The following is a 72089-nucleotide window of genomic DNA, read 5'->3' as shown; positions in this document are numbered from 1 at the left end:
TCTTGTTGTTACCGTTCTTACCATTCCGCGTACGGTATAAAAAAAACATGTAACTAGAATGAATATTTTTTAATAAGCAATAAGCGATTGTGCACAAAACGTAAAAACATTTACCAAACTTATAAAATGCTTAAATTAATTTCACTTTTTTATTCTAATTTTTTTTTTTTTAATTTAGTCTTATTACTTTATTTTTATTAAAGTCTCCTTGACTTTAAATCGCGGCTTAAAACAAATTTCTTATTGGAGTATTTTATGAAAATATATGCCTTATTAGAGAACTTTTTGATGGAACTTACCCGAATTAACGTTACATGGAGAGGGAAACCACGCAAACCACCCAGGGTTAGCCTAATGGTAAAGAGACTCTAACCCATGATCCATCTACTACTGGTGATATTTTACATCAGCACTGTGGTTGGTGTACTGAGTTCGTATCGGCCAGTCATCGGTATGATTAGAACCCGGTTCACCTCATTTGGAAGACAAATACTCTATCTCCTGAGTTACCACGCCTCTGGCTCTATTATATTTTATTTTATAACCGTCGTTGAGAGCCGACCGTATTTTGGGCTTACGACTACCAATGTTCATATCCGTAGCCTTGTAATTTTGAACCCAATCCAGAAGACGAAAGGTCAAATTTCTCTCAGGATCAAAAATTGAGAGAAATTTGCATTGGTGGAAGGCATTTTGATGGAACTAACCCACATTTGCGTTACATGGTGAGGAAAACCTCCCACGATTAGTCTGAAGGCAAGGGGGTTTTTACCCATGATCCGTCTGCCATTGAAGATATTGTACGTCAGCACTGTGGTCGAAGCTGGAAGATCCCAATGGATTTCCAGTCCATCGCAGGTTCGAATCCTGCCGATTACGTGTTCTTTTTTCACCGGCGTTAGGGCAAAAACCCATGCGGGGGCCGCGGCACGGAGTAAGAATGTGGTCGAAGTGAGCCGCGTTCGGAATTTGTTTTGACCAGCCATCGCTGGGATTCGAACTTGGAAGCCATCCCAGTCACCATAACTCACAACATGGAATAACGGTAAAATGTATTTAGCATCTCTTGGAATGATGCTATTGCTCGCGGCCGATTCATGATAGTTAAAATTTACCACTATTAAGTGATTTTTCTCAGGTGTACATCCCTTTCGAGGGGCCGTAAGACACTTAATTCCTAAGGTATAGGTATTAAAACAATTTTAATAATCACCAAATATATTAATATAATATTTTATGCCTATATAAGTATATTTCGTACATTTTACATAACCCTTCAACATTTGAATTTATATGTAATTGTCAGTGGCAGCTAACTAAAACCGAATTTTTAAAAAAAATATGTATATTAGAATTTCATAAGGAATTTGGAGCAAGACCATTTCTCTAGCTATCTCATAATTTTCTGTTAAAATATTTATAAGTAATGGGGGAATTTTTTTTTAATTATAATTTTTTTTAAATATTTATACACTGTCTTAGCCACTGTAAAAATATTTTCGAAAACTGCGGAAAATCCGTTGTAGAATTCTTATTAAAAGCATAATACCAGCAGTACATATTACCGTCAAGGATACACATGAATTAAGCGTGATTTGTGAATGGCGATTTTTTAAGACCGTTTCCATTAATCTTTCATCCATGAGCTTGGCTTTTGAGCACGTAGTTTATTTCATTTTATTTCAACTATTACACACTATCAATATTAATTGAACATTAGTGTCGGTAATAATATGCAGATTTTTTGCAGTTACCCAAAACTCTATTCTGACATAGAGCCTCTAAACTAAAGAGGCCGACTTATCACCCATTTCGGAGCAAATGTTTTTTCCTTAATAATGAAAAGCTACAAGATTTAGCAACTTATTGCTACAAACGACGTTAATCTTAACGTGAAGAAAAGCGTGCATCGATTAACATTGTTTTTCTGAAACTTTTTTTTTATGCTTATGCAAATTCACTTTAAGTTTTATTACCGGTTAAAAGTCTTAAATAAAAAAAATTGCGTATATGCTACATGCCAATTACATCAATCCTTTTTATAAATGATTTCAAAGTAAATTTGGCACTAAATTTTATATTTCCGTTAGATCTGGGTTTTTCTAATTTCTTTTAACAAAATTAAAATAAAAAAAAAGCATGTTTTGGCCTGAAATATTTTTAAGTATGTCTTTACAATTGAAATAATCAAATTCATTATGCAATATTCTAAATGTAAATGTCTACAATCATGAGAAGTAATAAATTTTGCTTCAAAATCAAGAATTAGTTTGAAATTGAGACATTGAATTTTCTTCAAAACATAAAATGATAAGACGAATTAAGATTTTTCGCCATTAGTATTATATAAATAGAAATTATAGAATAAATAGAGACTATAGAGTCTTATAGGGAGTGGAAGATACGACGCATGATAATTTTTTAAATAATTTATTTAAATAAACATCTTCTTTCAAATCACATTTTCATAATATTTATTTTAATAAGTAATACATAAATAAGGAATAAATTTTAAAAAATACATCTATACATTATTTTTACTAGATAGAAATAGCTTTTTTGCACATTTTTGGTTTTTTAATTATAAAAAAATTGAAAAAACTAAGCAAATGGAGCGGAATTAATACATTTATACTTGGATCAGATTTAAGCTTATCTAAAATTGATCCAGGTTTTGGGTAGCCTACTCCTTTCAGTCTTTTTTGAGCATTTTTAAGGAATTTGGAACATTGAAAATTGTTGGAATAGCATCAGATCTTAATTAATTGTTAGCATATTTTCTAATTATTTCTAGTTGAGATTCTACAAAATGAACCTGCTAGAATATTTAGAACACTTGTTTTTTACTTTTGTACTTAAATTAAATCATATTTAAAAAATTAAGAGTTTGCAATTTTTAACATACTCCCATGAAATTTTCTAACATAGAAAAGAATTATTTCAGCAATTTAGCACAATAATTTCACAGAAAGTAATAACATTGATAGATCCAAAAATATATGAAAGATCGCGTAATAAATAGATTTCTTATGATAAATGTAAACAAATCGTTTGAACTTTAGGCGATATGTTACCATAAATAACTGTAAAAAAAAATTAAATGGGCCAGGAGTAAGAACGTTACTACTTGATCTTAGTGAAATAAAAAATAATACAATGAAAAACAGATAAATATTTGATTTTAACAAAAAGAAATACTTAAAAGTGAATATAAACTTGGCGATTATGAAATGAGTTTGGCTAATACTTATTCAGTCAATCTCTTGCCTTTATTTATTGGTTTTATTGCATATAAACACTGAAAATTGTGAAATAAATCAATAAATGTTGTTCAAAAGTCATATTTTAAATTCCTATATTTGGTACATAGTTAAAACTACACAATTCAAGTAACACTGAAAATTATTCACTTATTTTTTTAAAAAAATAGACGAAAACAAGCATTCAAAAACAAGTTCTAGCAACTTAATACCGTTTATATACCAAATAGATGAGTAAATAAATCTAATAAGTTATAAATAAATGAATATTAACCTCCCATAAGCGAACTCCACTTCCAGGCTGCCAGGAACTTATCTGTTCCAACATAGCGGATAGCTTGTGGCGTAACTACCACTATAAATATTAAATACCGAATAACTAGTATATAAGAGATGTTAACTTGATTCTATCTGGAGGTACCTTTTGATAGATGAAGGTTGACATAGTCTAAGATTAAATCCCCCACATTGGTGACCTACGGACGTGATAAGAAATTGTCAATATTGATGGATGAATCCACATCAAACAGTTGATTTGTTTAAAATAAATATACTGCTCAAAAAAAAAAAAGAAATCCGGTGAAGTAAATAAAGTCTCCCGGTTAATAAATAATAATGAGCGAAATGCTAGGAAAAAAAATAATAATAGCGAAAAGCTATAAAAAAATGATGGGAAAAAATACCGAAAAGCTATTAAAAAAAATAACGAGCGAAATGCTTGGAAGAAAAAAAAATTATAAGGAGCAAAAATTGAACTTAATAAATAAAAACAGCATTAATCAACTAGTGGTATCTGTTCATCGAATTCTATCACAGATAAAATTCTGGAAGGGGAGTAATGTGGCGTAACTACCACTATAAATATTAAATACCGAATAACTAGTATATAAGAGATGTTAACTTGATTCTATCATGAGGTACCTTTTGATAGATGAAGGTTGACATAGTCTAAGATTAAATCCCCTCAAGCTCAGCTCTCACAAAGAGCCTTAGTCTGACATAACGAATATAAAATAATTAAATATTTAAATAAGTGCAATAAAGAATTTTTTGATCAAACAGAGCTATAAGCTACAATTATCACTAGTGTATCTTTAAAATATGTGAGAATTAATTCATTAAATTTAAAACAATGGCTAACGCGTAACCAATCAGAAAACTCCAATTCGTTTTTCGATCGTGCTGCTGGAACAATTTGTCGTTGAATGTTCTAATGTCGACAGTGACCGTCTTTGTGCTTAGAACTATCTGTATGCCAAGTTTCATAGCTTTCGTTTGTATGGTATAAGACACACTAATATGGACATATACTCACGCTGTAAGGGACGTACAGACCGACATTCATTTTTATATAGATAGATAGATAGATAATAATAGCAATTGGTCAGAGTTCTAAAATGCCTTTATCAATAAAAGATTAATTTCTCACTTGGATTTTTTTTTAAAAAGTGCATATTACCTAAGAAGATTTAACAATAGATTCTTAAATAAACTATCTTGAGTTTCATTTATTTATTTATTTTTAAGATTTGTAAATTGGATTGAAATTTCCATTGACCTGAGCAACTTGGAAATAACAGCATATAACTCCAGTCCTAAATTTGAAGTGAGTTTTTACACAAATATTTCATAATCATCTTTAATTTTTAGCAAATTTTATTTCGAAATCAGAGAATCTAGCGTTCACGATGTTTGTCGCAAATAAGGTCAGAGCAAAATAGTTTCTTCTTTTAGTTTCAAGGCAATAAATATTCTCCTTTTTCATAAATAACAAGTATTGATAGCTTGTTATTCATACTATAGTCTAATAGAAATATGATCCTCTGCTTTTTTATTTTATTTTTTTGAGTATAACAGTGTCCTCCTGATCCCTACGTGTTTGATTAACGTTTCTTCTTTCAGTTTAACTAATATATTATAATATAATATAATATAATGCAATGCAATATAATGTAATATAATATAATATAATATAATATAATATAATATAATATAATATAATATAATATAATATAATATAATATAATATAATATAATATAATATAATATAATATAATGCAATGTAATATAATGTAATATAATATAATATAATGCAATGTAATATAATGTAATATAATATAATATAATGCAATGTAATGAAATGTAATTTAAGGTGATATAATATAAGAAAATCATTTCTGGGTCACTTTATTGAAAGAAATTTAATAGCTTAAATGAAAATTTATAATTTTAACAGTAATCAAAAATCTTCACTTATTTTTGATTTGGAAAGTACATATTTCTATGCTGTATCAATGGTCTTCACATTTGCCCCTATAGCTTTCTATCTGACAATTTTTCAAAATTACTATTTTTCATGATTAGCATTAGAATATTTTTTAATACTATCTACATTTCTTTAAAAGTAACAATTTAAGTATTAATCTGTTTTAAAGGTATAATTATTAATAGTTGCGTCTCTGTTTTATTTTAGAGCATTGAACATTTTGGTTACATTGGAGGCTATGTGGGTATGTGGCTGGGTATATCATTAGTTGCAGTTTTCGATTTCTTGAGTACAGCGTTTGCTTTGCTGAAATTTCCTTTTCGAAATTTTACTATTAAAAAGACTAGAGTACTCAGCATAAATCCTCAAGAACCGAACAAGTAAGACTTTTAAGTTTATAAAAATCAAAGATTTTAAAAAGCTATTATATTTAAAAAAAGGAGAGGGTAATAATTTGTGCTATGTGAATAATTATACATAAATTGATACTTATGTGTCCTCTAAACAAGAACCTTCCTCAGAGTCAAGTAAAATGCTTTACCTTAAAATAACGCTTCAGACCGTCTTCTTAATATTATTGATTCCAACTATAATCTCGCAAACCACCTAGCTCTCCGAATAGAGCTTAAACATTTTGATTGTCTTACCTTATTAAATGAAAATCAGTTCCTGTATCGGTAAGATTTTGAGTACATTGGAAATCATTTTTTCCCCTCTTAATAAACTCACCTATATTTACCCTTTTTAAGCCAATCATATAAATTTTATAAACTGAGTAATTAATTTCCTCGAAATATGCTTACATTACACTCATTAAGAGGTACAAAAAGTTTTGTGTATAAAAAAATTATTTATTTTTTAAGAAAAAAAGTGGGGCGTATAGGCAGCATTCACCAAAACAATGAACAAATCATCAAGATGAAAGTTTGTTTTTTTATGATTTTTTTCTTCACTTACTGACTTGCAACTTTAATATACCATAAAAATATAATGATAAATATCAAGAGCAATAATTATGCATTTTCAAAAAGTTTCATTCGTCAATAACCGTTTTAAGCTGAGAAACTTTAATAGCTTAAAAATTTCATAGCAGAATGTGTTTAACTCTAATTGAATTACTATTAATTTGAGGCGCATTAAGAAGCCTAGACAATAGCAGAAAAATGATATTAGTGAAAAATATACGTCCCAGTGTGAAAAAAAAATTATTGATCCTATTGATGGCAAAGGAATTCATCAAATCACAATTGGAATTCAAATGATAGGTTTGAGTTTTCTTCTACAAAAAACACTTAACACTGTTCTTCACCTTCCAAACTTAATTTTTAGGAATATTTTGAAGAACTCTAATAATTTAGTTAATGATTTTTCGATTATCTAACTTTTCTCTAATGTTTGGAAGTTCATATTTTTTAGTTTAATCTGTTGCATCCTGGGGTTCTCACCAAATCCCCCTCACACCTGTTTTTTTATCTCTGCATTGTTATTTCCTTCTTCTAACTTGCTCCTTTGTTCCTATCAGACGTATACTACTTTAACGGCATGGAACAAAAGTGCATTCGCGTTCTGGAGAATTCACGCATACTCTATAAGCGAGCAGCACTCAAAATTTTAGTTGATGTGTTTCAGTATTTTAAAAAAAAGTTATTTTGACTGGTTTAGTTGCTTTTCCTAGGATTTTACGATGAAAGAAAAGTTTGAGTACTTTATAAGACAGATTCGAGCGGGAGCCCTCAAAATGTTAGTATTTCAGTGATCATCAGTGGGTAAAATTTAGCTTTTTGCGTATTTTATCATATGAGAAAGGTCATATGTTTAAATTTATGCTTATTAAGAACTAATCAGCCGATTTCGATCAAATTTTGGATTCGGTCATTCAAAAATTTAGTGCGTTAAAATAATTAAAAACTTTATATACCCTAAAAACCTTTTTTAATTATTGGCAAATTAAATAACAAAAAAAAGACAATTAGCAATTAAAAAGACTTACGAGACATTGAATTTGGATAAACAAGTTGAAAAATTGTGCGCAGAAATACCCTGATTCGATTCATTAGTTCCGGATATATGGCGATTAGTGTTTTGAAAAGCTTCAGGGTCCCTCTGACAAATTGCCTTCAAAAGGTGCAAAAATGTTTGCTATGGACTTCAATACAAACATTTTCATAAAAATCTTATAGATTATAGTGTTAGGTAAATATTTCAAGCAATATCTTGAGCTACACTAAAAGGAATCGGCCAACATTACAAAAAACTTTATCTCAGGAATTCAATAAGTAGAAAAGAACAGAAAGTTATGGATTAGTTATAATTTGAAAGCATGTGTTATGTAATGTAAAAATGTATTGAAATATAGAAGTGGAATTAGTGGAACTCCTTTAAGCTTTAAATCTTATACCACCAAAAGGTATCATGTACAGTCGGCAAAAAAAAAAGATATCACCCTGAATAACTTTCGTTCTAATGATCGGATTTTCACGAACTAAGTGTTAATCTTAATGGTTCCTGGGGGTGACCTCAAATATGCTAATTAATTAGTGCTAACTATTAATTAAGTTACGAAATCAGACACAAAAACGTACTTTCTCTGAATAAACATATATATTTTTTTACATATTTGGATTCTTAACCTTCAAAATATAGGGGGTAGCCGCAATCTGGGAAATATGGTCCCCATAGTTTGGTCAGGAGAGCGATCCAAAGTTCGTACCCCTTAATGTTAATTTCACTTTTTACGTTTTTAGTCATATTTTAAAAACTAATAAAGCAATTCGAAGAAAATTTCACCCAGTCATAAAACTCATTTACCCAAAGATAATTTCACGAAAAAAATCATTTTTAATAATTGTTAATTATTTTTTATTATTTAATTAAATTAAGGATGAAAAATTTCTGAATTATAAGGTATGAATTTTTTTATACCATATTAATCTACATATTTTTCAATTGAAAAATCTAAAGTTTCAACTGTTTTTATTTATTAGAAGCTGAGAAAAATTAAAATTAATTATTTTAAAAAAAATAATTTGGCGACAATGAAGAAATGATTAAATGGAGCGATTAATATTAAAATGTGATAAACTTGCGAGGAACTTGACTTTGCGCGCTTAGCATAAAATTTCATTCATATTTTTTTCGCTAATAATCGTTTGCTTATCTTTTCATTTTTATTTTTTTAAGCTATAAAATACGATGTTTCTTCTTTAGTCGTCTAAAATTCTATTTGCAATTTAGTAAAGAAATTTGAATAAAACATTTTATTGAATAAAATACATTTTATTCAGAGAATGTGGAGTTTTATAAAAGCATGCTTCTGATAGAATATGATTATACAACAGATTGTGCTTCTTTAATGTGATTATTTTTTATTTATTTTTCTCAATAACTGATAAAATTTCAATAATATACATACGAATGAATAAATTTGGAATAAAATATTCATCAATTTCTTGAATATATATTTTATAAATATTAATAAAAATACGCAGTCAGCATTTTTAAGCATCTCTCACAACATCGCAAATTTCTCAAAATCTTATAGGGTAAACTAACCAGTGAAGGAATACTTAAACTTAGCTTGTCTTTAAAAAAAAATCATAAAAATTTCAAAATTTGTAATTTTAGCTAAATGACGTATTTGTTATTAAATGCATGTCGACATATTTGTTATTAAATGCAAATTATGTAAAAAAAATTTAGATAACTTACATAATATTGTTTTAAGCTTTTGGTGGTTTAAATAATAAGTAGTAAGATAACCAAGTGAAGGAACAGTTCTTAAATTGAATAAACACTAAATTTTCCAGTGAATGAACACTTAATTTTGAGAATGTTTGATGCTCGTTAGGAATCCTTAGGCCACACAGATATCTGTCGCCCTGTAGATGCCTGAATTGACTGATGTTAACACAGGCGGGCATTAGGAAAAAAAAATCTTTTAAGTTTTCGTGCCCCCATTTCAGTATCTTAAGGGCCTTACGAGCTCTGTTTAAAAAGAGAGAATCAAATCATATATATATATATATATATATATATATATATATATATATATATATATATATATATATATATATATATATATATATATATATCTGATATATATATATAACAAAAATAATCATAGTAGCAGTATTTGGTGGTAAATGTAGCTTATCGTAATTGAAGAATATGCTGTGCGACATTTTATGGTGAATTTGGGAACGTAAGTTTCAGAATGTATCGAAACATGTGGATGCTATTTGCTAATCATCTTTATCCAAAGAAAACCATGTAACGTAAATATCTAGCAAAATGAAGCAATTTTTTAAACAATGAATCATACAATATGCAACATATTATTTCAATATCTTATTCTTAAACATAACATATTTCAATGTTTTTAAAATGCCACTAAACATTCAGCAATTCATTGAGTTATAGAAAAAAGAAATCGTAAATTACAGAAAACCTTGTGAATGTGCATTAGAATTACTATACAATCTACATTTTATTTTTCATGCACTTTTTTTTTCTTCAAACTTTCATGCCTAGAAGACTCGATTAAAGCTGTAAAAATCATTATCCCTAAAATTTTGTATATAGCTATTATAAGTTATGTTAATTTGATTTTAGTATGAAATCCTCGAATAAACATAGCAAAAATAGCATAATCTAAATAATATCAGATAAAAAGTTCATGTATTTAAATTCTGAAAACTTATAAATCGATTCAAATTTTCTTTTCAAAAGAGATTAAAATAATTTTTTATTTTATTTATTTATTTATTTTTTTGCTTTTTGGACATAAATGAACTTGAAAATTGTCTATTGCCTAGAAACTTCGAGGTGTTTTCTATTAACTACTAGCCGCCTAAGGCGGCCAGCTGTCCGCCACGCTGTAGGTTTTCACAAATTAAGTTTTTTAAAACATAGCAGGAAATCTGAAGATTAGTGGACAATTAAAGTGTTCCTGTCCTGCAATTTTGTCTTCATATCCAGTTCTGCTGCAGATGTGTTATAGCTCTTGAGGATGTTTGAAATTATATAGCTACAACGCTTAAGAAAAAAAAAACTAAAATGCCAAATACATGAAAAGAACACAAAAACGAATAAATTTTTTATGGTATCAATTTTTATTTCTATATAATTTTTTATGGTATCAAATTCTATTTCTATATCTGTTACGTCAAGCACTCAGGTATTATAATTTGATCTAGTTGTGCTTGTATAATTTTGATCTAGTTGCGCTTTCTACGTCATTTTGTTAACATCGTTTGGTTTGTTATTTAACATCGTTTGGTTTGTTATTTCTAAGTTAACTTTCAAAAAATTGGCTGGCATCAGCATTTTTATTCTTTAAGTTGTTTATTTTTTCTTTTGGAATTCGTTCCTTTTACTAGCCCTTGATTCCCACATTGACTCTGATTGAGACTGGATCATTCCATTTATTTCAAAGGTGGGGAAAGTAGAAATTGCTGCGCATCATTTCGGCGCACGTGCTATACAGTAAATCCGATTGTATATTGCAATTTGAAGACACATAGACTCCTATTCCTTCTGTAAGCAGATTTTTAAAATTAAAATGACGGCGCCATTTACCAATTTCGGTAATATTAACTTATACATTATACAATTATATTAACTTATACATTTCTGATAAGTTTTAAATTAATCTGATGTTTTTAAATATCATATTTTTTACACTCTGATTACATTTTTTAAAATCGTAACTAATTTTATATAGTGTCTGAAATATTATTTTATATATCTTCTTGTATTTTTATGAAGTTGAGGTAAGAAAATCTAAGTAAAATATAGAAAGGGCTTAATGAAACTAAAGATTCATCATAATATAGAATTTTTTAAAAATAAAGATGATAAAAACGCATGGGCGGAAATTATTTTATTTTATAAGCATATTTGTATATTTCTCTGTTTGCAAAAGATGTATTTTATTGTTTTATATATATTCCAATCTCTATGAATGGATAATCGTGACTATTCTACAAAAAATAAATAAATAAATAAATAATCAAAATTTATTCTTTAAAATTTAATTTCTTATGCGATTAACAGATATATTTAATTACATAAAAATGCTAACTTAAACGTTATTTCTATCTTCATTTTGTTCAGAAGAAGTTTTAAATACATATTATTGCATTGCCATGTGCTAATAATGTAGAGAACCACCAACAGGAATAAGATGAATAAAACATGAAATCCCATTATCCTTATGCGCATACAAAGTGTAAAGCCCAAAAGTGATTTTGGTACTAATTGATTTTAGGAACTATGTGTTGAAAACATCACAGCTGTCCATAAAATTTAGAAATGCAGAATAGTTCTTTAATTTTAAGAATAAAAAAATTATTTTTCCCACCTTCTATTAAATATCTGCTAAAATATTATTTTTTAAAAACACCTTTTAGTTAGCTATTAAATATTACAATTTCTATTTAGAGGGAAATAAAACCACACACACCGTGATGGCGAACATGGCTACATGGTCCCTTTAATTGATAAGTACCTTTATAAAATAATAATTTTATCTTATGAAAGAAATTATACTTTTATATTATAATTTTATTTTATGAAAGAAAAATATCAAAAGAGTTCAAATACATTTATTTAGTGAGATTACCTCAAGAAAATGAAAATAACGCCACTAAAGTTTATAAATGGATAATTTTAACCAACAATCTGAAATGATATAGTAAATATGAAGAATATTATAATTTTCCAATAGAAACAATAAGTTATTTGTTTGACACACAGATTAAAGATGGCACTATCACATTAAATTATGAATTTGAAGCGTAAGTAAAATAAATATTTTTACTTGTAACTAAAATACATAACATATACCTTTCCTATCTAAGTTTTAAAATTTGAAGTTTTCACTTAATTATTCTAATGCACCAAGTTTTGAAAAAAAAGATCAGGAAAAAAAATCATCACCATTCATGGAATATCTGAGTTTTAAAACCTATTAAAATTATTTCACCAGCAGCAAAAAAGAGCCATAATTACTTTTATGCATTATCCGCCGACGATTTTCGCCAATTTAAAAAAATAATTTTGTCTGTCGTTCAAATTTAAATATTTTCTCATTTTTTGTATGAATACGTTATATTTGTATTTTCTTTATGATCAATTACTATGAAAAATAAATTTGAAAGATACCAAATAACTTATCGAAATAATGGCGAATAAGTATCTTTTTTAGGCAGAATTTCCGCAATAGCACTGATACTAAAATGGCTGGCTGTTTCCTATTGTCAACAGCTGAGCCGTGTCATGTTAGAAACTAAAAAAATAATCACAAAAATTGGTTAACTTAAAGCCTACAAGGAGGAAACAGCTATTTTTTATTTTTAAATTAATTGCCAGTACAAAAACCGTGCAGTTTCGCTTGGTTATTGGCCAATTTCACTGACTTACTGAAATAGATACTGAAATTATATATTTCATATTATATGAATGAAAATCATAAATACCGAAATGAAAATATTCTCATCTTTTGTTTGAAAGATGAAAGTAATAGGCTATGTGCTAAATAAAATAAAAAATGTATTGCAAGAAATAAGCCAAGAATAAAAAAGATTAAGCATGAATGCTACATTAAATTTGCATAAAAAATTTCGAACCAAAATATTTACTTCAAAAATTGAGAAATTTGTGTAATGATTTCATTTCTTTTTACTATCATAAGAAAATAGCCTATTTGCAGAAAATTCGGGGAGAGTTTCATCAGGATACAAGCTTGAAGAAATTAAGGTTTAAGATTAAGGTCATACAATTGTTTAATGATGAGTATTATAAAAGTAGTTTAAATGTATGCAAGTAAAATTAAGCATATAGTAGAAAGGAATTGCGTTAAAAATATTGAATTCTGAGTTCATTTATCCTTTTCTCTATTTTTTGTTGTTGTTGTTTTCTTTTAGGAATTTTGAATTTCCTTTGAGGATATATTTTTTTATTGGAAGGAATAGCTTTCCATTCTTCAGAAGTGGGCAATTCTGAATTGTTAAACTCTTGCATTAGAGCACGAATATTTTTTAAACCATCTTCAATTTGCTGTAAATTTTCAAATGACTGAATGGATTGGGCATCACTAGATATATCCTTGCAATATTGTTCTATAGCTAATTTTTTCTCATTCATGTCTTTCCGAGGTTTTTTATTCATCTGCTTTAAAATAATGTTCTTTTCAGTATTCTTAGAAATTTCGTCATCGTCAATAACCAGCATATTCTCTTCGGATGTACTAGGGCAAATATCCTCTTCGACTTTTTTACACACGTTTTTAAATTTTTGGCATACAAAGTGAATATGCTTGCAGATTACGTATCTTATACTAAAGTCTACACAGCTGCACGACATAGTGTGAATGCATATATTGCAATCTATGCATGCAGTAGTGCAACTACAGCTACTGCTCTCTTTTTCCACTTCATATGTAAAAAATTTTCCATCTTCTTCTTTTGATACGATATATTGTCCATCATTCATCTGCATAGCTGAATACATACTGGCATCCATTTTAGTGCTTTCCAAATGGCGTTTCATTATAAGTTTGACGCGATTCGTCAGCTTACCGCGTTCAATAGCGATAACCCTATTGATAAGTTTTTTTGCCATTGCCTTCATTACTGTCTGTAAGGATTTGTCCAGTCTTTTCATAACTACACCGCCAGATTCCTCATATTTGATTTGGCGGTGCCACCGTTCTAACTTCATATTCGTATTTATTTTTAAACCCTTTCTAAAGCAATATGCCCATTTTTCTGCTCTGGACATGTAATACTCCTGAAAATAGCCGAGAAAAGCTTCTTCCTCTTTGTATTGTACAAAAAAGTTTTCAGCTAGCTTTGAAAAAGTAATTTCATCCAATTCATGTATTATCAGCTTCATGTCTTTTTTCATGTTTTCTCGAACCACTTCATTTTTTACTTTGGAGTTGAGGTTTTTATTTAAACTTTTCATAACATGCCAGGAACATAGCAAATGTCGCGGTTCGTTTTTAAAAGATTTCACCCAGGCATTCAAAAATGTTGTTGTGTCATCGGTCATCATGACACGGGTTACAAAACTTGACAATCTTTGTCTAATAGCATCAAAAAATGGTTCTAAACTCTCAGAAGCAATTCTCTTAGAGAAGAAAATTGCTACTGGCAAACCCTCGTGGTTTTCATCATGGACTAAAATTGTAGTTAGGTGAAACCCATACTGGTTAGTGCCATGGGTGTCATCTAACATGATGCACTCTTTTCCATAAAAATCCATTAACTCAATTTGAGATTCAGTGGCTATTCCTAGCAAAAATTCTTCTTCTTCAATTCCTGGATATTGATTTAGTTTTTCACCGATCGGCTTGTATATTAGAACAGGATTACTTTCTTCCTGCATCATTTTCTTCACAGTTATATCAACTGCCATAGCATCATCGTTATGCACAATATTACTAACATTAAAACCTTGAGCAACATTGTAAATATCCTGACGTGTAGTAAGTCCTAATCGCTTCGTTGGCGAGAACTTGGCTTGAATTTTGTCCATCACAACACTTATTGGTATCCCAACACCAAGCATATTAGCCAACGTTGCACGATCTTCTTTTTGCAAGGGAAGTTTTCCTACTTCGCATTTATGACCTGCATGAGTTGATTGATATTGCACAGTTATTTGAGTAGCTTCGTGAACAGTTTCTTTAGTAGCAGTGATCATTGTTGGACAAGTGATGCTAGTTTTTATAGATCCTGTATATTTCGAACGTCTTTTCCTTTCTATTTCACAAGGTTTGTAAATACCACTTCTGTGACATCTGTAATACCGAGTTTCTGAATTTTCCTTTAGTAATGAGTTTTTTAAGATAAAGGAAGAGACAGTTTGCTGCTCGATGTCACTTTTCCACTGGTCAAAATCAGATTGACAAAAAAATACCTTATCATGAAAAGTTAATTTAATTTCAGGATGTTCCGTTTTTATATGATTATGGAGATCTATAATTGTTCGGGTTTTTAAACTGCATAGACCGCAAACTTGGTTGCAAGTTGCATTGTTTATAGAGTGAACATTTCTTTCATGCCGGCGTAGATTACTGTTTTTGGAAAAAGTTTGAACACAATGTGCACAGGAAAATTTATTCACTTTTTGCGAGTTCATGTTGTCAATATTATTTTCGGAAGGCAATATTTTATCCTTATCCATGTGATCATTAACCAAGTTCTGTTCCGAGTCGTCAACATTATTTTCCAAAATCAATACTTTATCCGTATCCATAAATTCATTACCTAAGTTCTGTTCCGTGTCGTCAACATAGTTTTCCGAAGGTGGCCCTAAAAAGAGCCTTTTTGTTTTAAAATCATTGGACATAGCGCAATGTTAGCAATCAAACCAACGCGTTATGTATAAACTTGCTAGCCAAGGATGAGAACATGAGAGTCAGGGTTGCCAGACTTTGAAATTAAAAAGTACTACAACTTTATCTGAAAAAATACCATAAAATACTACATATTTTTGAACGCCATCTGCTGCAGTAATTTGGAAGTATAAATAATATTAAAAGGATAAAATGTTATTAAATGGATAATAATACTATTAGAAAGATAAAATAAAAGGATATATTACTAAGAATAAAATAATTTTAAAATAGAAAAACAATTATATTTTCCCTTTTGTGCACTTTAACTTCAGGTGAACGCGTAGTAACAAAGATTCAAATCAACAATTTTGTCTAAAAAGAATTGTGTGTATCATAAATGTCTCTTGTGCATTGTAAATGATTTATAACAAATTTATAGAAAATCAAACATTAAAAAAAAATCCCACTTTCATAACATATTCTACATAGGAAGAAAAAGCGTAAAGTCTGTTTTGGTTGCACAAAAAGCAAGTTATATTACATTATAATCTACAAACTAGGAATAAATCAACTTTTATTTCTTACAATTCTCACTAGATAAAGTGACTAGTACAGAACGAACGGTTAGTGGTACAGCTTGATTTCCACGGCGACTGCTATTTAAAACATCGCCAGGCTTGAATAATTTGCATTTAGTTTGTGGCTTCCATATCTAACAGTTTATCATGGTCACTGTAAAAATCGAGATGTATCCAGTAGTCTTATTTCAAAAATCGCTTTTTACTTCAAAAAACTAGAGTGGCACTTCTCTTTGATATAAAAATTAATTAAAAAAAACATTTATACAACACTTTTTAAAAAAAATACTATATAGAAATGTTATTTTATATTTTATTATTAAAATTATTTATCTTTAATTTTTAGTGAAACAATACTTACCATACGTATTATTGAAAATACTACTTATGGCAACCCTGGTGAGAGTAAATCCGGCGCATGCGCAGCAATTTCTACTTTCCCCACCTTTGAAATAAATGGAATGATCCAGTCTCAATCAGAGTCAATGTGGGAATCAAGGGCTAGTGTTCCTTTTTAGCGAAATGTTTTTCAACCTAATCGAATTCTTTGCCGACTGTTCTCTGTATATATAAAGAAAATAAAGTAAATATTTTTAAAGTGTTGTGAAAAGAATTTTTAGTTGTACAAAGTACTACAATATCGCTACAAAAATTATCGTCTTCGCTTAAGAAAAAAAATAGAGCGTGGAAAGAAGAAGAAAACTTATTATAACAATTATGAACAGCGACAAATATATCAAAGCGAAGCGTTCTATTTACGTATCGAATATGTTGCCACATTTTTAATACAAAAGTTAAACTTTTCTCCACTTTAATAAATGTAAACTAATGCGAACTTTACAATTAAATTATTAATTCCTTCGTATATTATTGGTTTAAGTTGTCGAAAATTAATATTTCAATTGTAAGGTTCGCATTAGCATACATTTATAAGAGTGGGGAAAAGTATATGCATTTTTTAATAGTTTTTTGAATATGGCTCTTTGAAGACGAAAAAGCAGACGAAAAGCATAGACTTACAAAATGACTGATAACTAAATAACTAATCCAAATTTTTGAAAAAGAAAAAAAATACTTCTTCATTATGTCAAAACACAATTATGTGCCGAGTTTCGTGCCTGGGCGAGGCTTCTGGGGCGATATATTGTGATTACAGACACACACACACCACACACAGCCGCTTTTATTATTATGTATAGATTAATTAAACCTCTCAGAGCAATCACAAAACATTATTTCAATTTTTTTACAGTCAGAAATTGGTTGCCTAGCAACCTAGTAAAATTAAGCGTTTCTCTTTTGAATCAGTCAAGGGTTATCTTAAAATATTTATTTGCGCAGGCGACTTTTTTTGGCGGTTTTCTGGACTATCGCCAAATATATAAACCTTTACTGCAACCCAATTTACGACCCAATTGTTTTAAAATTTTGTCTACCCCCCCTAATTCAAGTGTCTAGATTCCAAATATGTAAAAAAAAATATATGTTTATTCAGAGAAAGTACGTTTTTGTGTCTGATTTCGTAACTTAATTAATAGTTAGCACTAATTAATTAGCATATTTGAGGTCACCCCCAGGAACCATTAAGATTGACACTTAGTTCGTGAAAATCGGATCATTAGAACGAAAGTTATTCAGGGTGATATCTTTTTTTTTTGCGGACTGTACATGTCAAACATTTTATGATGTATTTCTCTTAAATAGTATTTTTTGAATTCAATATTAAGAGAAAGAAAGATAAATCATCATTATCCTTCCTAAGACGTAAGAAAATTAAAAAATTAACAATTATGAAAAAGGCATTGATTTCGCAAAAGATAAAATTTAGTTTTACTTGCTTCAACTGGAAAAAAAATTTCTTTGGGAACATAGAAGAAAATCCCATTTTTGTTGAACCACCAAAATTGAAACTTTTCAAAGAGTTTTTTATATTGGCATCCAGCATATCAAAATAATCCCTGTTAAGACAAATGCGCATGATTATTCCTACTAGCTACTGATGCTATACTAATATGCAACTCATAGTGCTAAAAGACCAGCAAATCAGTAACAATCGTGTTGCTTCAACTTTAAATCCTCCTATCAGATATTCCGCAATGGAAACCTTAATATATCTTTCCAAACAATCTAGCAAGCACGTAATCAGCTAAATTACGCACATAGTGAGTCACTAAATAATGTATTTTTTAAGAAATAAAACAAAATCGTTTCATATTTGCAGTAGCCACTGATGAGACCATTGAAAGCAAATCGAAGATTTCAATTATTTAAAACCAGTTTATTTGATGATGAAACTAAAGAACAGTAACTAGCTATGAAACTGATAAGGTGTTTTTGGATGATGTTTTTAGTATTTGCTTTGCCTTTTTCCACCAGTAATTGCTTTTTATCTCTCTTGACTAATCAATTTTAATCTTTTAACGTAAATATAATGCTTTTTTTAAATGATTCTAAACCTATACATTTACATGTTCATTAAGAAACACTCTTAACCTTAATAAGAGAAAGAATACATAAATACATAGCGTACATAAAAATATTTAACAGTCAGAGACTTTTTAGCCCAAAGTCTCGTAATACAAAGCCTTTATTATTATTTCGTTGTTATAAAAAATAATTCTGTCTTCATTGTATTTTTGATCTTAAAACCTTTTTGTTGTTAACAATCATATATTTTTTGACTCCATTTCTTTTCAGGCATGTTAAAAATAGAGAAAACAAATTTTGGTCCAATTATTTGACGAATGCCTTTCGGGATTCGATGCTGAGTGGCGTTCCTCAGATTCTTATGGCTGAGAGTAAAACCAAGAAATAAGCTCTTTTATTGGTCCTTCTGTCTTGTTTAGCGGGATATACTTATCAATCTTCTGAATTCCTGAAACTGTTTTGGAAGTATGAAACTGTTTTTGATATACAACTAACTAACAGTAAAGTGACCGAATTACCTTCAATCACCATTTGTAATTATGATGGGTAAGTATTTTAAAACTCTTTCATTACCAAATCTTACTTGTTTATCCTATAATTTTCAATATAACTGATGAGAGAAGAAGAAAAATGTTTCAGTAAAAAGTTTTCAATAAAGTTCAACTAAATTCTACTCAACTATACAACACTCTGGATTCCAATAACTGATAAATTCAGGGGGTGGGATAAAAGACATTAAGAGGATAAAAAGTTGTCATTAAGCATTATCTCGAAAAACGCAATGCAAGCTCCCTCTGAATCTAGAGGAGATATGAAAAGAGAATGACACAGAGATATTCTACGATACAAAAATACGCACTTATATACGCACTTTGGAGATAGAAAAGTATCTCCGTGTGCATCCGAGATTCCTTTTTACGTCATTGTAGTCTGTCGAATGATGACTATGTGGATAAGCAAACTACAAATCTTTTTGTAGTTTGCTAATCTTTATCATTCATTGCTTTTCATCACTCCAGGAACTTGTCAGTCAAATTGGTTAGAGCGGAATTATTATTGAGAGGAATTCTGAAAATTTTTTTATATTAATTCGCAATCTTCATATTCTATCTTCATATTAATTCGCAAATTCAACAAATTTTTTCAAGTTTTAAAATGATATTTTTTATTATTAATTATAAATTAGTGCAAAAATTTTGTTTAAATTCATTCATATTTCTGAAGTTTTATAGTAAGAAAGCGCAAGTAAAAAAAATAGTTTTATTAAAAATTTCCATATTTCTATGAATATTTAAGCTAGGCTTACGACATTTTTAGCAGTTATTTTTATATAAGATAAAATCAAACTTCAAATTCTTTCTCAAGACAAATTTCGATTTTTATATTTGATTATAGTACCAGGCAATATGCTATATATTTTCTTTGTTGTACAATTTGTTAACAAATATACCGAAAACACAGAATTTCTGAAAAGTAATAGAGCGAGCAAAGTATAATTTTTTGAAGCAACATTACGAAAAAATTTCAAATTAAAATAAAACTGAGTAGATTTTTTTTTCATTTAAGCTAAGATATTTTTCCTCATAATTTCATTTTTAAATAAATTTGTGAGAAATTAAAAAACTCTCTCTGTCATTCAATTTTGCAGATCAAATATATCAAAAATATGCGAGGATATTAAACCTGATTGGTGCAAGTCATTACGGGAAGATTATAAACACCTTGCAGAAGAATGTGAATGCTTCACACACCGTATTTGCGAAAATGGCACTTTGATAGATAAAATGGTTAGTAATTATAAATTCTGTTTTCCATTGAATTCTAGAGCAGGATTGCATGAAATCATTGCTGTTGATTTCTCTTCCGACTTTCATTTATTGCCCAAACTGTGTCATCAGGCTTCAAGTCTTTCATTTCATCAATTTGTTATTGTTATTTTCGATAAATAAATGGCAATTAATTTGATTTAGGAGAGGCGATGCATTATTTAAACATTAAATATTTTATTAAAGATGAGATTTTTTTAAACCATAAAATTAAGGAACGTTATTTGGGGGATAACCTAGTTAAAAAAAATCCGTTAAAAAGGATAGTTTTTTCTCGAACTATTTCTGTTATATGTTTAATAACTTCAAATGTTTCTTATTAAATTCCTAAAACTTTTTAAAAATATTTCATTTATAATTTTTCTTCTTCTCCTTAGAAATAAATATATTTGTTTATATATATATATATATATATATATATATATATATATATATATATATATATATATATATATATATATATATATATATATATATATACATATATATATATATATATATATATATATATATATATATATATATATATATATATATATATATATATATATATATATATATATACCGAAGAGCCATTACATTAATACCACCCTGCTAAAACAAGTACCACCACCTTTAGCCTTCAAAACTACTAGCACCCGCCGTGGCATTGATTCCACAAGGTGCTGATATGTAGTCTGAGGTACCTGGTACCAAGTGCTCACCAACTGGTCCTGCAATTCTCTCACATTGTGAGGGGGTAGCGTGGCAGCACGAATTTAGTTTTCCAAGTAGGACCACAAATGCTCTATTGGATTAAGGTGAGGTGAATTTGGGGGCCAAGACATAACTTGATAGTCACTGGAATGTTCCTCGAACCAATCCATAACGATTCGACCCTTATGACATGATGCATTTTCCTGTTGGTAAACACCATCCCCCACAGGAAAAACTATTGCCATGAATGGGTGAACCTGGTCTGCAACTATGTTCAAGTAGCTTACAGACGTCAGGGATTGTTCTATGAGGATTATGGGTCCTAATGTGCCCCATGAAAACATTGTTCCTGGACGAGAAACCATGAAAACCTGGGCGAGCCCATTGTTATAGATGGACGGTGGTCATAATGTAATGGCTCTTCGGTATATATATATATATATATATATATATATATATATATATATATATATATATATATATATATATATATATATATATATATATATATATATATATATATATATATATATATATATATATATATATATATATATATATATATATATATATATATATATATATATATATATATATATATATATATAAATATATATATATATATATATATAGCATATATATATATATATATATATATATATATATATATATATATATATATATATATATATATATATATATATATATATATATATATATATATATATATATATATATATATATATATATATATATATATATATATATATATATATATTATAAAGAAGAAGGATAAAATAGAACATTTTTGAAAACGAAATTATAAACGTTTTCATCAGGACATACTCCTTTACGATAATAAATGAGATATTTCCAAATAAAGAATAATTGTCCTAAGAAAAGAATTAGTTTTTATAATGCGTCTATATCACTAAGAAAATGCAATTCAAAAGGAATTTGAGATAAAAGAAAGAAGGAAACAAACTTACCGACTTGGAGCAAAGGCAAAAATGCCTTGAAAATAGCAGTTAACAAAAATTAGATAAAAACTGCAAAATAAAAAACGGTGCTCATAGCTTAAATCGCACAAAATAATTTTAAAAATATATGTGTGTGTATATAATGTATATTCATTACTCTATACTACAAAATATTACTCAATACTGAAAACCATTTATTCTATACAGGTTCTACCTCTTTCTAGATATAATGACATAGCTACATTTCCACCCAATGAACGTCTAGAGTATATTCAAGATTTAAATGATGTAATACGTGGCTGTTCCTTCGTTGTGCATGGTAAACATTCCGAGGATTGTGAGTAAGTTTTTATATTGTGATGTAACAAGAAAGCACGAAGCTAGTTCTGGGCATTGAAGTTTTAATTTCGTTTGATAGGATACTGGGTGCTAATTAATAAATGCCTCTTAATTTCCTTTTTATACATCTCCATATATAAAATTCAAAGTTTGTCTGTGTACAAGAGCGTTTGTACCTTAAAATCTTGAGAGGGGGGCACCAATTCAAATCTTGCTTCTTTCTGCAACTTTTAAATTTTCATGGGGTGTTTTTTTGAGCAATCATGACTTTCCAGCAACATTTAGATTAAATATAGAATAAAAAAATTAAAACTAAGTATTTGAACTTACTTTTAGATATTACTATTATTTTTTAATAAAATAGGAAACATAACTTTTTTTTAAAATAGAGCATTTCCAAATGCCTCCTTGAGACTGGCCATTGATGGTAGAAATGACACTTTTGCTTTGAACTTCATTCCATTGACTCTCTTATTTCTCTGGGTTCAAAATCTGGTGTAGTAAATTTCCAGACTTACTCATAATATACAGTAGCTGTTTTATTACTAAGTCTTAGACTTTTGTTAAGGCTGTTTTTTTATTAAGTCCTAGATGACATAGATCAGCATGCATGACAACAACTTATATTTTAATCTACTTCTTATCTGTACCATAACTATTCTTCGAAATTGGTGGGTTATCTATGGTACAAATTTAAAGATTGCACACTTGAGTTGCAACCCATGTAATACATCTCTGGTAATTCAGCATTATAATGCCATTCAAAATGATAAAAATATTTCTCATAAATTCAACAGAATAATTGTATTGGTTAAAAATATAAATGCATACAAATAACGCAATAGTTTAAATTTAATTTCACTTGCTTCTTAAAATTTTTGTCTAAATATTTATGCAAAAAAAGTACCGGTGAAAAGTATAAATTTCAAGTTTCGTCAATCTTACCGTGACTCCCCACCGCACATATATATATATATATATATATATATATATATATATATATATATATATATATATATATATATATATATATATATATATATATATATATATATATATATATATATATATATGATATGAATGTATGTACAAAATGAAGATAAAAACAAGGAAATTTATAGACATAAGAAAAAAAGTTGGGGGGGGGGGAAATAATAATTAAAAAAATAACAAACAACTGATCACAAAAAAAAAAATATTAAATTTTATTTAAAAACTGGAAGAAAAAAATATATAATCATTTCATCAGCCTACACGATTATATCCGCAAAAAAAGTGCTTTCTGATATTGTATTAATATAGCCAAAGCAAAATATATATTTACTCAATAGTGTGAGGAGCACTCAAAAAATTTTTTTTACAAAAATTACAAAAATAAAATAGAACACATTAAGAAAAATAACACGTGAAAACAGAAAATAAAATAAAAGAAATAGAAAAAAGCAGTATAAGATATACACTATAAAGCAGGTAGCGAAATCAGAAGTACTTACATGTACAGGAATATATATATATATATATAAATATATATATATATATATATATATATATATATATATATATATATATATATATATATATATATATATATATATATATATATATATATATATATATATATATATATATATATATATATATATATATATATATATATATATATATGCATACATATATGTTACGGCCAAAGTCCGAAATAATTGAAACGATCAGTGAATATTTTACTTTGGTTAATTATATAAATAATTATATAAATAATTCTTATAAATCTTCTAATTTAAAAATATAAAAAATAGTAGTTTTTGAATTGTCTATTAAATAATCATTAATTTAATTGTCTACTTAATTGTCATGCATACCAAAGGTCTTGTCATACTAGGTCTAGTTAAGTACCACTGCCCGGTATACATTTGCCCGGTATACCCTACACTGATGTTTTTTTAAAGTTCAGTGACACCGCCCGGTATACATTTTCTCGGTATATCCTACAGTGATGTTTTTTTAAGGTCAAGTGCCACTGCCCGGTATACATTTGCCCAGTATATCCTACACTGATGTTTTTTAAGATCAAGTGCCACTGCCCGGTATATCCTACACTGATGTTTTTTTAAGGTAAAGTGCCCCTGCCCGGTATACATTTTCCAGGTTTGCCTGGTATAATGAATTTTTCTTCTAACTTTGGCTGATCTTCCCATGCCAATTCGCGATCTGGCCGGCCAAGTCCCGAAATCAAGAACAATTTCGAACTTTGGCCGTAACACACACACACATATATATATATATATATATATATATATATATATATATATATATATATATATATATATATATATATATATATATATTTTTATATATATATATATATATATATATATATATATATATATATATATATATATATATATATATATATATATATATATATATATATATATTTTTATATATATATATATATATATATTATATATATATATATATATATATATATATATATTTTCATTTAAAAATCATTTTCATTTAAAAATGTTTTTTTAGATGTATTAATTTTATTATAAGTTTAACTGAAGTTATATATACAAAATGAAGATAAAAACAAGGAAAAATTATTGACATAAGAAAAAAAGTTGGCGGGGGGGGGGAATAATAATTAAAAAAATAACAAACAACTGATAACAAAGAAAAAAAAAAAGACTACATTTTATTTAAAAACCGGAAGAAAAAAAATATAATCATTTCATCAGCCCACACGATTATATCCGCAAAAAAAGTGCTTTCTGATATTGTATTAATATAGCCAAAGCAAAATATATATTTACACAATAGTGTGAGGAGCACTAAAAAAATTTTTTACAAAAATTACAAAAATAAAATAGAACACAATAAGAAAAATAACACGTGAAAACAGAAAATAAAATAAAAGAAATAGAAAAAGTAGTATAAGATATACACTATAAAGCAGGTAGTGAGGTCAGAAGTACTTACATGTACAGGAAATTTTTCAAGAATGATTTAAAACTGTTTTCGCAACAAGATTGCCAGATTACAAAATATGAAAACAAAAGCGCAAATTGAGTGTAAATAGAGGGTTTTAAGGTGCCGTTCTTACTGCATTGCTGAAGTGATTTGTTATTCTGTGCATTGATTTGTTAGTTACCAAGGATGGGCCCGAAATGGATGCGCTCAAATGATATTACGCTGGATAATTTAAAAAAAATTTGACTATAAATAGTTTTAGGAAATAAATGTTTATTTAAGAAAAAATATGAAACAGAAAAGAAAAAAAAATTGCCTGTTTTACAAATAATATAATATATATATATATATATATATATATATATATATATATATATATATATATATATATATATATATATATATATATATATATATATATATATATATATATATATATATATATATATATATATATATATATATATATATATATATATGCATACATATATGTTACGACCAAAGTCCGAAAATAGTTGAAACGATCAGTGAATATTTTACTTTGGTTAATTATATAAATAATTCTTATAAATCTTCTAATTTAAAAATATAAAAAATAGAAGTTTTTGAATTGTCTATTAAATAATCATTAATTTAATTGTCTACTTAATTGTCATGCATACCAAAGGTCTTGTCATACTAGGTCTAGTTAAGTACCACTGCCCGGTATACATTTGCCCGGTATACCCTACACTGATGTTTTTTTAAGGTTCAGTGACACCGCCCGGTATACATTTTCTTGGTATATCCTACAGTGATTTTTTTTAAGGTCAAGTGCCACTGCCCGGTATACATTTGCCCGGTATATCCTACACTGATGTTTTTTAAGATCAAGTGCCACTGCCCGGTATATCCTACACTGATGTTTTTTTTAAGGTGAAGTGCCCCTGCCCGGTATACATTTTCCAGGTTTGCCTGGTATAATGAATTTTTCTTCTAACTTTGGCTGATCTTCCCATGCCAATTCGCGATCTGGCCGGCCAGTTCCCGAAATCAAGAAAATTTTCGGACTTTGGCCAGCTTATTTACAGTGTTCTTGGCGAATTCGCGATCTGGCCGGCAGGATCGCGAATTATATATATATATATATAGATAGATAGATGGATGGATGGATAGATAGATAGATACTTCACCTTTTATAAAATTGCATTTTTTTTTATAAAATAACTGTAAAACTTAACTTAGCTAATATAGGTGAGACTTGTTTTTAATTATTTCTATTCCCAATTATCTGATAATTCTGTCTTGTACGTATTACATGTACGTTTTGCGAAATTACCGAAAATCACGTAATGCGTTATTCATTTACGTGTTTAAATTTAATGGGTGCATTTTTAATCCAAACTGCATTACCTTTCATCTTTATTGAGCACGATGAATTTAAGATCAAGGTAAACAACAAGACATAGAAAAAGTAATCAAATCGAATAGAATAAGTCATACCTTTTTCACTTATTTCGATCAGAGTATTACAACCTCAAGAATCTATTAACCTTCAACAATCAAAGTAGCATTAGAAAACGGAAAAAATTTCCACTTGGATATTTCTATCACTCTGAAAAAAATTTAAAAACATTAGAAGTAACTAGTTGATAGAAAAACCTTCACCTTTTACAAAATTGCAGTTTTTTAAATAACATTACTGTGAAACTTAACTTAGCTAATATAGACTTGTTTTGAATTACTTATAAGACTATCCCCAAACATCTGAAAATTTTGTTATGTCATTATTGTACGCTTTGCAAAATTACCGAAAATCACGTAATGCATTATTCATTTACGTGTTTAAATGTAAACGAGCGCATTTTTTAATCCAAACTGCATTACTTGTTATCTTTATTGAGCACGATGAGTTTAAAAGATATAAAATTATTACTATCGTGATTCGGATGAATTTCCTTAATAACCAACGCTGAGCATCTGAAATAGTAATGACGTTTGCCTTGTCAATACAATTCCTTATTTCCACTCCATTTTCCAATAATTTTTGAGAGGGAAATAACTCGCAAAATTTCATTCGCTGTCCAAGAAAATAAATCCAGTCGTGCACTTCAAGGTCATGAAATTTAAGATCAAAGTAAACAACAAGGCATAGAAAAAGTCATAAAATCGAATCGAATAAGTCATACCTTGGTCACTTATTTCGATCAGAGGATTGCAACCTCAAGAAGCTATTAACCTTCGACAAACAAAGTAGCATTAGAAAACGAAGAAAACCTTCATTTAGATGGGTTTATGACTCTGAAAAAGATTTAAAAAACATTAAAATTAACTAGTTGGGAAAAAAAAGCATTAGACATACTCCGTCGGTTAAAGTTGTTTGGGTCTATAATGTTCACTGGTGTAGAGTCTAAAACTATTAAAAAAGACTTAATTTGAATGCCTATCCGAAAGTATGCTTATTTGCCCGCATGATACTTCTAGCCACAGATTCAGGTAAAGAAGAAAACATACTTTCTTTTGCATAAATATACACTGTTTTGATGAGTTTGTGTTCTTGACCCTTAAAATACGGGAGACTCGCAATCTGATGGCCTCAACAGCTTAGACGGGAGAGCGGTTGACAGTTTTGTAATTTTAATGTTAATTTAAATTTTTACTTAAATTAACTTTAAAATCTCCAAACTGTCTCAACCGCTATCAGTCCTAAGCTGTTGAGGCCATTCAGATTGCGGATATGCCCAGTATTTTGATATTCAAAAATCGAAATTCAAGGAGAGAAAAAAAGTCTCATAAACCTATATATGGTGTGCACAATTCAATCAAAATGTTCAATTTTTTTCATACTGTAATTATTATTCTAAAGTCGGGGTTGACAATCAGTAAATCTCAATGTACAGGTTTCACCTAAAATCTACCTTTTGATACCATAATTATAATGAGTCTTATTTGAGGTATGATTCTCAGCATGATGGGGCATTCTAAACAAGAAGTACTTGAGTACTGTATCCCATTTTCGCAGGAAGTTACACCCTAGCTTTGAAATGATTATCAAACAGGGAGAAAAAATTACATTTGTACTTACGTGACTATAATGTATAGTGAGTCTAGCTTGTATTATAGTTCTCTCAAAGCTTGATGTTATTCTAAACAAGAAGTACTCGAGTGGTCCTTGATAAAGCCTATCCATTTTTACATCAAGTTACTCTTTAACCTCGAAACGTTTCTCAAACAAGAATAAGTGTTGCAATTGTTTTCCCTCCGCTAAAGCACAAATGTAGGAGATCAGATCGGCGAATCCGTACCTTAATTTCCCGAGAATCTTCGGCGAATGTTGTCATTTATTAACAGGAATCGAGAATGAAGTTTAACCATAAGATTAGAATAGGACTCTAAATTCTCATAGTTGTGTCTATTTAAATTAAACAAATGCTTCGGTTAGGGGGCCCTTCTTTAAAATAACTGCGTGACACTTCCTCCTCTAGAATATTCCTTTTCTTTACTACCTGAGAAATGCTTTATAAGTCATATTTGGATAAGTCAATTTCAAGAAAAAAATTCAATTAAGAAAAAAGAATCAATAAAGGAAAAAAAAATTAATGATACCGTTTTGAACTATTTCACGTAGAAAATTTAATACATTTTAATAGAATATATATGTTGGAATTATGGAATGTATTATATGCATTTCAATGCATATTAAAATGCAATGTGTTCTAAGCATTAAATTATTTTCAAAGAATTTTTTTTTCCAGCTTGTCATATTTCAAGAAGTCAAGTGTTTCCACAACAACTGACTCTGGTTTTTTGAGTGGCTGTTGGACTTTGAATACTGTTTTTGGAAGACCAAATGCAAAGCCAAGTGTAGTGACTTCGAGTGGGAGTAAGATATACATTTTTGTTTCATCGTATCATTAAATTTTGTTAACCAAATATTTTGAAGCTACTCCCACTATAAGCATAACAAAAAGTTTTAACAGTGAATTACAAAATGCTCTTTTTAAGGTGAAAATTAACTTAGTTAATAAATGGAAATGAATAATTCTAAATTAAATAATATTAGTTCATGTTGGAGAAAATATCTCTTAAATAGAATGCTTTGAAATCAAGCAGTCGGTATTCGCAGTCAAAATATTCTTCAGAAAAGCTCTAAAAATGGCAGTTAAAAGACTTTTTTACACAAATACTGCAGTTTTTTTAAGACATCTACTGTTCCCTCGCCACTTTGCGCTTCATGTTTTGCAGCTTCAGTGCTTCGCTGATTTTTCTGAAATATTCATCAAAAAATAAAAAAATCCAGCCATGTCGGCAGCGACATTGCGCAAAGGAGCGCTGTTTCATGTTGATGAACGAGAGAGAGGGATCCCTGCATGTCAAACAAAAAGATGAGTTGACTCAGAGTACATATACCACGGGCTCTCATAAAGGCACATGATTGGTTTCCGGTGCGACATCTTCAGTCGATTTGTTTAATCATCATTCAACCTATTTATTGAGTCATCATTGTCTAATATTCAAGCATTAAAGGACATGAAGAGTGAGACCATAAAATCTAGCTGGAAAAAATTATGGCTGAACGTTTTGCACGACTATCCAGGCTTCACTCCTGAAAAAGTTCTTCACTCAGCGGTGGAGAAAGCGGTGAGACTGACTTACATCATAAGGAATGAAGGATTTATCGACATGACAAAAGAAGACGTCAACTCCCTTAACGATTGTCACTCGGACCCACAGACCGATCAAGATCTCCTTTAGATGACAAAGTCTGTGAGTGAGGAAGAAGACGAAGAAGAACTGAAAAGCGTGGCCTAACCCTAGAGAATCTGCAACAATTGCGCAACATGGCAAGAGCGATGCAACAATTTGCACAAGACATTGACGACAATATGGTTGGAGATGTCGAGTTCAGCAATCGCGCTGACGGGGTGGGGTTATGTCCTTGTACCGGGGAATTTAGAACAGCGGTTTCCAAATGGCGGCCCGGGGGCCGCATCCGGTCCGCGAAGCCTTTTTTGTGGCCCACGAACTAATATTAGTTGTCATTTTTTGCGGACAATTTTCATAAAAAATCTATATGGGTTTAAAATATTTTTCTCGTTAATAAAAACCTAATTTCTTCGTTTCTGTGAAATTTATCATACCAACGGAGCAAAAAAAAATTATTTCTCAGGTTTCGCATCCAAGAAAATATTTATTCAAATACAAAAATAATCTTGTATGTTGCTCTTTTTTATTTCATTTTTTTGTATTTTGTGAATACAATTTAGCATGTGTGTATCAGAAATTTTCTCGAAGAAATTCTCCGATTTACCTTTTTGAAACCACTCATTTTGGACGAAAATATTTACACACACATTTGTAAATTATGAATGTAAATATCTATTCTCTGGTGGTTGCAGCAGACAAACCTCAATTTCGTCATTGAACATTTTGTGTGCTACTATTCCAGTTTTATTAATTACCTTTTTAAAGTTTTATATCTTAACAATTAGATATATGTTGCACATTAATTGTCTAATACATGGGTGCACATTAAAGTTATTGTAGCCCGAATTTCTTAATATGCAATTAAATATTTTTAAAAATCTACTTCTAATTTTAATTTGTAATTCAATTCTTTTGTTTTGTACAACTCGGTAAAAATCTTACAGTAATATTTAATGTTCCTTCAAACGTAAAAGAGTCCTACATGAAATTTTGATCAAGTTGCGGCCCGCCATTTGATTTGTGTTTTTAATTGTGGCCCCCGGCCTCATGTAAGTTGGAAACCCCTTATTTAGAAGGAAAAAAAAACAACTATCCATCATCATATTTCCCTCAAAGACCCAGGCTCAACCATCAGAGCCTCCAGCAGAAGAGTCTCCAAGTGAACCTAAAGATTCTACGAGTCAAGTGAGAGCCTCTCCTCCATCACTAACACAAGACTCTTCATCTCTCTCAGAAAGCAATGTTGATTAATGTTCACTACTGTATAAGGTTTTGTAATTAACCTTATTAATTAGCACTGACACGTTTAAGCAAATACGTATACTACTGTAATTTTTGTCTTAAAAGTGTAAAGCATAAATACTGTTTACGTATTTAAAACATTCGTGTACCCGCATACGCGAAAATTCCAAGGGGCAAATCCTACTTCGCGGTTTTTCAGCTTTCGCTGAAGGTTCTGGTTCCCATTAACCGCGAAAAACGAGATCACTATAGTGAACTAGTTACTTTGAAGTTGTAGTTTAAATGTCTTTAAAGTAAATTTTTACTTTTCTAGATAATTTTTTAAAGAAACATTTTAGTTTTTCTGAAGTTGGAAAAAATTTAAGCGTTGAAAATTTAAGAAATTGAATTTTATTCTCAAATAAATAAATCAATAATGAAATAAATAATTCAAACTGTTATTACTTTGTTAACAAATAAACAGATGCCAAAATAATTTTAGCTTTTATGCCCTGGTTGTCTCCATCCTGAAAATGCCTATACAACTCACCGTAGAAATTAAGTTACGTACGAGGGTTGCTATTTATATTTCTGGCCTTGGCAACAGTAATTGTTGCTAGGCGACCGCAGACGATTTTAATCGAAAGTTTGATATTTTTAAACATAAATTCAGCAGACGATTTACCCTTATAGCTTCATTTGTGTTGTTGACAGTAAATTGAAAAGTTCTACTCTTTCAAAAAATGGGACTGAATCGTGAACATTTTCGTGCCATTATTTTTCATAACTTTCGACGTGGATTGTCAAGACAAGAGTGCTTCGATGAACTTAATTCTTTATTCAGCGATAAAGCGCCATCCTACAGCACTGTAAAAAATTGGTATAACGAATTTAATCGTGGTCGATGTTCGATCCAGGACGAATCCCGTGCAGATCGTCCAAAATCCGTTGTTGTGCCAGAAAAGATCGATGCTGTGCGTGAACTGATAAAGCAAGATCGTTATGTGACATACCGTCAGATAGAAGCGTCTTTGGACATTAGTATGGCTAGCATCAATAAAATATTGCATGAACATTTGAGCGTAAAAAAAATTTGTTCGCGTTGGATCCCGCATAATCTGACCAACGCTCAAAAAAAGGTTCGTGTCGATTGGTGCAAGGAAATGTTGGAAAAATACGTTCAAGGTACATCAAAGGCTGTGTATAACATCTACACAGGTGACGAATCATGGATCTATGCATATGAGCCGGAAACAAAACAGCAATCAACTGTATAGGTGTTCCAAGACGAGGCAAAACCAACAAAAGTTGTTCGAGGAAGAAGCACATGGAAACAAATGATTGCCTGTTTCTTCGGCATTAACGGTCATGTGGCAACAGTGGCGTTAGAGCAACGCAGGACGGTCAATTCTGAATGGTACACGACCATTTGTTTGTCAGAAGTCATCGGAGAAATTCGAAAAAAGCAAAAGAGCAGGCGAATCATTCTTCATCATGACAATGCGAGCTCTCACACATCGACTCAAACAAAGGCATTTCTGACGGAGCTAAAGATCGAACTGATGGGTCATCCACCGTACAGCCCTGATTTGGCACCCAATGACTTCTTCTTATTCCCACACATCAAAAATAAATTACGTGGGCAACGATTTTCGACCCCCGAAGAAGCGGTTGATGCATTCAAACGCATGTTTTGGAGTTACCTCAATCGGTGGGAAAAAGTTCTTTGAAAATTGGTTCAAAAGCATGCAAAAGTGTATTGATCATCATGGAGAATATTTTGAAAAACAATAAAACCAATTTCAATCCTACATATTTGTTTTTTCATTATTAGGCCAGAAATATAAATAGCAACCCTCGTATCCCCTAAATAAAAGACCGACTGATTTGGTTTTCTGGCTTTCAAACTATGACTCGCAATCTTGAATCCTAATGGTTTGGTCTAGAAAGATCCTTAATATTAATTTTCCCATTTGCATATATTCTTTCATATTCCGAGAACTCTTTAAGTAAATACAAAAATTTTTGACACAATTATAAAATTCGTTTATTCAATGCCATGAAAAATGGGTTGTATAGTTATTGATTTATTTTTATGAAGCACTTAACTGTTTCATTTTCTTCAAATATTGTGTCCAAACATAGTTTGTTTTTTCAGTTAAGAATACAAAAAAAAAATTTCATATAATTTTGTATTCTTATGAACTACATAAATTCAAAACAGAACTGTTAAGAGTATGATTGGTATTAATTTTTAATAATATTTAATTTTAGTAAAAATAAAGCATTTCAACTCAAAGTTTTTTTAAAGAAGGTATAGAACGGGAAAGAACATTTCTCTGGAGAAAAAAGAAAACATATATTCTTTGAATACTTTCATCTTTTTCCATACTTTAGCTTTGGTACGCAGTAATTTGAAACATAGAATGAATTATTTTACGTTATGAGTCATTCATCCGTCTCGCTTTTATGTCATTATGAAATCGGATATATTCGTAAATTTCCTGCCTAAATGAAAAGCGATGTCCTTGAAATCTGCCCAATGTTTCCAAGATTGCTTAAGACTTCTATTAAACAAACTAAAAAGCGTCAAAGGTCGATCAGTGGGTTTTTGTTAAAAAAATACACTGCCCTAGCAGTGCACTGGCCAATCAAAAAGGTCCCGTTCACGGCTCCATAATGGTCTTCGGGCATAACAGTAAAGCGACTGATAATTTTTATAAAGGATAGAGTATCCATTGTACATTGTAAACTTCATGCCAAAAAGTAAGTAATTAAATAAAAAAGAACTCTAAACAAAGCTCAATTGAAAGTACAATAATAGTCATAATCATGCAATAGTTTCGGTTCTATAAACTCGAACCTTCATCAGGGCCAAAACCTCAAATGATACTAGAGAAACAAGGTAGGTAGGTAGGTACATTATTTACGTCACTTTAGAGTTGCACTATGAGCTATTGGCGACGGTCTGGGAAACATCCCTGAGGATTATCTGAAGACATGCCATCGCAATTTTGATCCTCTGCAGGGGAGGGGGAGTGGTCCCCTGCTTTGGTAGCCTGATTACCTGCACGCGAAGTCCAGGTAGAACAGTTTAACGAGGACCAATACCACGCACCCTTGGTCCCTACTCAAGCTGATCAAAGTGGTCATCCAGTCGCTTACTTACCAGCCAGCGATGCTTGACTTTGTTGCTCTACAGAGAGCCGTGTCTTTACTATCAGTCCGCAGCGGGACAGTAGAGAAGCAAAGAAACAGGCACGTGCAAGGTGGTTGAATCAATAGAGACAGAGGTACAGATTTGAAGAAGTTAATAAACGATAGGAAATAAGATTGAAGGTTGGACGGGATCTCCTTCAGTATGCAGGAGATTAAGCTGGAATTGATTTCCAAATGTTGAGAAACTGTGGAATATTAAAATGATCATTAACTGGATTATTAGTATTTTTCATAACACGGAATGATTCTCAGATATGAAGTTCTCCTTATAAAAAGCAATGTTGAATGATTTTGGCGGAAGAAAACTTAAACCTGTGATTTGACTTTCAATTATAACGTGGAGTGAAAAATCGATTAATAGCCTGATTTTGGATATTTCTTTTGTGTTCAAGTCGAAGTTTCAGGGTACGCTTAGTTGGTCCAATGCACAGATTAACTCGAAATTCGATGAATTTACCAGCTATTAATAACTGCAATAGAGTCTTCAAGGTTAATCAAGTACAGTTTGCTTACAGGCAAAAAAACTACTTTTATAAACATAAATTAAGTCAAAATCTTATTAATTTGGGAAATAGTATTAGGATAGCAAGCAAAAACAATCAATTTGGTCGAATTGGAGAGTTTCATATATTGCGAGATTCTAAAGATCAAATCAATCATATTAGAAGGGAAACTACGTTTTATAGCGATACATTTCAGGTAAAAGAGCTCTTCATTGAGGAGATAACTATTAGAACAAATTTAAGAAGTACGGTAAACAAGTGTGAGTAAGGCAGCTATCTTTTGCTTAAGGTGATGTTTAGGTTATGAGTGGCAACTGAAACCGCAAATGGTTACCGTTGAACAGAAGTTGAAAATTCATGTGATTACGAGTAATAAAGAACCTTTAAGAAAGTTAAACATTTAATATTCTGTCTTGTTCGAAAGTGAATTGTATTGAAAAATCTATAAAATGCATACTATTGATAATATGGCCAGCTTCAGCATTGTTCAACAATGTCAGCATTACCCATGAATGATGCTCAATTTTAAGGGTAAATTTTATCGAATGATTGTTGACTTGACTATTGACATCTTAAGTGATCTGAATAGGCATTATTTTGAAGCAAAACTACTTGATTTATAAGAGTTTCCTTTTTATAGACGATAAGTCAATGATAGTTTGACACTGATCCATTGTACTTAAACTTGATATTCTTCAAAAAACAAAGCTTACTTTGTTTATAAAATTAATTATTATAATTTCATGTAAGCTTATTTTGTAGACCTGTTAATCGTGCCGAAATGAATGACCATCCATATTAGAAAAATATAGAACTGTAAGAAAAATTAAGCTTTAGGAAAACAGAACATTTGAAAAAATAAGAATTAAAAGAGAAGTAATTTTAAACTAAGCAGTCTAAAGGTCTTTTCCTAACAAATTTCCTAACAAAATTCAGGTTATATCATGTAATGTAGTGAGGATTTTTGCGCAAACATTCGGTAACACTCAGAAATTTCCAAAATTACTACAAAAATACTGAAACCCACTCACTGAAAACAGAAAAAAAACATAACCATTTTCTAAATTGGAGCCGTTCGCAAGCCCATGCATTTCGTTTGAAGTTATTTATTCAAAGTTTCGTCTTAAAATCTGCTTTTCTCAACTCACATATTTTCACCTAGAAAGCACAAAAGTGCTCAACTTTTGATAAAACCCATGAAGTAAAGAATTGGTAAATGGTTGGAGTATTGTATGGTGCTTCAATTCATACTAGGACTTGAATATTTATTTATTTATTTTTATAAATCTTTCTTTCTTTGTTTAAAAATACAAAAACATTTGATATCCGGTACTTCGTTTAAATGAATTAATTATCATATTTTCGGTAATGTGCATGAAACTCATTCGGTAAGTGCATGAAAATCAGATCATTAGAATGAGAGTTTTTCACCGTGTACTGTTTCTCTCCCTACTGTATATTGAAACAATTTCACGCTTTTAGTTTTTGAAGTTTGAAGGGCATAATTATCTTGATGTCTTGATATAAACTCTATCGTTTTCCATGTGAATATTTATGTTTGCACGTGAAACTCAGTTGCCTTTTTTAAAATCCAATAAGAATACTGTTTCAAAAAAATATTTTTTCCTGAATCTTTTAGTTTTTTGAAAGTCTTGCCTGATATCCTGGCATCAACTGTGACATCTTTTTCCGTAATAATATTTATGTGTGCACATGAGTCTTTGAGCCCTTTTTGAGAATGTCTATTTTTAGTCGGTAGCCATGGGAAAGAGAGTAAATAGGGAATTGCATCGTAGCTCTAGCTCAATCCTTTTTTTTTATATGGTGACACAGTTTTTTAAATAAAATCTTATTCAAGCTAGAAATTTGATACTTTGATGCATTTTTGATGTGATGCGTAGTTTTTGATGTATTTCAACTTTTGCTACTTCGTCCCTAAAAATGCTACATTAGTTTTAAAAACTGGGGTTGCGATGTTTTCATAAATGATGGAATTGAACAATGGGAAGACATGAAATATTGGTAATAGTTAGGAAACATTTACTTTCTTCCTCTTTCTTTGATATTTCATATGTGTATTAACAAACAAATCCTAATGGGCATAAATTTCCTTCGCTCTTACACGAATCTTAAGGATGTGTAAGAGAATGGTAAATTAGAGAACAACCTATGCATTTGAAAATGTATATTGTAGTCCCAAGTATCTAACCAATATATAAGATTGCTTAATGTGTGTAATTGTTTTCACGTAAAAAAGAGGGGGAAAAAAGCCGAAAGCAATATATAATTTAACAGTAAAAAGTTACATTAAGTTTTCTCTCTTGTCTTTCACCTAGTTTGATAAGTTATGTTTTGAAAATTAAGTAAGCATATTACTGTTCGTTTGCTATTTATTATATTTCATTCATATATTTCAGCTATAGTTCTCAATATATCCATTGATGAAGGGGAATATTCATTTTTTTATCATCCTCCAGAAGGGTTAATATCCTTTCACAATCCGTACAGCATTGTCAATCCTCACATTGAAGGCTTCACTTTATCTTTGAAAGCACAACGACATACTTTTCATTTAAAGAAGGTAACTCTATTTACATTTCAAAACTCATACTTTTATACCATTTACTAGCTGAATGTATGCTCTTCGCATTAGGTAAACATTATCAAACTTTTAATCGGTATTTATCTATACTACGATATAGTGCAATAAACAGAACTAAGTTTATAAATATAATAAATTAAACTAAGTTTAAGATTTTTTTTCTACAATTATTTCAAACTAGCCGCCTAAGGCGGCCAGCTGACCGCCACGCTAAAGATTTTCACAAATAAAGTTTTTTTAAAACATAGCAGGAAATCTGAAGATTAGTGAACAATTAAAGTGTTCCTGTCCTGCAATTTTGTCTTAAATTCCTATTTTATATATTATATAGCTACAACTCTTAAGAAAAAAAACAAAAATGCTAAATACATGAAAAGAACACGAAAACGAATTAATTTTTTATGGTATCAATTTCTATTTCTATATAATTTTTTATGGTATCAATTTCAATTTCTATATCGCTACAAAAATTATCGTCTTCGCTTAAGAAAAAAAAAATAGAGCGTGGAAAAAAGAAGAAAAACTTATTATAACTATTATGAACAGCGACAAATATATCAAAGCGAAGCGTTCTATTTACGTATCGAATATGTTGCCACATTTTTAATACAAAAGTTAAACTTTTCTAAACTTTGATAAATGTAAACTAATGCCATCCTTAAAATTAAATTATTAATTCCTTCGTATATTATTGGTTTAAGTTGTCGAAAATTAATATTCCAATTGTAAAGTTCGCATTAGCATACATTTATAAGAGTGGAGAAAAATATAATCATTTTTTAATTGTTTTTTGAATATGGCTCTTTGAAGACGAAAAAGCATAGATTTTCTTACAAATTGACTGATAACAGTAATAATTTTTTTTAAATTAAAAGTTTATTGCTGTTACAAATTCTGTAAGTTCTCTACCGATATTTAATATTTTTGCTCATCAAGAAAGTTCATATATTAAATACAGTTCACATTATTAATGAAGCTGATGTAAGTTCTAAATTTAACAAAACTTTTTGACGGCAATTTATAGTTGCATATTAATATAATTTGCATAAAAAAATACAAATTCTAAGACGTAATAAGTTACAATACCGATTCAAATACATTTACCAGAAAATGTAGAGCAATATGGTAGTATTAGAGCAATGCATTATAATACAGAAACAATAATTATTTTAGTTTTGATCAAATTAAAAAACAATCAAAATTAAAAGCATATCAATAGCTTAAGAAAATTATACATTAGGTGGACCGGGAAGAAATGTCGTTTCAGCGCATTAAATATTCGTTTGTATTAAAAACCAATTCATTTTTTTTTAAATTCATTTTCGATCCGCCAAAGAAAGGTTGTGGCTAACTAGGGTGACTACATTATTGATTAAAAATATAATCTTGAAAATAAATATCAGATGCACCGAAACGACATTACTTTCCAGTTTATCTAATATTACTGACAAATACGTTTAAATTGGGAACATAAAAATACTTCATTCACCTTATTTCTGACATAGGTTCTCTCTATTATCAGCAGATAGCAGTACATTAAGCAGGCGTATATAACTTCCTCTTGATGAATGCACTAATTTACACTAATCTGAGTTGCTATGACGTCATAGGTGGACTGCAGGACTTCCGGTTTGATTTGTTTGTTATTATAGGATGCTGGGTAAATAGGGAAACAATACCAAAATAATTTTCAATGATGTTTATGCTTAGTATTACAATCAAAAAAGTCTACAGTCTGACTATGAATATTGTATCAATATAGCCAAAGCAAAATATATCAATACAAAAATGCGAGAAGCACTCAAAAAAATTTTACAAAAAATTACAGCAAATAAAATAGAGTACAATAAGTAAAAATATCACCTAAAAACAGAAAATTGAGGATAAAATCTAAAGGAAAAACCGAATAAAACCTGAAATGAAACCTATAAAGCGAGTAGCGAATTAAAATGAACTTGCATGAACGGAAAATTTTTCATGAATGATTTGAAATATTTTCGTAACAAGATTACCAGATTGTAAAATTTGAAACCAAAAGTGCAATTTGAGGTAAAAGCGTAAATAGAGGGGTTTTGTATTAAAGTCCGTTCTTACTGCAGTGCTGAAGTGCGTTTGATTTATCTTTTACCAAGGATGGGCCCAAAAATAGATGTGCGCAAGGTAATATTATGCTGGATAATTTAAAGAAGTTTACAATTAATAATTGTAGAAAATTAAAAATTATTTAGGAAAAAGATAAAATAGGAAAGATAAAGAAACGTGAATTTGGCTGTTTTGCACATAATATTATCCACGGATTTGCTCGAAATGGATATGCACACTGTAAATATTATATAAATTAGCAAAGAAATTTCGTAGTAAATTTATTTACAATAATATACAATTAACTCAATGATTTTATACAGAATTTAATTACTTTCGTTGGGTATCCTTTGTATTTTTTATCAAACTTTGAAAGAGTTTATCTATTTGTTTTTTTGGATAAATAAATATTACTGCATATTCTTTTAATTTTATTTATATTAAAATTTAAATCATTTCTTTTATCGTATAAATCAACAAAGCAGATATTTTATTCTTTAATAATATCCAAATCTAAAAAGTTGAAATTAATATTATCATCTTGATTACGAAGCAAGATTAATTCCTCGTGGTATATATTATTAATTAAAATAGTATAATCTTACAAATAAGGGATAATTAAATCTTCAATAAATCTAAAAAAAATTTAATATTAAGAGTATAATTTTTTTAATAATTATGCAAAAATAAGTTAGCTAAGAGAGATGAATAATTAGATCCTTGTGGTATTCCATCAATTTGAAGAAAAATATCTTTTCCAATGTAAAGATAATTATTAAAAAGACAAAAACTAATTATAATTTCCCAATAATCAAAATCACAATAAAGGATATTTTTAAATTCATAGTAATAATTCAAAAGGACATCTTTTAGTTTAGAAAGGGGAATGCTATTAAAAAGATCCTGGAAATCAAAAGTTGCAATAGAATTAATTTTATTATATTTAATGAATTCTTAAATTGGTTGATTATTAGTGATTATGCAAGAAAAACCTTCTGTAATAATATTGTTAATAATTTTATTTAAGTAGTTAGAGAAAATGGTGCCAGGTTTAGCTAGGTAAGTATAAGATCCACATGTGATTGTTCTAAATTTTATAGGAAGTTTATGAAATTTAGGACAAATAATTAAGTAAGGAAATTGTATACTGATAATTTTAATCTTTATATGTATATATATATATATATATATATATATATATATATATATATATATATATATATATATATATTGAAAGTTTCATGTTTTTCAACTTCGTGTGCTTGTAGAATATATTAATTTTCACTTAAATACAAACGTTTCTATATCAATTTGAAGGTAATTTAATGTAGAATTTAATAATAAATACAGTATTACAATATATGTAAAGTGCTACTTACACAATCAATACTTATTAGGATAACCCTTATTTTTCAAGACAGCTTCAAAGCGTCTTTTCATCGAGTGAACGAGTGTTTGGAGTTCATCTTTCGTATTCACATGGTGCCAAGAATCAATTATAACTTCAATAAGTTGTCTTTTATTGGATGGACGTTTTTTTCGTACAAGAACTTTCAAACGTCACTGGAAATTTTCAATTGGATTGAGATCAGGGCTGTTTCCTGGCCATGGTAATATATCTATGCCTTTATTTTGAATCCATACTTTGCATTCTTTTGCTGTGTGGCATAGAGCTGAATCCTGCTGAAAAATATATGGTGCGTTGTTGGGGAAGAGATCCCTGATGGAAGGTATCAATTTTGGTTTCAGTACAGTTTCGATGTATTTTTTGGCATTCAGGATGCCATCAATCACTTGAATTCAGCTCACACCATACATACATGCCCAAATCATGACATTTGTTGGGTTTTTTGTAGTTGCTTCAATGCAATCAATCAGGATGAAGTGCTTCACCTACTCTACGTTTAACTTATTTTTTACCATCACTACCAAAGAGCGATATTTTACTCTCATCGCTCCAGATTACTTGCTTCCAGTGATTTTCAGATAATTTAATGTGTTCTTTTGCCCACTTAACTCGTTTTTCGCGTTGCTTTTGATTTAAATATGGTTTTTTCCTTGGAATTCCGGCTTGTAGTCGAAATCCTGATAACCTTTTTCTTATTGTTCTTGAACTGATACCCGCTGCATTCATTTCACATCTAACGGCATCTGATGAAATTTTTCTATCTTGAAGGCATAGCCGTTTAATTTTTCTATTGGCAGCAGCACTTTTTTCGACCTGATTTGGCTTTATTTTCCACTGATTTCGTTTTTTCATAACGTAAACAAAACTTTCGTACCCCAGAACAAGTCACTGAACTATCAACTTGTCTTGCAATATAACTTAACTTCATCGTTCTTTGTGTGTTTTTGCCTCATATAAGAACATAAGCTTTGACGTCCTCTAGCGGTTTTGCGTTTTGTTTTTGACCATGCATTCTTTGATAAAAATTGTTTGCTTGGGTGTGTTCAATCACTTCCTAAAATTTTGCCCATCTTTTTAGAATCACCCCGTATATATATATATATATATATATATATATATATATATATATATATATATATATATATATATATATATATATATATATATATATATATATATATATATATATATATATATATATACATACACTCACACTCACTGAGAAATTACATAATATACTGTTTTTTATATGTTTGTAAGTAATATTAATACTATTTTACCCGATTCAGTTTTAGAGAAGAAACAATGGTGAAAGATTTTTGCTTCTTTTGGCTACCATCATTCCTCTCTGCTACCGATGTTTTTCTTGCTTCGTGTTCAACTTTATCTATTTCCTTTCCAATTATCATGTGCCAATATTGAGTTATCAATTTTATGGCATAAGTATTGTTTGTTATATGAAAGGGCTCATGCACGATCTTTAACTCTTTCATTCCGGTAGGGTCTGAGATTTTGAGTTCCCCTGTTACGGCAGTTTTCAGAAGGAAGGTATTTCACTTGAACTCGACCACGGTTCCCACCCAGTGAGATAAGTAAAAGGGGTGTAAATGATTCTCCTTTCTCTTCATTGAAACTCAGTCAAGTGGGGGGAAAATGCATGCAGCAACAAATTGTTGGATAAGTTTAAAACACCCCATTTACCAAAACGTTAGTTCAGCACTTTTTTGGCGACGAATAACTAGAAATGTAAAAGTTTCCTTCCTTCTTTTTTTGTTTTCTTTTTACATCTTTTCTATTGTTTTTTTTTTACTCGATTTTTCTACAAAATCATGAAATGTAAAAAGTTTAGATAAAAATTGCTCTTCAATAAATTTTTTATTACATTGCATTATTTCAAATAATTCTTGAATAATTAATTTAGCATTAGATAATATGTATACCATACCTCACAAATTTCTCTGTTTTACCACTTCCGACATCGAATCTCGAGACTTCTTTACTCAAATTTTATTTAACTTAAAAATAATTTGAATAATCTATTATTTTTTATTAAATGGAGATTTTTTATTAAATAGTTTTTTAACAGTATACTGCATTAAATTTTTCAGAATCTTAAAGATTAAGATTGAGCAAAATTTTATAATTTAAAGATTAATATTTTGCAGAATCGGAACGATTTAGTTATCTTAGTTTTATAAATGACGATACCCATGGCTCGAAATGATCAGTTGAACAGTCCCTAAAAAATACTAGATTTTATTTTTTAACCGTTTGACGAAGATGAGACACCGGTGTTCCTTTTATATATACTTTTTCTTGCACTCAAATTACCATCTATAACTTATTTCAGTACTTTTTAATTCTAAAAAACAGTATGATAGTTTCTAAAAAACTCTGTTAGATTATCAGAATTATATTTATACTAAAATATGAATATAATAATTTGAACAAAAATTTTATTTTCATACATGTAAAAAAGTTATCCGAAATTGATTTTCAAAATTAAAGAAATTGTAAAAATTGAAAATTAAAGAAAATTGTTTCTTTTAGATCAAAATAAGTGTGTGTGAAAATAAAGGCAAACTTTAAAAAAATATATATATAATGTTTGGAAGTGATCTGTGTTTGGAAGATTTTATCTAACTCAGAAAGAGATACGGGTGTTTCATGCTCTATTTCATAACCATAAATTATTAAAATGCTAAATATAATATTTTTCACTTATTTTCAACCAAATTGTCTTAGTGTAAACACATTTTATACTATTTGAGTAATACTTTTTGATCCCCATAATTAGATTCAGAGAGAGTAATAGAAAGGCATAATAGTTAAAGGTATAAGTTTCAATCTTTCTCTTTACTGATCTATGAAGGCCATATATTCCAAATTATCTTTTCCTTTCTGACAACAATATTTTGAAAAATATTTATTTTCATTCTGAGGAATCACCTGTGTATTGAATTTTTCATAGAAATCAATAGTTATATGAAATAATATGCATATTCTAAGTGGACCTCTTAAGACAAAAATATTATTTCTTTTCATTAAATAGAATCATCACTCAAAATTATTAAATTTTGAGTGATAATATTTAGCGCAGCATTTTATTGCAGAGCACATCTTATATTGTTCAATAAATTAGTAATAAAACTGAATGATATCAAGACCTGCGTTTTCATCTTTAAGAACTAAGCCTTTACATAACGTGCTCGCTATCTTGTAGGCAAGAACATTCGGATAGTGTCATCGGCTTCATTAACTTTAAATTAAATTATAACAAAAACTATTCCCGCATCTGGTGGCCACAAGTTATCACATTTTATTTGTGTGTATTATTATAGATATATGGTTAGTTTATGATTGAAGAATCAGAAAGATGGATTAGTCTGTTTAGTATCTTTTTCTTTTCAGTGAAAAGAAATCTGTGAAAAAATAGAATACTATCATCTTAGCTAATTTGTATATAATTATCAGACATAATTTACTTTTAACGGTATAAGTGTAATAAGCAATTTGTTGACATTAATATTTGATAATGGAGAATTTCAAAGTTGTTAGAATTCCTTAAATTCATTTTTTAATGAAAATAAAAGAATTTTCTTTTGTAGTTTGAAAGTATATTATTTTGTCTAAGTTTTAAAATACAAGTCTAGTTACAGATTCTTTTTTTTTCTCCCAATAACCACTTTTGACGTCGAATCGGAATTTGTTTGCGTAAACGTTCAACAATAAATTAAAGAATGTGGTTAGTTCTTCATGGTTAAATGAAGCCCAACTGTTATTTTTCTAAGAAAATGTTTCTTGCTGGTTGCAATCCTTTTCAGCAAAAATGGCCAAAGTAAAATAAATTTTAGCTTTTACTATCTTATGTCAAGAAGTGTTTTGTATAGTATATTATTATATTCTCATCACGCAGCAGGTATTCGTCTTACACGCCTCAACACAGTACCCTTTCCAACCGGCTCAATCATTCACAACACACATCGGGAATTCTTTCCCTTTTGTATAGCGATTGACACCACTATATTCTTCGATCAAGGTGTGCTGGCCTCCTTCTCCGACAAAAAATAAATAAATGAAGCGGAAACTGTATGTGAATCCTTCTTGCTTGTATATTTTTAGAAACATTTCGCCCTAGATAATTTTTAAAAAAAATAATTGCTGTCGTAATTTTACAAATGTTATTAATTTATCTATTTAATTATCTTTTTCTTATTTATTTCTTACGTTAGAATGCTTTAATAAGTCACATAGGTGCTAAGCATTGTTTATTGTTGCAAAAACAAAAGTTTATATAAAAAAGAACTAAAGTAATTCAGTTGTTTTTAAATTTTCTCTATAGAAAAAAAGTATAAACGATGAAGAAATTAATACAATTAAAGATACTATCTGATTAATTTTAATATTTTGGAAGGCTTTTTCTAAATTTTAAAAGTATTTTTTATTACACTCAGTTTTTTAAAAAATTAAATAAATGAATAAAGTAAACAGCACATTGGAGCAGGAAGCGGGAAGGTGATAATATCCATTCCGTTATATTAACATTTTAAATAAAACCTGTTGATACTTGAGTTTTTTTAAAAGTAAAATGTTTCATTTATGTTCTTTTTTTCAATATTAACGTGAATAATTTTAATAAATAGAAATAGTAGTATGTTGCATGGTTAATAGCATTAAAATAACTTAAATCTTGAAAGAAAATAATAATAATAAATAAACACACTGAATAATTTTTTTTAAAATTTAATTAATGAGGTAAAAACATTTCTAATTTCTTAAAACAAAATAAGAAGAGATACATGCAATGTCAGAAAAATCAGTGCAAGATTAAATTTGCTACAACCGCAAAGAAACATCAAGTTAAGCCATATTTTCTATTCAACTCTAGCCAAAGTATTGTGCGATTCAAAATTTGATTGACGCAAAATGAAATTCATTTATACGTTGCAAAAAAAAATTACAAATTTTTTATAGAAATATATCACTTTTTAGTCTTAGACTTACTTTGAATAATTATTGCTAAATTATTTGAAACGTGTACCATTGTTTTTTTTCGCAATAAAATTTAAAGCATAATATTTACTTCACTGATAATTTGAATATAAATTATTATATTATACTCGATATGATTGTTTTAATGCAGACATGTTTGTATATAATAATATTTTTTTTTTTTATATTTTGCTATATTGGAGACAATAGTTACAGACAGAAATCATACGTTTTGGGGCGAAAAAAAAATAAGGCACAAATCGTTAGTCTAGAAAACTTCTAGAAGTTTTTATTTTATACTTTGGTTGATTCCAGGCGAAAATCGTTTAATATTTGAACGCGTAGTTAGTGATTCTAATCAATGACATAGCAAGGTTTTTGATTTTCATTCACAGATAAGTAGCGTCTTAGGTACAAATTGTGGATTTTTATTAGATAGCTCAGTTCTTGTAAGTATTGCGGCAAAACTTTTCGTGAACATTGCATACAAATTCAAGAAAATTCAGTTGGGAGCAAAAAATAATACACTGAACTCAGCAACCACCAAAAAATAAAATTATTGGTAGAACAAACTGGAGGATATTTGGGGAAATGATAAAGCGTCTATTGGTGATGAAGGAAAATGCCCAAATATCATTTTAATTACTCACAAAAGGTAGATAAGGACAGAATAAGATAGATAGAGGAAGCTACGAATAAGAAAGGGATGAAAAGGTTTCTTTCCTAGTTTTTCAGGAATACGAACTTATAGAATGCATGGTGTCATAAAATTATCCCCGCTCGTTCTTCCAAGCTAACAGTAAATACTTTTATACGTCGTCTAGAACAATCAAACTTTCAAAATATTTTTGAAATAGAAACGATTTTTTAGAAATTTTATCCATTCCTCATATAAGAAGAAAAATTATTGCACTTTCTCCTAAATTAGAACACATAGAAAAACGGCAGACCACATTCATTCATAACGAAAATTACTAGACTTAGTCCCCCTCGTTTCCTCCCTCGTGAAACAGTTGATTTTTATTTATTTTTTAATTTAAGCATTACAAAGAGGTTATTCAAAAGAAAATAAAAGGATAATTATGACTGACTAGGACTAAAGTCTTTTTCAAATTGTATTCAAATGATTAATTTATTGACAAAATTTGAAATTTATTAAAATTGCTAAAATCGAAACAGAACAAAAAACTTAGGTAACTGTTTCCAATTGCGTTATTAGAAAAAAAAGAAAATTTAAAAAGGAGAAAAAAAAGCTGAAAAGACAGCAAAACAACTATTGTTTTCTTTTTAAGAATTTTCTTTAAGAAAAAAAAAGAAGATTTGATTACATAAAATATGATAGAGTTTTCTTATGTCTGTCTTATGTCATCAGATTTCGAATAAATTGTTTTGAATTAATTTCAATTGAATGGTACCATTGAAATAAATTTATTTTATGAATATGCTTACATTTATTTAGTGGTTGATTTTGTGAAATGATTTAAAATTTAAATATCACTATACAATATAATTTCTTATATCATTGAAATCTTTAAAATTTTAAATTATAATTTCTGCGCAATTAGATTTTTTTGAACAAGTATTTTAAATTCCTTAAAAGTTCTGTTTTCAAAATCTTTATTAAATATTCTAAATATTGTTAAATCTGTTTTAAGATTGGCTGCCAGCAAAAAAAAAAAAAAAAAAAAAAAAAAAATGCCCACAATATTTAAAATCTTTTAATTTTTAAGTATTAGTTTTTAGACATTAAATTTCATTATTTCTAATAAAAATCACATTTCTTATTTTGAAAAAAAAAAATTTAAGAAGAGAGAAAAATAACTAAGTAGAGGAAGTTTATTTCTTATAATTTTCTGTTTCTACTTTGCATTAGTAACAATATATGTCTCTGCTTAATTATTTACTTACTTAATTATATTTTTTTTATGTGTGGATAAAATTTTTTTCTATTTTTTTCCTTAAATCTATGGGAAACACCCTAAACTAGGGTACGTAGTCGATCAGAGAAGGTATATATGAAATTGAAAATGCATGAAAAATTTGCACTTAATAAATTGAAGTATATATTATTTTCCCCTAATTAAAACAATTAAAATTTAATTAACTCATGTTATTGTTTAAAGAGAGAGAGACTAACAGTTGAATTATTAGACATTATTTACTAAAAGAAACTAATTAAATACAATAGAAAAAGTGTAATAGAAAAAAGACTAGATATCTTTAATTTTATCACCATAGAAAAACCAACAGTACTTAGTTAATATTATATTTATAAATCTGATGAAAATTGCACGACCTTTTGGTGTGACAATGTTTGAATATGAATTTCTCTAACTTTTTTCCCTCCAATATCAGTTTTATCTATATCTTTTTCTTAAGGTGTTCCGTGTTTTTTCCTTATTTTTTACGATGATCGCTAATCTCTCTCTCCCAGAAAAAAAAAATATAGTATAATTTTTTCTTGAATTTAAAAAAAAAACAACAGAAAATGAACTGGTTGAATTTTGTGTATTTTTCTTTGGTGACGTTTACTGTGTGCAATACCTTACAATGCCTTTCCGCAGCTATTGTAATTCCACGAGTAACAATGAAGAAGGAATAGACAAGTATTGAAAGAATTTCTGCCTCTGGTAACTGTGGGTTAGTAGGATAGTTTAGATGCCCTGTGGTGAAGAGGAGTCAAAAAGCTTTGTGAAATTTCTCTATGTAAAGCAAATAGTGGACAACCGTATTGTGTAAATCATTACTCAGAATACTTACAAACATTAGTCTTTCCCTTGCCGCGAAAAAAAAAAAAGAGAAGAAATATTCCTAAGGGAGTACTACCACAGTAATGTAAATTTGAAATAGAACACTGAATGATTTTTATGAAAAAAAAAATGATTACGCATAATTAAGAAAAAGAAAAAAAAAGAAAATATTTATTATTTAAAGTTAGTAAAATATTAACACTAATCATTAGCATTTTGAATAACATTAAAACGAATTGATATCAATGAGGTTGAGAATCAATGAGAAATTAAAGTAGTATTTTGATCGATAAAAACTTGATTTTTGTATGACAAATGAAAGGCTTTCAAACATTTTCGAAAATTTGTTAGGTCGTCTATTTCTAAACATTTTCTGAACAAAAATAAACGAAAAAGATATTGAAAAAAGTAGAAATACTGAAAATTCTTTAGAATAAATTCGTATCTTGAATACATTCGTACATTGAAATAAATTTGTAGACATTAATGTATTGTATTTTCAATATTTTTATGCACCATAAAATATTAAAAGATAATGTCTAAGTTTCTTTATTCTCGATCAATATCGAGTAACATAACGACGCATATCATAATGAAAAATATAAGTTTTAATGTTGTTATACATTTTTAAATTTAAAAAAGTAACTAAAACAAGAAATCAGTCCTTTTTCAATTTCAATCCTTTTTTTTTTCATTTATCGATTTATGCGGCGTATTATTATTTAACAATAAAGCATTGATCTTTATCATTCGAAGACTATTCGAAAGTTTTATGTAAGTGTTCCTGAGGTTTCCTTGTGTACCTGCTCAAAAGCACATTAATTCGTATATGTACGTATAAAACACTACATTTCCTCTGTGTACTAGATATATTGTTTTGAAAAAAAATTCCGCGAAAAACTATGTAATTAAAATTTGATTCCACTTTTTAATAAGAAAAATTAAGTATAAGGTAATTGCTCAAGCATCATAACCTCCAAAGACTTGAGAATAAGAATTGTATTAGGTAATTAAGTTGAAATATCAAACAAATTTCTGTATGCGCTAATTACAAAACGCTTTTTTTTTCTATTACAAAAGTGTTTTTTTTTCCTTCTTTCTTTTATTTATTCATTTTTATTTATTCATTTTTTTTAACCACGGATGTATTTTAACAAGTGTAAAATAAATGTTGATCAATGTTTGACAGAATTAATTGAACAACTTTCTTATTCCTATGAATAGCGAATATTTAATGTGGTTAGAGTGAAGTACAGTTTCGTCAGTTTAGGCTATTTTGTCAGTAAACTCGACATGGAAATCCAATATGGCAACAGTTTATTTTACGTTTCAGTTAAAAGAAAAATTTTTAAATTCATATATACTTATATTTAGCACGATTTTAACAAGTCAAATTGCCACAAATGAACATAGCCGTTGATTAAATGGTTCTTTTTTTTTTTTTTGCTTCAAAAATAAAATTTCATAATGTGATATGAAAAAAATTATAATTTCGTTTTGAAATTTATAGTGTTAATGCAAAGAAAAATTATTAAACCAAAGAAATTAATATATGTTCCATAATTATTCGAAGTTTGCTTAACGGTTGCACTATGACAAACTCTTGTGGCTAAGAGAAGAGAATTATTAAAGTATAGCAGCTCTTAGGAATTCCCGCGAAGAATAAAAAAACGCTATGTTTTAGTTATAATTGTAATTTGACACAATTATAAATTCTTATTGATTAAATAATTGTAAATACTTTAACATCAATTCTGAAAAACATTTATTTATTTATTTATTTTTTATAAAAAAGGGCTGTGAAGCATTTCGTTATAGCACAGGATACGTCCATTTGTTGATTTAAAACAGTGTCTTTCCGTGAAGTTTGCATTAGAAGATAAAATTTGGTGTTTGGCGCTTTCTCTAAGAGCCATGCCTGCAATTTTTAAAGTTAAGAATAGCAACCTTAGGAGAAAACTTTTCAACAATGCATAGGGAGGGAACTAATTGATGTTAACTGACAATCCTATTTTCTCCCCTCCCCCAATGAACCCCAACAACCGCGAAGCTACCTTCCCCACCTTATATACCTGGAGAGTCACGAAACAACACCTATCCGGAGTTTGCATGTAGATGTTTTTTCGTGACGCTTCGGAAATAAGGGGTTAAAATGCGCGCAATCGCTTAAAGCTTTAAATGTGAAGTCCAAAATGACAAAATGATAAGCATGTTTGCTAAAACTAACGGCAACTTTTTCATGAAAATCGGCATGGTCTCAGAGGGAGCAGATTAAATCTACACTTGAACGAAAGTCAGAGATAGGTAGTTGACCTTTAGTTTGCTCCCTGTTAGCGGTGATTGCTATGCTGATGCAAATTATACTCATGATGAAACATATCAGAGCTGCATCGGTATCGGGCTAACCATCACAGGTTTTTGTTGTTCTTATAAGTATTTTTCGCAAATACTAATTAATTTCCCTTAAGAGAATTCCTCTTGAAAATCAATTTGACTTTTCTCTTTCAAACAGGTGTTTTATAGATTCAAGGGTAAGAAGTTGAAAATAAAATTTAAGAAAGCTGCATGTCTGCTTCACATAAGAAAAATTTAGAATCAAGCAAAAATTTAAAAACCCCTAAAACTTTTTGTAAGTTATATCTTTACAAACATACTGAAAACATGAAGATCGAATGAAAAATTGAAAAGGAGAAACGTATAAACTTTAACATCATACTCAAATTAACTAAAGTTTCACTTAGCCGGTTCTTCCACTAAGCTCTTCAAGTGAAAGTTAAGTTATTTTTGAAGGATGGGTACTACGCTCAACCGCAGCAATGTTAAGAGTTAGATTATACTTTTAAAAACTTTTTTTGTTGACAAAATGATAACGAATCATTGTCTTACACTGACTTTTATGATTTCTCAGTTGATAAAAAATATGATGAATTTGATACGAGCTCAGCGGAAAAGGAGAAAAATCATGTATGTTATTCAACCGAATTTCATCAAAAAATTGAAGAATGTGCGAAAAAGAATTGTGGACCTGCTTGTTAGTAAGTTTTATTACTTAAATTTTCTAAACATTCAACTTCAACTCAACAGCAAGTTAAAGATTTTTTTCATTCAGATTTCTCTTTACTTTTTTTTAAATTTAAGGCACCTAATCGGCTTCGGCACCTAATTGCAAATAATCGAACAAACAACAAATTTGTTCTCGTAAGTTTGAAGAACTGCAAATAATTTTAATAAACTGTTGTTTTTAAAAAAACTTAATTCTATTAAAAAGCGTCAGTGTTTCCTTGTTAAAATGGGCAACATTAATTTTTTAACTCGCTTAACGCATAAACATTTAATTTTAAATGAAACTGCTCCAACATGCAATTTTTTCCGTGAACCTCTTAAAGTGAAACATTTCTTGACACAGTGTTTAAAATTTAAATTGAAAAGAAGCCAGTACTTTAACTACTACTTTCCAACCTTATTGTATTTACTTGGAGACCCCACCTCATCCTAACTTAATGCTTTACCTTAAAGACATCAGATTTTATAATTTGATTTAGTTCAAATTTTAATAAATTGACCAGTTTTATCGCATTATATTGATTTTAGCCAAATTACTTCAGTTGTTTTGATTGTAACCAAGATACTTCAAACTTAACCTCGTGATAGAATTTGAACTAAGTTACACAGATTTTAGCCTTGTGTTTCAATTTTAAATATGTTATATGACCTTTTAACCTAGTTTTAGGCGCGGTATAGCCAAACTATAGCTCTTGCTCCAAAAATTTACAACACTCACTCAGCAACTAAATTATGATTATTTTATTATTTTTTTGCAGTCAGTAAACTTTAAAAGTACAAAATTAGCACACAGTATGTTTAGATCAACAGTGAATTACTAAGAAAATTTAACCCATATATATATATATATATATATATATATATATATATATATATGGGTGTGTGTGTGTGCTCTCATTTGCTTACGTTCGTGTATCAATTGGTTAACATTGTATATATATATACAGTCTCTGGCCAGGATGCAAGCAATGATCGTAACCATTAATCCTCTTGATGTCTTTAGCCAGCCATTTCGTTCCACAAACACTATAGAACACATCTGGTCTGATATCTGTACAAAATAATCCAAAGATTTATTTAATAGTAGTTTTTCCCCTCTGTTTGCAGTTTAAAAGATGATTTCACACCTGTGCACAATTGCTTTAAATTTAAGCATTCCATAATAGCAAACGAAACCAAGTCATTCTAATATGCTGTCACTTCTTAATCTAGGGAAGTGTAAGAGAGAAAATATAAGCCACTCCCAGTATTTCAGGTTGCTCCAATCGAAAAATCGACAATGCAACAGACTTATTGACACAAACTACCAATTACTCAGGATGTATGCCGGAAAAGATATTCCAAAGTTAAGCAAGTCACTGCGCAAAACAAATTTTTTTATGCCTTTCCACTGATGGACCAACACAATCTGGATGATAACCATCATTAACCATTGCATTTTGATTGTAACCAACATAATTAAACATCACCCCAATGTTGGAATTCGGACTGATTTGTGATGGTCCAACATAAGAATAGCAACTTGTTTTGATGGTTTATTCATGTTGAACCACCAGAAATTTCCATCACAGTTTCTTAGAAATCAAATGTTGGAACGATCATGAACCAGTATCACCCCAATATAGCAATTTGGACTAATTTTTGATGGGCAAATTTTAAAAAAAATTGTTTTGATGGTATATTCCTGATGAACTCACAATAATTCGGATTAAAACATCATGGAAACGTGTTGTTCGAACCATCATGGATTGTTCCTCCATGAGAATCAAACTTCTCTTGATGGTTAACAATCATAGTTTAAAAGTAACATTTTCCATCATGGAAAGATGGAAGTTGGTTGGCATATGAAAATTCATGAATGCATAGTGGAAAATGTAGGATGATGGTGACCATCAAATGATGCCGGACCATCATAAATCCCCCTTAAACCAACATAAACTATCGAAATGTTTTGACGACACCATTAAGAATTTTGACTTGGGTGTAGATTCATTTCCAGCTAAATTAACTTTAGTAAACTAGATAATAAATAAGTAATAAATAATTATTTAAAAAAAATTTTTTTGAATTTTTTCTGGATAAAAGAGTTTTATAATTGTGTTCAAAAAGTTTTTAATTCTCTTCATTGGCTGTGGAGATCCTGCTTATTTTGACTGAAGAATTTTTACTGAATATTACATAATCTGGATACACCCATATATATTACCACCCTAGAAAAAAAGTTCATCAGGTTGTTACCTTTTTTTCCATTTATTTATTTTGCTTATGCTTATTGTGATTGTGAATGGTCTTAGAAATTAAATATTTTAGTATTTTCTCTCGTCTTCCAGTTTCTAGGAAACAATCTAAAATGTAGCAGACTAAACATTTGAAAAATATTTATTTTTTAAAATTAAATTATAGGAACTTGGTTTTAAATTTCTTTCTTTATTTATTTTATTTTGTATTGTATATTTTTTGTTTTGCTCGATCCTTAGAGTTTGTAAATTTATATGATTGTGCTTGCTTCATTTTTAGCGAAGAATCCTACCAAGTGATTAAAGATATTGATGATGTGCAAAACGAGGCAAGTTCGTGTTTTTATTGCTAAATTTGATTTTATCTTAAACCAACTAATACAATGTTTTAAATCGTTTTATAAACATTAACATAATTAAATGATTAATTAGTTTTTTTTTGGAAATTGCAGTAACTGTTGCTAGTTACAGTAATTGTTCACTATATTATTTGAAACAGAATTACAAAATTACGAATACAAGGTTTTATAAAAAAAAATAATTGGAATTTTCTTTTTATGCATTTTTTAATGTGTACAAAACGCAAAATAAAAAGCGGAACAACCTGAATAACTTTTATTCTTCAAAATATTCAGTACCCTTCCAAATTATTAGGGACACTTAAAATTTCTAAATAATTGTCATTTTTCAAAGTGTCATAATTTTTTCAAAAATGAATCAATTTTCATAAAAATTTCAGGATATCATGTTCAGGGGTCTTCTACTTTCACCTAAAAATTATTAATTTAATTTATCTCAATTTTTTGCAAAAATTTACACATTTGAACAAGGCAATTTTTTTTAAAAAAAGAAATGTCAAGTCTGACAAGTTGCTACTTTGTAACAAATTTTTTTACATAAAAATTATTATTTACACATTAAAGTACAAGTCATTAATTTTAAAACGCGCTAAAGTAAATGACTTTACGATTTTTTGTGACTAAGATATGAGATTTTGAAAATTTTTTGTCATTTATAGTGAAAACGAAATTAATGTGAATTCGAAAATTATTTAGTATTATTTTTTTGCAACTTTCTTATTCGGATTAATTAAGTTTTTTTTATTTAAAACATTATTACAAACAAGAACATTATTTGTAAATTTGCAATAAACTTTTAAAAAACGACTCAAGAAAGTTTACTTTATTATAAAATTCAAAAACATTTTTACAAAAACAAATATAATAAAAAAATCTTAATATTTTGTAACATGTCCTTTTGCTTGTATAACTGCGTTTATTCTTCGCTGCATACTTTTAATACAAGCTCTTGCTTTTGCAATAATATCTGGGCTATTCCAGGTTTCTTTCACCAAAAATACTGCCACATTTTCACTATAAATGGCAAAACTTTTTCAAAATCTCATATCTCGGTCAAAAAAAATCGTAAAGTCATTTACGTTAGCGCGTTTTAAAGTTAATGTCTCGTACTTTAATGTGTAAGTAATAATTTTTATGCAAAAAATTTTGTTACAAAGTAGCAACTTGTCAGACTTGACATTTTTTTTAAAAAAAAAATTTCTTTGTTCAAAAGTGTAAATTTTTGCAAAAAATTGAGATAAATTAAATTAGTAACTTTTAGGTGAAAGAGACGACCTGAACATGATATCCAGAAAATTTTATGAAAATTGATTCATTTTTGAAAAAGTTATGACGCTTTGAAAAATGACAATTTTTTAGAAATTTTAAGTGTCCCTAATAATTTGGAAGGGTACTGTATATAATATATATATATATATATATATATATATATATATATATATATATATATATATATATATATATATATATATATATATATATATATATATATATATATATATATATATATATATATATATATATATATATATATATATATATATATATATATATATATATATATATATATATATATATATATATATATATATATATATATATATATATATATATATATATATATGAATCCAAAGTTTGAGGGTTAGAGCCGCAATCTGAAAAATATGGCCTCTACAGATAAATAAACGGAGGTATCGACAGTTTGAGCTATTATATGATTTTCTTTTCTTCAATTTCGCGATTTTTTTCATTCTTTTGAAATGAATTCTATTTTTAAAACAATTAAAATGCATGTTTCAATAACACGTTTAGAAATATCGGTTCTGCCTGGAACTTAAACGGGTGATTCTCACGAAACATGACAATTCGAACCAGAAAATTTCTTTAAATTTAAAATCTTCAAAATAATCTAAAAAATTTTTTATATACTTCTTTATTTACACTTATTAATATGTTATAGAGAGCAGTGTAGTTTATTGATATTTGCCTGAGAAAAAAAATAAAATAGAAATTCACCAAATCTTGAATGCCAGGAAAATGACATATTACCTTGGAAGTTTAAGAAACAGTCATTTTAAGTTAATAGTAAGTAACTCAACTTAAGCCTTTATGTTAGATGAGCCATAAATTGCTTAAATTAATTCTTTTTATCCACTGTAGAAAGAAACAAAAAAATTTTTGTTTCTGATATGTACAGAATAAAACTGTGTATTATAATCTATCATTAAATAAATAAATAACTTTGATTACATCCAAGCACATTACAATCATACATAAACTTAGTATTAGGTTAATATTTGCTTTCCTTCTTTACAGTATTAGCAGTTAAAAAGAATTTCTGGTAACACTTCAATGTCCTGGCATTTATAAGCCAGGAAAATGACAGCCAGGATAATGACAAATTCGCTATTTTATAGCAAATAACTTTATTTAATGTAATATTTTGGTCTAAGACATTTATATTCTGCAGAAAACAACAGTATTTCTTAAAATAACTCAGATAAATCTATGTAGGTTTTGTTATTAATGATTTCAAGAAGCCAGGAAAATGACAGCATAAAAATCTACTCTCCTTGAAAAAGTTTTTGAAATAGATTTTGAGCCAGAAAATTGGTTCTTTATTCATGCAACAAGATATTTTCAGATAGGAGGGTATCTAATCAATCTATTAACATAAGATTTTTCTTTGTTAATATCTTTTTTGGCTATCTTTTTTGGTTATAAATCACTAAATAAAAGTAGCCAGGAAAATGACCGATTTTCATGGGACAAACAAATTATTGACAGAAATTTTTTTTTTAAACGAAGTTTCAGTAAACAATACCCTCTGCGTATATTCCAGAAATGCTTACATAGGATGAGATAAAAAAATTAGATTTTGAAAAATGTATGGGAAGTTTTGAAGCTAGTTATTATTGGAAATATTGTTTGGGACTTGCCAGGAAAATGACATTTTGATATTCAATTAAATTTTTAAGTATACAAAACAGTCAATGCTAGTGCAAAGCCATTTTCAAATGCTAACATCAATGCTATTTATTAATATTTCCTTAAAAAAAAGTTCTTTTAGTATTATAGTGTTAGATTTTGGAGCAAGGGACAATGAATTTCATGTTTCGTGAGAATCACCCAAATATCGGTACCTTTAATAATTGTACAAAGAAAAGTTGCTGCAGTTTAAATAAGGTATCAAACTGAACCATATTTCTACTCCAGTTGAATCTTGATATTGTGCACTCGTGTAAAAAAAAGTGCGACATTTTAGTTCAATTCAGCAAATAATATGATTATATTATTTGCTAATATGATTATATGATGATAATATGATTTAACGCGTTCCAATGACGTTTTAAGCATTGAGAATAGTTTACTGAGGTCAGAGTGAGTGTAGCAGAATAGTTTACAATAGGCAGTAGTATTAAACTCTTTTATATTTATCCAAATTTTATTCATTTTTTCTGACTTTCAACTTTTAAATGGAATTTTTATTGATGGTAATTCATTTATGGATTGTTTTTTTTTCAGGGCCAATGCAATAAACATTCCAAAGATAACAAGCAGAAGAACAGCAAATCAAACTTAATGTAAGACAGATCAGAAATGTAATATTTAGTGTTTAAAATTAAGAGAATTTGCCTATTTTGTGTATTTTTCTAGGATCTGACTACAAAGCAAAGATTGAGTAGAAAGATTTTTTTAGAAATATTTAATATAGTTCTTTTAAAAAGTATTTTATGTTCGGGTGGATATTCGCCAACTGGTACATTTTTCTGACCATGACTTTATCGAAGATTGCCGTTATTTGATAACAGAACTTGATCGATTTGGAAAAAAATTGAGTCACTATGCTTGCGCGGTAGTTTTACATTCAAATATTAAAAGGAAGAATTTAAAAAAGTGGGATCTTAAAATGAATAATTTCTTAAAGAATAATTTTTCAGAATCTGTAAATAGTTTAAAACTATTAATACCGCTGACAAGTCTGAAAAATGAATCTTGAAATCCAAATAATGTCGTTGAAAACAAACTTATAAAAGTGAGGATTTTTCTTATTACTGTCTCCAACCAGAACATTCTTGAAATCCGCTTTTTATTATCGATATCAATTTATATACCATACATGTTTCATATTTACCATAACTATTTGTATTAACATTTATAATTAAATTAGCTAATAATGCTGAATACAACACCTTTAGAATAACTAATTCAGGAATAAAACTTACTTTCTACAAAAACGCGATATTGGATTTTAAAAACGTGTGAATACGAATTGCGATGTTGGATTTTAAAAACACGAAAAATTTATTATTAATAAAGAAATACTTTTAAACGAGCAGAGCAGCATAAAACGCCATAAAGACCACCGTAGGCCACAGGAATGTAACTATAAACTTGACGCATTGAAAATATATTATTTCAAACAGCTTGTAGAATAAATAATCCCAAGAAACTGAAGCAGGAATATAATCTAGGAAATATATAATGTTAAAAATTTTTATTGCATCAAAAATGGAAAAGTGGTTATGTTTTCAGCTCTAAATCGTAGGTACCCAGTTTCAAGGCTGAGAAATAATCATTCATGTTTGGTTGAGTTTTGAAAATGGGCGCGTATGATCGAATGCTCGACGCAAGTTGACTTTCTCTATCTTTTTAATTTTGGAAACTAATGAAGTTTTCTATGTTATCGAAATAACGCTTGTGAAACTTTTACTCACACAAAAAAAATTCATAGCACGCTAGATCTTAAACATTTTGAATTATTTTTTGACCCCTGGCATTAATTACATCGTTTATTTAATACACAAAAGGAAATTTTTTAAATTTTTTAGGTAAAAATTTTATGAGTCTTTTTTTTCAGTCATAATATAACTGTGATTGTTCATTTGAATGAGATGCCGACTACAACATATTCTTATAGACCGAAATTGGAGGTAAATATTTTTATTGTTAACTCTTACGATATATATATATATATATATTTATATATAGATAGATATATATGCATTCCTTATGAAGTATTTATGCGTCTAATATGTACTCTTTATTCTTTTTGTGTGTGATTTGAACCTTCTATATTCCACTAACAAAAGTTTTGAAATATTTATGAAAAAATGGGGGCATCAAAAAAATAAAAACAGAGTTATTGAACATTATATTAAAAATTATATAATCATATAAGAAATATATATATATGTATATATATATATATATATATATATATATATATATATATATATATATATATATATATATATATATATATATATATATATATATATATATATATATATATATATATATATATATATATATATATATATATATATATATATATATATATATATATATATATATATATATATATATATATGACGAGCGAGAGAATAGATTTATTGCCCACGAGAAAATTGAAATTTACTTGAGCATTTCACTTTGAAATAAAACTTGGTATATCATTAGTATAGAAGAATGTAAAATAATAATAATAATTCTATAAAATAAAACACAAAGAAAGTAATTCTGGTAAAATTACGAAGTGAATGGTAATGACATTTCTAGTAAAAAAATCATAATTCTAGTATTAAAAACCAAAAAATACGGTATTTAAACTATTTATTTCAGAATTTTTCCCATCATATGATAATGATTTAGCTGAAATTCTCATTAGTACACTTGTAGTGTACTAATGAGATAATAAAATACAAACTGAAAAGTAAATTTAACCAAATAAATGGTTTTTATGATATGATCTGAAATATAACAGAATTACAAATTTTACCGCGCATACCAATTTTTTTACAGAGGATAAACCCATATTTTATTGTAAATTTTAGTAAAATTATTACCGACACGCTTCGTTAAAAAGTACCTAGTGTTTTGGCGTCACCCTAGAGCAAGAATAACTGCATATTTTAACATTATGTGGTAATTTTGAATATGCAAAAATTTTCCCAGCTCTATCCAAAACAAGAAAAAGGCTTTTGGGAATTAAAAACAATAACAACCGCAGAAATGAAAGGTTTTGGAAAAGATTTTCTCTTTTTAGTATAAGAAATTAAATAGGAAATAAAAAACTAGATTGGAATCGGGGTTAGACAAATAACTAAGCTTCTAGTAGTGAAAGTTGAAAGTAAATGATCGGTCTAAGGATACGAAATATACTTTAAAAATACTTTAGAACAATTTTTTAAAAATGCTTTAGAAAGAAATTGTAGTACTCAGAAATTGTAGTACTCATATAAGCTTAATGTTAAGAAATTACTTTCACTCAAAAACTTAGTAACATCTTCAAAACTGCTTAGATTTCAGATCTAAAACTAGGAGGTACACTTTTGCAACCAGATTAATAACCCCCACAATGTAAATTAAACATTTTTAGAGTACTGTAAAAAATTCCAGTGAAAAACACCGACACTCAGGGTGACGGTGCATTTTAGTGTAAAATGTCGAATCAATCTCATCAATGCAATAAAAAAAATATTTTGTGCTAATTCTCGAAATTACATTTATATGACTCCTTTTTCAATCATTTAAAGCACATTAGAATTTAAAAAAACAACCATGAAGCTATATCAGAATAATAAAAGTTTTTTATTTAATTTATATATCTGTTTAATAATTCAGAAAAATTTTTAAATATCAAATAGATCTGTCAAATAGGTTCAGAGAAATCAAATTTTAAAATTCGTGGAACTATTTGATTGATTGCTCTCATATTTTATATCGTATTAAATTTTATATTAAACTTAATTGTATACTGAAATAAACTAAAATTTTATATAAAGCTTACATTCTTTAAAATTATGTATAATAAAATATGAAATATAGTGAAATGTTATATAATGAAATTTTACCCTTTATTTCAAAACATAAATTCTGCTGTCTCAAAATGCGGAGTTATTTTTTTTATTACTATTGTATTTAAAAAAAACTATAACATTCTAATGATCAAAGCCAATTTGGTCATTTGGTGCAAGAAAAATTCTCTGTCAAAAAATTAACACATAAGTTTAAGACCAGCTCTACCTAAAAGACACAACATATAAAAAGTATATATTTATATGTACTTTTTAGAGTGTGGAATTATGGAGTAACATAGGAGACTACATAGGAATATGACTTGGAATATCTTTAATCGCTTCGTGTGATTTTCTCGATACAATAATTGGTATCCTTTTTCATCTTTATCAGAAGCTTCATGTCAGAGCTAAAACATTTGTAATACGAAATTTTAAACTTTAAATTGTCTCTGTATAAGTAATTGCAAACTGAAAAATCTATCCTGTATAAAAATATAAATTAAATGAATGCTTGAATAGCTTTTGTGACAGTGAATAAAATTTGTTTCAGATTTTAGAATGCGTTTTGTTTTGTTGTTGTTCAATTTTCTGTTTCCTTCCTTGGAAAAAAAGGTATTTGTTACTTCCAAAATGATACTTTAAAATTTGTGTATATTTTACACAGTGTGTTACCTCTTTTAATGAATATTTTTAGAGTTCTAGCGATTAAAAATGGTATATTCAATGCTAAAAATAAAAATCGGACCAACCTGAACAATATTCGATCTAATGATCGAATCTTTACGTTCTAGGGCTTTGAGGGGATGACTTCAAATATTCTAATTAATTTGTGCAGACGACATTTTAAGTTACAAAATGAATCAAACTATCTAATAATACAAAAACGTATACTTTCTCTAAATTAACCTATATTTTTTGACGATTTTATTTTGCGCCCTGTACTGTAAGCAAAATAAATTTTTGATTTGATGATCGGATCTTCACGTTTTAGGACTCGATCTTAATAGTTTGAAGGTGTGAACTCAAATATGTTAATTATTTACTCCTCAAAATGTTCAAAATGTATTGCATCAAACATTAGTTAGTAATGAGGTTATCTTAAACCTATAACATAAGTTATTGAAACTATTTTTTTAAAATTTAAAATTAAAAAAAGGTGAATTTCACTACAAAAGATTATTCCTTAAATCCAAGTGCTTTTTTGTAGTTATAATCCATTAAAAACATTACTGGAATTGACTTTTTTGTAATTTATTTCTCTTACTTTGAAAACTCTTATGATTGCTTTCAGAAAGAGGAATAGTCGATATTTACTTAAATTTTCCACTTTAGTAGAGGCGTTTTTTCACATTTCATTGTTTGTGAAATTGTGGATGTAAAGTAGTACTTTGTTTGAATTTTATTTCATTCAAGCAAATTTAGTCAATCGCGCATAGAAACATATTTAATTTCTCTGTTCTAGCTACAACCTCTGAAAAAAAGTTACCTTGGATCAACCCGAATATGAATGTTTAAAAGATAATATTATACAGGATAATTCAAAGTTCATAATTAATAAGGTTAGAGTCGTGTTGGCACAGGGGATAGAGCGTTCGCCTTCCTATGAGATGAACTGGGTTCGAATCCCCGTGATGTCTGGGAGATACAAATTCTGTACCATCGACCACAGTGCTGACGTCGAAAGTCTCCAGTGGTAGACGAATCGTGACTCAGAGTTTATTTGCCTTTAGGCTAAACATGGCAGGTTATACATTTTGTACATATCACAGCATTCATTAAAAAAATACAAAATTCAAAAAATACAAAACTCAAAAATATGATAGTATGTTTTTGTTACTAAGAGAGTGCATTTAATTCAAACTTATTTTTAATTTGCAGTAACTTAAAATAAAACTATGTTAGCATATGCTTCAATGTTTAGTTTTGAAATTTGGTATAATCTAAAATTAATTTTAAATAAGACACTAAATTTCTTGATAAACTCTGCCTTATCTGAATTAAAATTTACAATATAACTAAATCACATTTTTGCAAACATAATTTACTACTTGATGAAAAGATTAAATTTTCACTCAGTTTGAAAACAAATTACTGTCATTTTTTTGCAAATTAGTAAGTGGTGGTGAGTATTTGTGAAAAATAAGTATTTTTATTACATATTCATTATTATATTTATTATTATATATTCATTATTGTAAATTTTTCTGGTGCTATTGCTTTAACTACATCACATTTTTCAGTTTAATGTGAAAAACACATCAAGATTCAAAAAGATTGCACACAAATAAAACTTTGGAGCCTTTTCACAAAATAATAATTTTTTTTCCAAGCACACATTCTTCATTCTTAAAACTTGAAACTTTACACATTCCATGTTTGTAAACTGTTCATGAAACTAGTACTTTGGAAGTTTGAAAAAACTGTTTACAACCTTCCGTAATTCTGGTCATTTCGGCAGAATAAATATTTTTATTAATAGGCTTTGCACTGGTTATTATAACAATATTTCTTCCTAAGCCTCTTTCTTGATTAAAAGAATTGAAGTTGTTGGCGCCTTTGTGCTAATGAAAGAAGATTAAAAATAATGTAATTTATACTAATAAAATGTATAGGAATTGGAATAATTTCACGGAAGAAACAAAATTTGAACCCTTACATTTTTAAAACATAGAAAGACCAATTAAAGCGAGTCATATCTCAATTACTATTTTTAAAATACAATATTAAAAAAATTGAGAAATTGTCCATCTTATGTAGAAAAATGTTCAAAAATTTCGACATCTGAAATATTTTTCTGAGACCAACTACTTATAGTGATGGGGGGGGGAGGGTATTTTTAACTTAAGACTCCTTTCACCCGCAACGATCCTGAAAAGGAACGTTTCTGTGATTTAAAATATTATTATTATTTTGTTGTTGTTGTTAAAATGTGCAAAAGCACCCAAATAGAATTTCTTCTCATGAGAAATTTTGAACTGAGCTTCATGCAGGGCGACCTCTCAAAAAGTTCGCAGAAGGAACTGTTAACTGTTAAAATATTAAATGAGCAATATGATCATCACTTGGATAGATCAAAGAGTTCGTGTTGAGTCTAAGAGGGCGGGATATGACTGCTGATAAACTCACAAGCAGTATTCATGTGGATGGTATTAAAATTCCACATGTTTGTGATGATTGTCTTACAACTTTGTCTTATCTTTTATTTCATAGAAGCAAATGTATTTCAGAATAAAAAAAATACTAATTATAATTAAAATAAAACTTTGATTTAAAAAAAAATTATTATTTTAAAAATACAACTGTAAATATTATATAGAATATATATGACCTTTTTCCTGATCAATTATAACGTTTGATTTTTTGTTAATGTTGTCTTTTCCCTCCCTCATAAAACGCAAATGTGGGCAAAATAAATATACATAAAATTACAAAAAAAAATCATGGAAAAATAAGTATTCAAAACAAAGTATCTATGAACATCTAATTTTTTTTTATTTATATTTAATAAAAAAATATATTTATTAACTTTTTAAATACGATATTTTATTTCATTTAATTTTTTTTTTTGCTTAGTTAAAAAGTATTAATAAGAAAATCTATTTTCAAAAAAAAAAATATATAATAAGAAATCAGCTTATTTCTAAATGGTCTAAAAAAATCTTGTTCTGGTCGGTATTTTGTTAAAAATTCCAGTAAGAATAAAAAAAAATAGCGCTTTGTTTTCTTTAATGCCAATATTGACTACTTTTTTATCGCTTTGAAAATTTTACAACAAAGGCATATACGAATGTATATACAGAGAGTTGTGTAATTATGTGACATTACAAGCGAAAATGGGTAATCTGGAACATGAGAATCAAAACAGAAGCGTAAATATTGATAAAAAGTTTTAATTCTGACAGAAAGTGCATGCGATTTTTTTTGGTAGAATGCAATTAAAACACAGACCTATAAAATTTTCACCATCATTAAATTTGGCGGAAAGCTATGCTGCTTAATATTGCCGTATTTATCGTTTATTTGTTACTGGTATTGCACTTTCTGTGAGAATAAACTGGATGTATCTCCTTTTTTACTGAAAAAGAGCTAATATAGATTTCAAAATATTTAATTATTCATACAATAAGTGTAGTTTCCTAGAAAAACTTTGAAACTATCTCTTTCAGAAGAGACAACAAAATTTCGAAAGATGTTATGAAAGGAATGAGCTGTTAATGCAAATAAATAAGAAAAGTTTACTTGCTTCCAAAAGAAGTAGACAATTTCAGAGACAGCTTCATGAGAGGATAGCAAGCTTTAACAATAAATAAGTTATCGATCAGAGTTAAAGCTTGTGCCTCTCATAGTACGAAAGTTTGGTGCAATCGATTGCATCATGAACGTATTTCTCGATCCTTTTTTCCAATTTATGGTTCGACCTAAATAAAACGATTTTTTATTTAACCAATTTGTGGTACAATTAGAAACTTTGCACCAAATATTTGTTAAACATTTACCCATATTTTTACACAGTGTATGAGAATTCAAAATCATCAATTCATGGTTGAAAAAATCATATATAAGGAGAATTCTTTAACAATTCGCATGTTTCAAAGTTATGTATTACATATATTTTGACCCTCACCCAAATATTTTCACATAACGCTCTTTAAAAGGCAGTATGCATAACTAAATTTTGTCACATATTTATTTTTTTATCGTTTAATTAAATTTTTAGTCTCAGATTATTTCTAATAGAAATTTATTTAAAAAATCGCAAAATTCGTTCGAAAAAAATCCTTTAAATTCTTGAACAGGCAAATTAGCTGTGTTAGCAAAAATATTAAAAAAATTACACGTTTTTTATAGTCTAATCACAAGGCAGCAAGCATGCAGTTTTATATATATATACATGAAAATCTCCGGATGCTCCCTGACTGGGTAAAGCTTTGGTATATATGAAAGTGATTATAAAATGATTGTTCTTTTCATATATTTCATTTTACTCGTGACTAATACAAATTAGAACTTACTGAGGTAAAGGAAATCAAAAGTTGATGTATTATTGACGCTTTCTCGATGCCTTGGAGTGGTGATGTCGGAAATTGGCAATGAATTTCGGATAAGTAAGTACCAGCTTCTGAAATGATTATAACAAAGATACTAAAAGCAATTATAGGCTACTTTTCATTTTTAATAAATATCTCTTACAATTCCAATCTTTGCTTTAAAGATTATGCAATTAATTAAATACAATGCGATCAATTTCAGATAATTTTGTATCGAAAAATTGATTGTTGTAACTCACGCAAGTCATTCATTATGTTTGTTGTTGATATAAAAAAGTTTCGTATGCAACTGCATCATTTAAATTTTTAGTGGAATTAAATGTTCACAAAGGAAAGTAATAGAATTCATTAAATAACGAGCAGTTATTAAGAAGTGATTAAGGTAAAAATTTCGATATGGTGTTATCAGCGTAACAGGCAAAATAAATTTTGTGACAATAATGGCTGTGACAAATAGCAACACGTTATTGTTGAGCAAAAATACACTTCAATTAAAGTTCCCATCTTTTACATAAGAATTCTCTTAAGTATTTTGAGACAAATTATATTGACAAATTATGTATCTGGTTATTTTTATTTAGATAATTTCAAAAACGATCATCAGAGAGTTTTCGTTCTTCTTCGATTTTCGTGCATTATGAATAAAATGTTCAATTCAATAAACTCTTGTTTGTTTGTTTTTTTTAATTCGTTTTTTTAACGAAATACAATAAGTAGGTTGAATTTCACGGAGGAAAAAATCGCGTTTTATATTTTATTTTCATCATACATTCGACAGTTTCTGTTTATTTCGAAAGGATGCTTTCCGGCATTTCATAAAGATATTTCTTTTTTCTGCACTCATTTGTTATGAATTCGAAACCTCTGAGAAGGTAAAACAATTTATACTATATTTATTAATTTATTTCCAGTACTGGATTTTAAAAAGAATTAAATTTTTAATAAGAATAATTAAAAGGCAGGGCCTGATTATTACCTAGGTCCACTAGGCACGGGCCTAGATGAATATTAACTGCGTATGATTTTTATTTCAAAAACATATTCTGCAACTATTTGGGTTTCTGATGAATTTTTCTGTCCTAAGAAAAAGTTTTTGTTCTACATTATTTTGTCTTGATTTATATATCAAAATTTTTTTTTAATTACAGTATTGTAAGCAATTAATTATCTTATTTCAGGTTACTTTAGTTTCATTTTTAACTAACACTAATCCTATTTTAGAAATTCAATGATGCCTCGATCGTAATGATCATGAATTGTGTTGAACATTTTGAAACAAATTGATTCTTGATATAATTTTATATCTTTATCAAAGTAATTTTTTTTTTCATTAAAATTTTTAAAAAAAATCATGTGCAAGGATTTTATTGATATTTCTAAGGATGATGAAACGTTTTCAAAGGAAAGTTAAAGATTAAATAAAAAGCAATCAAGTATAATTGTAAAATGATTCAAAAATTAAAATTAAATATTGCTGATTTCTTATTGAGAGCTACTTATTCGGAAGTTTAATTTGACCGTTTGAATTTAAGTTTTTAGCAAACAATTGATTGCATATTAAAAAATCAGCATCGTAATTCCGCTTTTGTTCTTAATAACGTGGCTTTTACCAAGATGCTAAAAACTTATGCAGGAACTCAATGGTAAAACTTAGATAGAAATATTGAGAATGAGTATTTTTCATTCAACTGACTCAAAAGACATCTGCAGAAATTTTTCTCATTCTCCTTTTATGAATTCCGCAGTTTTTTTTTCTTTTAATGAAATGAATTTGGACAGAAAAAATTTGACTCTAAAGGCAAGAAAAACGCATTTCTTACTTTTTTTGGTTATACTATCTATATTATTTATGTATCTTTAGTATCTATAGTATTTATTAAATGCCTATGACATTCGGTATTTAATTTAATTTTTTCTAGATTCATTCAATTATGAACACAAGAAAAGGTCCAAAAAGGTAAGACAAATTATTTTTTTTCCTATTTGATTACAATCAATAAAATTTTATGTTCTAAAAGTTTTGAACGGATACAGGAAATGTAATATACGGGTCATTCTCACCGAAAAGGTATAAATAGACTAAAAAATTTTCATAAATTAAAGTAATTAAAAAAGTGATAAAAATTACAGAAATGCCTTTATTTATTTTTGTTATATGTCCTTATAATAATGCTCAAGTTTTCTATTTTATTTTTTTACAAGATTTAAAATATTTTAAATTCTGTCTTGTCCACGGAGGAGATGTAGTAGTCAACGATGCAGACATTTTATGTTATAAAATATAAAATATCAATGAAGACTAATGCATTAATTATTGGGTACAACTGATATGAGTTTAACATTAATAAGTAAATAATAAAATATTTCATTATTAAAGATAGAGCTACTTCCGATTAATCATGCTGCTATGAAAGGAAACATGCATTTTTAAAAATAATTGATTTTCTTTAAAAATAAAAACAAATTAATTTGTTCCATTAACATTTGTTCCATTTTAAAAAATATAAATTGGGAGAAAATAGTTTTTTAATTACTGAAATTGTATTATGGTTATCTAACACGTTGTCTCTTCCTTTGACTTAACAAGTCCATGGAGGAGACAAAAACTAGTTCTTGAATTTTAATGATTTTTGATTTTAAAGTTACAAAAAGTTTGCAGTTCTTTTTATAAAATATACTATTTTTGCAAACTAAAATTTATCTATCAAAAATAAAATAATTTTCTCTTGCCTTCTTTACGATGTCCACGGAGTATACAATGAGAACTTTGCCAAACCCCAGTTGAACACAACAATCCGAAACTGACACCAAAGAGAACGAAAACAACTGATAGTTAACATTTGAAAATAGAATGGTTACCTATCCCACCAGCTGTCTTATAGGGATGCTGCCCTTTATTGCATATTTACCGAACTATATTGATAGTCCATGGAGGGAGACATCATTTTTGATGGACAAAATTTACTAGTCATTTATTTTGTAAAAATAATTTTTTTTAAATATTAAATAATAAGTTACTATAAACATTTAACTAGTTATAACTACAAAAATTATTAAAATAACATTTAAATTGTTCAACAGCCATTAAAAATTATTTTGCGTCAGAAAGGTAAGGACGTCCACGGAGGGGATTTTAAAGTTGTGTTTATTAAAAAATAAGGAAGAAATATTAAATACATTTAGCAGAAATGCATTGGATTGGTTAGTTAGAACTTTCCGAAAAATGATGAAGAAAAGTATTAAGAAATTTGCTGTATTTCCTAATACTTATTACTAAGGGACTTAAAAAATCACCTTTTTGAGAGAATGACCTATACAGTTTTAAAACAGTTTTATTCTTGGTAATTTTGCTTATATTCTAGTGAAGTATCTGCTGCGTTACAAAATGATTGCGGATAAACAATATAGGACAAAAAAGGTTTAGTATTTTTATTTTATAAATATTTTCATTATATTCATGCATGTTTCAAATTTTTAAACTGAGACAACTACTAAAGATTTATTTAAATTAATTAAAAAAAATCATAAAGAAACTTATGAGCTCTCAAAAATTTATAAATAATTTTCGCTTGCAGAGTGCTATAGATTGAGTTATTAATTTATCTTGTTTATCATGGCGTTTAAATAGTAGAAATACTGGTTGCAACCTTTTTAATAGTAAGGTACCAAAAGCATGTTTCACCCAGTCTATTAATATTCCACCTGTTAGCTTCTGATTTGGATTCAGAAACTGCGTTTTTTTGTTGTTTTACTTTCTTCAATTTATGCATTTAAATATTTCAGAGAGTAAGAAATGGATAATTTCTTTGGATTCTCAATATTTTGGAGACTTATAGTACGATTCTTGATCATTAACTCAGTTTAGTGAGAAAGAATCTAATTCAGTACTTCTCGTTCAGCAAATCGCAAGAGAAAATTAGCAAAAAATGTAGACCTCCACCAACGATTTTTTATTTTTTAATTTCTTTAGACACATAAAAATGAAATTAGATGTAAATAAACATTAAAAAATTATTGAAATTCCATGCATTTGACTGTAGAGAACCTATAATTCGAAAGTGTTTGTTTTATTAGAGTAATGATTTAATGCCACCTTAAATATGGATGATTTAACAAGAAAAATGAAAGGTAATAAGAATTTCATTTGTAAAAACGTATAATAGCTTAATGGAAGAATTAGAGTCAGAAGAACCATCAGTTAAAACAATTCAACTTAAATCAGCTACATTGAAAAGCTTGTATACTACCTCAAAAAATTGCGATGCAAAACTGATTGACAGAGAATTCGTCAAAGGCAAAGAAAATGAGCAAGAACATGTTGTTATCGAAGAATATAATGTAAAAATTGTCTTTGCGAGAGTAAAGATGGAATTTTATTTCATTAGTGAAACTGAGATCGCTGATTCGGCGTAGGCAGTTTCCAGACTTCGTCACCAAATTTTAACAGACGCAAGCTTCAGTCAACAAAACCTAAACAAGAGAAATTTGAAGGTGAAACAAACGACTGGCAAGATTTTTGAATGACATTTAAGCGTATTCTCTATGATAAAGATATGGATATTGAAGACAAATTTCATTATCTTTTTTAAGCAACTGTAGTTGAAAGAACTCGAAATATTTCAGGAAGTTTCCTACCGCATCAGAAAATTATGATAAAATAATTAAAATATCATGACTACCCTTTATATGACAACTGATAAGAGAAAAAAAGGGTAAGGTAAACTCCCCCAAACTGTGTTAAGAATTTGACACACGCAAAAGTTTTTGCGTATTAATAAACTATGTGGCGTAACTACCACTACGATAATTAAACTTCAATTCACTAGTATATAAGACATGATAACTCAATTCGATCTTGGGGTACTATTTGATGGATGAAGGTAGTCGAATGCTCTTACCCCACATTGGTGACCCAGACGTGTTATGAACTCTCCTACTTCGAAAGTAACACCCACTTCGATGAACGGATACCAGTAGTTGTTAAAGACCGGAAGAGTCGTGTTAAGTTCACTGGGTTTTTAGAGTTTGTCGTGAGAGCTGTACTAAGTTCACTATTAGGTGTGCGGTCTCTACTGTGTTGCTATTAGAAGTCAAGTGTGTGCAGGATCCCGCTGTGTGTAAATGAGTCTGAGAAGCAACAGATACAGGAGGACGATGACGCAGCCACAAACAGCAAGTCAACTAACTATTCAATATCAGCTATTCAAAGTGGGGGGGGGACGCAGGCCACAATGTGGGGAAAAGAGATTTTGACTATAGCAACCTTTATCTATCAAAAGAAAACGTACTATTTATCAATAAACGTACATCATTATTGATCAAGTCCCCGTCATCGAATCGAGTTAGCGTGTTTTAAATACTAGTAAATTGATGTTTAATAAATTAATTGATAATCAATAAATTATTCACTTAAATTAATAAATTGT

At 28.5% G+C, this 72089-nt stretch overlaps 2 protein-coding genes across 2 annotated transcripts; one reads left to right on the top strand and one right to left on the bottom strand.

Annotated features, from left to right (window-relative positions):
• Window positions 1-12195: 12195 nt before the first annotated feature.
• Window positions 12196-16029, bottom strand: LOC147802212 (uncharacterized). The gene is made up of 2 exons (XM_087152686.1): window positions 13501-16029; window positions 12196-12207 (listed from the first exon to the last, which is right to left on the bottom strand). The coding sequence occupies exons 1-2, from the start codon at window positions 15880-15882 to the stop codon at window positions 12196-12198; spliced, it is 2394 nt and encodes a 797-aa protein (XP_087008812.1). The 5' UTR covers window positions 15883-16029.
• A 4356-nt stretch (window positions 16030-20385) lies between these two features.
• On the top strand, window positions 20386-58400 carry LOC139426278 (uncharacterized). Its single transcript, XM_087152684.1, has 5 exons — window positions 20386-20663; window positions 22586-22719; window positions 29425-29552; window positions 37737-37900; window positions 58338-58400. Exons 1-5 carry the CDS (start codon window positions 20661-20663, stop codon window positions 58398-58400), a joined length of 492 nt encoding a protein of 163 aa, XP_087008810.1. The 5' UTR covers window positions 20386-20660.
• Window positions 58401-72089: the final 13689 nt, after the last annotated feature.

This window comes from Parasteatoda tepidariorum, chromosome 10, assembly GCF_982258835.1.
Source record: "Parasteatoda tepidariorum strain Cologne lab strain chromosome 10, Ptep-v5.0, whole genome shotgun sequence".
NCBI classification, from domain to species: domain Eukaryota; kingdom Metazoa; phylum Arthropoda; class Arachnida; order Araneae; family Theridiidae; genus Parasteatoda; species Parasteatoda tepidariorum.
Note: the sequence above shows the minus strand (reverse complement) of the source record. Positions and strands in the feature narration are given on the sequence as shown.

What these genes read in the sequence shown, in the direction of transcription:
- LOC147802212 (XM_087152686.1), bottom strand. Translation starts at nt 15,882, where the DNA reads ATGTCCAATGATTTTAAAACAAAAAGGCTCTTTTTAGGGCCACCTTCG.
- LOC139426278 (XM_087152684.1), top strand. An exon ending in AAACATTCCGAGGATTGTGA is followed by an intron (nt 22,720 to 29,424) that starts GTAAGTTTTTAT and finishes TTTTTTTTCCAG; the next exon opens with CTTGTCATATTTCAAGAAGT. An exon ending in ATACTTTTCATTTAAAGAAG is followed by an intron (nt 37,901 to 58,337) that starts GTAACTCTATTT and finishes TTTTTTTTTCAG; the next exon opens with GGCCAATGCAATAAACATTC.